Below are 72,089 nucleotides of genomic sequence, written 5' to 3'. Positions count from 1 at the left end.
CATTCTTTCAATCGTTTATATTCCAACAGTCAAAAACTGATAGACTGCTTGACTATTATCGAATCTCCATACTACCTTCTATAGCCAGACGTCCAGCACGTTCTCAAGCAGGAAAATACGTAATACGACAATGCTGCTTGCCGACATAGTTGGGGCATGGCGAACCATATATTGTCTTGAACGTTGGTCTTAGCGACGTTGGAATAGGCAGTTATCGCACTTCACAGCTTGGCTAAGAGCTTTGTTGAGCGTTTGCGGATCAAGAAGAGTTAATAGCAAATCCTTCACATCGTCCCTTAAATTCCAATAGAATTGACTCATCAACGCGTCTTCATCCCAATTGATGTTGCATGCTAATTGCTTGAAGTCCGATGCATAGACTGATGTAGAGCGCATCCCTTGTCGTAGTGACCAGATTTTTATTGTAGCCCATCGAACCTTGTTATGTTCACCAAATGCTTCCGTAAACGCCTCTAAAAAGGTTTCAAAGTTATTTAGTATGGACGATCGTTTCTCAAACAAAGGAGCAAATCATGATAGAGCTTGCCCTGTAAGTAAGATTCCAACAAGCCCAACACGTGACTCCTCCGTTGGATAGCGTTCGGGCTGTAAAACTGTTATCAACCTGATTTGGTTGACGAATCCTCAAAACTTGGAACGCGTACCATCGAACTTATCCGAAAGGCTAACTCGGGGTTCCTTATGTTGTAGAAACAGCGGTGCTTGTCGAACCTCAGGCGAAGTTGCTTCTCCAAGTGCAGAAGTTTGAGGTTGGTGCAACCTAGATTGTGCCATCCCAGATGCTCCATCATTATGAAGCCTTGCCACGACTCCTTCAATCCCTCCAGTTCTTTGCGATAATGTAGCGAGGGCATTCATGATAGCATCCAACTTGGACTCTGAACTTTCCGTCATACTAATGTCTTGGCCCCTGGCCATTCTAAGACAAGGACAGAAATGACTCTACAAGAAGACAATATTGGTTTAGAGGAGGGTACTCCGCAACCTCTAAAATACCTTAAGAGCTTCAAGAAAAGGGGAATCTATTTTCTTCAAGAAGAATAAGATTCTAATATTATAACAAAAGCAGTATCAGTTTAGAAGAGGGTAATCCGCAACCTCTAAAATGTTAGTACACTTCCAAGTAGAGGGGTAATCCACACTCTAACGAGGAAGAAACTAGCTTTGATATCTGAGGTGAGTGAAGTCTCGACAAACTGTCACGGGCATAAAAATACAGACTCGAGATCTAACAAGAAGTTCAAGAAGAACTGGCAAGAACTAGATTAATCAGATGAAAACAACACCAGAGAGGTGAGCTAGAGCTCCAAGAGATGTGTTGTCGAGACTGAAGAACTCTTCAGCCTTGATTCCAATATATACTCCTATTTAGGAAGCTTCTCAAGCAACTTCTACCAACTAGAAAGCTTCTAGAAGGTTTCAGAGACTTGCTTCTAGAAGGTTCTAGAAACTTATCTCTAGAAGGTTCTAGAAACTTATCTCTAAAAGGTTCTAGAAACTTATCTCTAGAAGGTTCTAAGGACTATGTCCCTAATATCTTCTACTAATTAAGAAGCTTCTTGAAGGTTCCAAAGACTTGCTTCTAAAAGGTTCTAGAAACTTGTGTCTAGAAGGTTCTAAGGACTATGTCCCTAACACATATATGAATGTATTTACATCATAACATCCACCTCCTCCAAACTTGAACATCTTTTTTTGTTGTGTGCCACCATTCATCCTTCATCCTGTTCATCTTTTTTTTCAATCTCTTTATCTTTTTGGCTCCACTCTTCATCAAATACGTTTGTTTCAAAATCTTTAGGTAGGTAACTTGTATTTCTTCTTTAAAAAGCTTTTATCCATTTTTTTATTATAGAAATCCAAATAGATGTTCTATGTAATTCTCAAAGTGAGTAAGTTCCATTGTTATATACAATTATAATAACATATGATCCAAACCATCTCTTAGCAAACTTCTTTATGTATTATGTTGGTGTTCCAAAGTATTGTCATAAACCACTATTCAATTACCATCCAAGATTGGTTTCAAATACAATCAATGAGTTTGGTCAAACCTTTCTTTGTTTTTCAACCTTTCTAGTGTCAATTTGTGGTTTTTTGATAGTTTGTCAATTTGTTGGATCCGTAGTTCTAAAAGTCTTTCACGAGATATACCATCTTTTAGATTATATGTAGGGGTTAATTTTAACTTCATTCCATATCTTTCAAAAAAGCTTCTAGCTTTAGCAATATCTAATTCTCCTCTATTAACCCTTATTCTTCTAATACATCCATAGTAACTAAAAATATCCTCAAGGATAAATCTACATATTCCAATTGTTTGTTTGGTTCTTAAAGCTCTATCTTTAATATAATTTGATAGCTCCTCTCGTGACAAAATTAAATATTTCATATTCCATAATCTAATTAGTATAGCTATCTAATCGATTACTCATTGGAAGTGAATAGAAAGATGGTAGGTTGGATGAAGTTCATCATGATATCTGATTTTGGATTGGAGTCGGCATTTAAGGCATGATTCCACAAAATTTTCTATATCTTTATAAAGACCCTTCCACCAATACCTATCCTTAATCTTCTTATATGTAGTTCAAACTCCTTGGTACCCAGCCCAATATGAATCATGGAATTCCTTCAAAACTTGAGCTTTGATGGAAGCATCTCTAACTATCTGCAACAGTATTTCATCTTTTTTTTTTGGTTTTTTCCAAAGAAGCCTATCCTATAGAAAATATCCATATAAATATTGCTTGATTTCTTTAAAAACCTTATTTAACCAATCTTACAATTTTCTTAGAGTACTCAAATAGAAGCCAATGTCTTTCAATTTTTCTTCATATAATTTAGCCTCAAAAAGTAGTTTTTTTATTCTCTCTTTATTTGATGAAAATATGTAATCTAAATCTTTAATGTGGCTATCTTTATTATCTTCTTGAATAATCATTTCTTCTCTATCCATATACCTAGCTTTTGATAGCATATCCGCTATTACATATTTTTTGTCCTTAATGTGAATCAAAATCAGATTTAGAGATCTAATATAGGCCATCTATCTTAGCATAGCAATATCAAGAGTTGAGCAGTTAGATATCATACTAAGCAAAGGTAAACAATGAATCTCTAATAGCATATTTGCTCCAATCAAATAATTTCTTTTAGCTTTCAATGTTGTGACTGTATCCCACAATTCTCTTTTTTCCTTGTGGATATGCCTTTTAGCACTTTATTAAGATTCTTGCTCCAAATCTAATAGCAAATCAATTTCCACTACCATCATCTTGTCTAACAATCCAACCTATGGCAACAGAGCTAGTATCCACGGTTACTATCATTGGTCTGTCACTTTCATAATTCACTTATCTTAGAACTGGTAGAGATCTTAAAATCTCTTTTAAATCATCCATAGCCTTATTTTGCTCTATGTTCCATATAAATTTATTTCTTTTTTTAAAAATTTTATATAAAGGTTCTGCTACTTGAGCAAAATGTGGTATTCAAATTTGATAAAAAAAAACACATGCTTCAAGAAATCTTCTCACCTCAGTGATATTGTTGTAATATTTCATTTGTGAAATGATATCTACCTTATATGGATTTGACTTTCTCTCGTAGCTTCTATATAAATGGCCTACAATTATAATTTCTTCAATTCCAAATTTGAATTTATCAATAAATAGAATTAAATTTACTTCCTTTAATCTCTTCAAAATCTTCTCCACATCCTTGATATATTATTTTACAAATATTTTGTATTTATCCACTTCTACAGTCACATCTTTTATTTTTTCTCAGTAACTTTTGATTGGAATATCATCTACAAATGGCATAGTCTTTTTTGATACAAATACTTTTAGAAATCGATTTATTACATTTTACATATGTGCCATTAAGTTAGTAGCACCTTGAGGTAATGTAAACATTTAAACCAAATCTAAAAGAGTCTTCATTGTAATTAAATCCCTGCTCTCTATTGCCAATTGAAACTAATCATAGCCTGAGTACAAATCTCCAATTGAATAAATGGCATGGCTTGCAAAAGCCTCAGCTACTTCATCTTCAATACAACTGGAACCTTTATTTTTAATAGTAACTCTGTTAGTAGGTCGCATATCTTGAATAAATCTTAATGCTCTTGTTTTCTTTAGCATCGTGCACCAATGATTGGAATATAGCTCCATAGAGGATTCAAAGATTTTCATTTAAATTTTTTCTTTAAGCAGCTCAATTAATTTTGAAAGTTGAGCTTTTGGAACCAGAATGGGTTTTAAGTCCCATGGTATTTGTGGAACCGTTGTCATGTTGTAACATGACCATATAGTGAAAGATAATAATATGGATCTTATTATAGAAGAGCCAAATTAAAAAAAAGTAGAAAAATATGGATAAAAGATAGGAAGGTAGTAAAACTTTTAGTAGTAATGCTGCCCTTTTTAAAAAAATAGCTTCTACTTACTTTGTAGAGCTAAAAATAAGACAAAATAAGATAGATTGGAAAAATAAATAATATAGACATCTTAAGGAGGAATTTAAGAGTAAATTCCAGTAAAAATTATCTAGAAAAACTAGATATTGATACCCAAGGAGGACCAGTTATCGACCTAGATCAAAATCAGACCATGAGGCACAAAACCGAGTACCTACGGCAACTCATGGACTCTTTTGAAGATCAAAGAGTAGGATTAGAGAAAAAACTTAATAAGGTTTTAATAAGCATTGGTCTTGGGTGATTTGAATCTATATTGACTTTGTAAGAGATTTGAAAAGTCAAGGTTTGTTTTGGATGACTTGAGTTTTGTAAAATAAAATAGGATTTATGTTTTGGGTGATTTCAAGAGTTTTATAATAGATCTATGAGTGAAATTTTGTAAATTAATGGTTATAGTTGTGTTCAATATTTTTTGTAAATTTGAGCTTGATCTAACGGTTGAAATGAGGATTATTGAGGTTTAAGTGAGTCAAGGTCTCAGAAAGTAGAATTTTAGGCCCAATAAGGATTTTTAAGATTTCTTGCAATCTACTAGTTGGATTGGAGTGAAATTTATGTGAGAGGATATTAGACTTGTTTTTCTATGTGTATAAGAATTTTGAGATCAATCGAATGGTGAAAAGGAGAGATATTGGCTTTGGGAGATTGGTATCAAGGATGGAGAAGGAGGCGAGCCAATACCCAAGCACATTTTTGAGGTTATCATCTACTTGGTAATTCCGATCATTTTTAAAATTTTTGTGCTTGTTTAAGTTATTTTTTAAGAAGTGTGCAAAATTTGAATTAAGATAAATGGTTCATTCATTAGTTATTGAGGTTTATTTTTATTATAGAAATTACTAGAGTTTGGTTAGGATTTGGTTAGGATTTGATTTAGGATTAAGATTTGATTAGGATTTGATTTAGGATTAGGATTTGGTTAGGGTTTGATTTAGGGTTAGGATTTGGTTAGGATTTGATTTAGGATTAGGATTTGATTTAGGATTTAAGATTAGGGTTTGGTTTAGGATTTAGGATTTAGAATTTGGTTAGGGTTTGATTTAGGATTTAGGATTTGGTTTAAGATTTTATTTGAGTTTGTTTAAGATTTAAGATTTAATTAGTTTTTGGCCTAAAGTTTGAATGAAGTCCAATAAGATTTCAACTAGGATTAAATTAAGATTGAATTGAGATGTATTTGAGATATATTTGTAATCATTCTAATATTTCTTTAAGATTTCTTATTGTTTCTTTGGAATTCTTTTGAAGTTTCTTTGAATTTGATTAAAGCTTATTTAGTATTATTAGTATTCTATCAGAATTAGGATTTTGTTGTTGTAATTTTTATTCTACCTTCCACATCTAGGTACTTGAAGCATTCTCAAACAAGACTTTATATATTATGACACTGTAAAGATCACCATTGGTACTACTATATTTGGATGGATACATCCTATCTGTCTAGATTTTGATATAAAAGCCTTTTTATATTTAGAAAGTATATTAAAAAAAATCTCTTTCAAGTTTAGTCAGGAAATCACTCCCTCCAATCTTCAACTTCCTAAGTGTTTCTTCTGTAAATTTATATTCAATCCTTTCTAGATTTCTTAGCCTTGGTTCTATTTCAGCTTATTTTGTATGATCTTTAGAATCTTTAGATAATTGTATTGCTACAAGCTAAATTTTCTTTGCCATTGATTTGTACTTTGTGTTCACCTGTACTTCAATTCCAAATATGTAGCTATTAATCTATTTAGCATTATTTTCCACAAATTTTTGTATTTTTTCATAAAGAGCTCAATTATGAATTTCCACACAGTGTCATTGTTGTTTCTTCCATCCATTCCTTCATTTAAACCTTCCAATTTGTTGTAAAACATCTACTACAAATCCAATTTCTACCACCATTCTTGAAATAGCCTCATCTTTCAAAAGCACTCTTTTTATTTTTAAAGTTTTTTTAATTTTTCTTAATTTGATTCTATATCTAGAGTCTAATATATTAATATCTTAAAAACTTGAAATACCACAATTGGTCAAATCCAAAATTCTACTGTCATTCTTTTGTACATTGGAGAATGTAGTAGTAAGCAAGATACTTACACCCGTAGATCTCCATGCTCCACACATCCTTCTTAAAAATCTTAGAAGGCCTCTTCAATTTTTAGAGGTATTTCTTGTAGTTGATCTTGATATCTTTTGTGTTCTGGTCTTACTGTGAGAAATTGTACTAAATTTCTTCTATCACAACTCTAAATTTTGGCATAATGTATTTCATCATCTAATACTTTAGTTTCCATTCTTGAAGTTGTAATATATGATTTCTCAATTATAATTAGATACGTACTTCAAATTTGCACAAAGAAATTTTGTTCCACCTCCATATTTCTAATTTTTATTTTAACTGCTGAGCATGTACTATAAAGGCCCCTTTTTTTGTTGTTTGCTGCTCTTAATATCAATTCGTGGTTGGTATCTATAGGCCATTTGTCTTTCTCATAAATAACCTTTGATATTATATTGATTTTAGATCCATGATCTATAAGAGCATGTATTGATTCATCTATATTTTCAAACTTAACTTAGATTTCTATTGTAGCTCTTGCCCAGTATCGGTGAGCATATCTTGTTCTTTTTTTACTTGTACTCCTTTCATCCGCAAGCAATAAATATGGGAGTATTCTTACCTCATCTTTCTCTCTCACTTTATTTTCTTCTATTAGAAGGTTGATTTGTTCTTCAATCTTACAATTATCTTCAATTCTTGATTTTTTAATCCCTTCATTTTTAATAGTAGTTTTTTTTTATAATGTTTGAAGTTTAAGAAAAAATATACTTATTACTTCCATCTCCAAATCTTCACCTAAATCCTTATTCAAGCTTTGCTCTTCAATATCATAAGCATCATTTGTATTTTCTTCATTGTAATTCTCTTTAGATTTAGAATTGTATATTGTAAAGAACACTTGAACAATCTCATTATCCTCTTCTTCAGTTATGCAAGTATCAATTATATTAGCCATGACTATTTTAGCTGTCATTTGATATTTTTTTTTATTACATCAATTATAAGTTCATGGAAATCTTTCTTTGCTATCTTTGGAACTTCTCTCAGTGTGAATTTAATCTTAGCATCAAGAATCTTCTCTTCTAAAATTCTTTTCATATCTATCAATGTTTATATATTGAAACAAATCTTATAAGCAAGGCCTTTGGTCTTATTTCATTCTACTTCTTCCTTTTCTTTTCTTTTGCTTGCTTCCATTCTCTCCTCCCATTTCTCTTTAGGCAATGGTATACCTTTGGAGTTGAAGTTGAGGGTGTAAACCTTGATGGATAGTTGGTTGCTTGGATAGCATCCTCTTTCTTTTTCTTGCCTTCATCGACTTTACAAGTTTGTATTTGGTTGGTAGGGTCTCCATCTTTTTCTTCTTTTATATTTCTTCTCCTCTTCACTTCTACCCAAATATCTTGATTATCATCCTTCTCTTTGTTTTTATTCAAAAAAACTTTGATGCTTGTAGCATCAATAAGATCATCCCACCAAGTTCTCTATCTTATAGCTTCGACCCCTCGTATCATAGCTTCACGTATTGCATGAAATAGAATTTCAAAATTATTTTGTCATACAATAATTTGATAAGAATCTACATTATTTGAATCTTAGAACTTAGCTCTTTTTATCTAATCTTCCATCAAGTTCTTCATTCCACCTTTACCAAAATTAATATCCAATGTAAAATCTGTAGTTGTATTCCTAATTCTTCCTTCTTTAAAGATGATTTTTCCATCCTTTAAAGCTCTAGTATACTCTATGCAGTTATTGCAGCTATGATCAGTATCATCAAATCAAATGCACCTTGTTATATAATTTTTTTTCCTTCCGTTGGCCATGAAGAACCACTCTTTTGATCATTCAACTTACTCATTTCTACCCTCAATTCTTTTATACCTTTGATTAATTCTTCAAGAATACCTTCATCCACTATTTTGTCTTTTCCAATAACTATAGATGGAGTGGATTGTACTGGTGGTGTATTTAAAATTAAAGAAATGATTGGCTCTTTCAAGATGTTTATTGAAATGGCTTTTGTATATGTTCTAATTCTCCTAGATCTCATCTTTTATTGTTTAGCTAATAAGATAATAGATTCCTCCACTCTTTTTTAATCTATTGTAAAACCACCTTCTGCATCCATATCTTCCAAAAGCATAAGCAATCTATCTTCTAAAGCTTTATCAGTTGCTCGTAAAAATAGCTCAACCTTTTGATCATCCAAGAACCTCCAATCTGTTACAGAAAATTGATCATACTTCCTTTTAAATGCTTTGAGTAACTCATTTGGTTCCATCACCCTCTCTGGGTGTTTTTCCACCAAATCTAAAAAAACACTTCATGTCCATCCAAATTAGTTTGTTGTTGCTCCACCAACATAGTGACCACCCTCAAAAAATCCATGGCTTAAACTGTTCTTAGTCCTTTTCTTGAATTTGTTCTTGAATTTGTATCCTCCATAATTCTTAATCCAACTGACTGCTCCCAAAGCAACTTTCAATGGAAGCATCAATATGTCATAGTAAGAGTCTACTTTGGATTGATGCAGGGTTCGTCTTTGCATTTAAGTTGGATCCAATATGTAAAAATCTTTCTTAAATTCCCTTTTGGGTATTTACAAAACTATGTTTGTAATAAATCAACAAACTTGAAGCTTAAAAATTCATAACCTAAGATCTAACCATTCAAATAAGCTTAAAATTTAGAAATACAAAATTTATACTATTAATTATTATTATACAAATTCTTAGCTACAAATTTGTTAGTAATCGTTTGATATCACTAAATTCTTAGAAGATACTTTTAAAAGTCAAAACCAAACTAGAAACTTGAAAATTCATATCTCAAGATCTAGCCATTCAAATAAGCTCAAAATTTGGAAATACAAAATTTTCACCTTTGATCATCACTATACAAATTTTCAGCTACAAATTTGTTACCAATCGTCTAAAATTACCAAAATCATAGCAAGTACCTTTGAAAGCCAAAACCTTAGTTACTTGAGAACAAATTTTACCATTTCTTCGAAGTCAAAGTCTCAATTGATATGAGACTTTAGACATAGGCTTTTATATTACAAGTGACATGTACACAAAAAATGAGCTTCAAATTCATCTTGAAGCTCAAGTTCTAGCTTAAAACCAAAACCCTCTATTTCTCTAATTTCTTTAAAATCCTAGTTTTAGTTTGCTGGTTTTAACCAGCCTTATCTCACTCATTTTAGATTCAATTCTCTCAATTCTTGGATGCAAAATGTTTAACTTAAAGTCTAGTTTTTAATCCAATTTGCCGATTTCTTGTTAATATCTTGAAACTCCTAATATGCATGAAAAAGTGACAATAGGTATCAAATTAGTAGCCTAAGTTTGAACAAGCATAATTCTCTCATCTAGGCTCCAATTCATGCATTTTTTCTACCTTACCTCATGCCAAGAAGCACCTCTCTCTATATACCCCTTTCCAACCTTTAAAAAAAATCTCTCTTCCTTACTTTGAAGCTTGTCAAAGAAGTTGCAGCCAATGTTATCAAAGTCCAAGTCAAAAATTAATAGTTTAAAGTTAAAAAATCACCAAATCTAATCCTCCAAGTTAGCACTATTAATGGCAGCCGACTAATACTATCCAAATTTCCATTTATCCTTAATAACAACCTAAATACAATCTCAAAGTCAAAATTCTTCTTACATCTACAAATATAACTTTGAATCTACTAAAATCAAAGATTAAAAAGAAAGTAAAAAGAATAAAAGAAATTTTTAAGACTAAACCAAAGATGAAGTTAAAGTTAAAGATAAAATAAAATTTAGCCAAAATTTTAAGAAAGAAAAAAATAGAAAGTGAGAAATTTTTTCCAAATCTATAGAAAAAATAGATTGGTAAGAAGAAAAAAAGAACTTAACTTAATAAAAATTCAAAGAAAAGTAAGTCAATCAAGGTTTTCATATGTGAATGTATTTACATCAAGACATAAATCTTTATTATAATTGAATAATTTTATTTTCTGATATTTTTTCATCACTTATAGTTGTACTCCTCATTTTGTGGTTGTATTGTTTCTTTGGACAATTCTAAATAATGTACTTAGCTTCTTTACTATATAAACACAATCTTTCTTGACGACAATAAGTCTTTTCTTATTCAATAAGAAGTTTTAAACATACTGCATCAATTTTCATGTCTTTTACTTTTTAATATTTAGATTGAAAGGTAGTTGGTATTGTCATTGAATTGTAGTAACGTAGAGGTTTTCTTCTGCAATTCTTAGATTAAAACTCAAAAAGCCAATTGTCATACTTCACAACAAAGTCAATTGCTTGATTCAATATTTGAGAATGAGATAAATTGAGCATTAATTTCTTTATCTCATATTGTAATCCATAGAAAAATTAGCTAATAAAATCAACATCATTCTATTTGATATCAATAGCTAGTTGTCAAAATTATGAAGCATATGATGTCATTGATTGATTGTCTTATTGTAAGATAGAAATTTTATTAGTTGCAATATAAATTATATCATGTTTTCTATACATGGATCAAAACTCCACTAAAAAAGCTTCTAAATTATCCAATATTGAATCTCATTGTTCAAAAAAATATGAAAATCATGATAATAGTGATCTTGAAAGAAGTGTATTAATGAATCTAACTTGTGATCCTAGCATTGAATAGCTTTGGAATTGAAATTCAATCACAAATTGTACTTAATTGATAAATCCTCAAAATTTGAATCTTGTGCCATTAAACTTCTTAAATAAGATAATTCTAACACTAAAAGGATGTTCTACTATAAGACAAGGGATGTGATTTGGTGTAGATGTTGAAGCAGCTCCAATCATATTTGTATCTTTACTTCTTGTCATTTTTGTTGCTCTTGGTGGCAATAAATTGAGTTGATACATCAAAAATATCAACTCATTAAATTGTTCTTGCATTTGTGTTATTGCATTCTTCATTTCAAGAAGCTCTGCCATCATAATATTTAAAAAAAAACATCTAATATTGCTCAAGATAAACAAAAGAGAGGACTTGAGAACAAAAATAATATTGGAAATAATATTAGTTTAGAAGTAGGTAATCAACAACTTCTAATACACTTATATTTTATCAAAAGAAAGGAATAATCTATCCTTAATCAAAAGAAGACAAAGATCTAATATTATAAGTATAATCTTATCAATCTATCGAGGACATGAATTGAACAAAGATTCATAAACTTGAAAAATCTATGTCAAAAGAAAAGTGAAAAAATAGAAATAAAGAAGTATGTATATTAAAAAGAAATTCAAATGACTATTGCAAAAAGACAAGGAAAGTAGAGAGTCTTGAATCTAAACTAGAAACAAGAAAGGAGTTGACATCTACTATAATTTATAGTAGATGTATATCTGTGACATTATGCAATATAATTTGAGTTAATATTCTATGTTAATTCATGCAATTAATATGACATCTACAATTCAAAATTTGATAATTCTTCATTGATTGAATATATTAAGTATACATAAAATTTTATGTTAATTTAAATATGGAATTAGAAGATATCTAGTTTTTGATACAAGAAAATATCAAAAGTTAGTAATTTGGAATGAAGTAAGGTTTCTATAATATTTAAAGATCTACTAGTTAAAACAAGATGAAATTTGGTATGTTCTTAGAAGACTAGAATATCAAGTTATACATTAATTTTAAGTTGAAATTAATGTTTGAAGGAGAGATTACTACAAGAATATCTGCATCAACTTTTGAATTAGTATCCAAATAACATTAGTAAAATTTTTTGGATTTTTTTTACAATTTGTAAGTTAGATCAAACTAAATATTTTTAAGCATATGAAAGACTTATAATAGTATTTGTATGCAAAATTTTGTATTAAGTAGATAGATAGATTAAGAGTCTAATCTTATTGAAGCTCACTAACTAAGTTAGGACTTGCAAAGAAAAATCAAATTTGCCTAATTATAAAAGTAATAAGACAATTGGAGTATGTATATGGTTGAAGTTACTAAGAAGAGTGTTTTTGAGTACTTTTTATTGGCTTCAAGTAATTTTAAATTAAAATTCGAATTTCATTTTTTTTATATGGATGAAATCCATTAGAGTTTTTTAGATACTTATAAAATATAACTTCATCTTCTACAGCCAAGTATCCAATATATTTCCTAATAAGACAATACATAATAGGACATTGTATTTTTTTATGGCAATTTGAAGAAAAATATATACATCACTTAGCTACAAGGTTTTAATAGAATTGGACAAAAACATATATGAAAATTTTACAAATTCTTCTATGAATTAAAATAAGCACTTAAAGTTTGATATGACAAAATTGACTCTTTTTTTATATGATGAAGATTTTATAAAAAGAAAAGGTGACTATAAACTATATGTTGTTAAATAAACAAAAAAAATATTATTCTTAATTTTTTACATAGATGATTTATTATTTATTAGAAATTATCAAAAATAGGTCAATTAATTCAAACAATGGCTAATATAAAAATTTGATACATTTGAATTAAGCAAAGAAGTTATAATACTTTACTTGAAGGCAAAATACATTAAACATCTAGGGGACATATTTATGACTCAATATAGCTATGCCTTCTAAGTATTATAACATTTTTATAATACGTGCAATCACATCAATGCAAGAACAACTAAAACTAATAATTAATATGAATAAAAAATTGTGTGATCTTATATGCTACTGCTCCATGATCGGAAAGCTCAATCATCTTATACATACCTACTTTGATATTTCTACTATAGTTGGAATTTGCTCTAAATTTCTTCAGCGCCTTCAAAAATTATACATAAAAGTATCTAAGCAAATCACTAGATTTATTTAACATATTTCAAACTATGATATAATCTATCTTTCAAAACCTAACACAAACATCACAAGATTTGTTGATACAAATTAGATAAATGACATGATTTATAAATGATTTATAAATGATTTATAATAGGCATTATTTTTATATTAAGATCGAATTTTATTACTTGGCTTTAAAAAAAGCAACCCTTAATGGCCATGAGTTCTTCAAAAATAAAGTACATGAAATTATGCACTACTTCAAAAGAAGCGATTTAGCTCACAAAGCTTATCAATAATTTTGGCTTTAAAATCACTTAACTTGCTTCTATCTAATTTAATAAAAAAGATATTATTTGCATGGTAGTAAATTCTAATATAAATTCCAATACAAAATACCTAAGTATTCATCATTATTTTATTAGAAAAAAAAATTAATATGGCAACATCATATTGAAATATATTTCTTTATTAGAACAAATAATTGATATTTTAATAAAAGTATAAAAAAAAGACTATTTAAAAAATATTGAGCAAAATTAAATCTCAAGTCTTATGCTCAAGCTTATTACTTTCAATCCCAATATTTCTATTATCTTATTTATTATCACTAGTTTTTTGATAAATAAAAATTCTTACTTTTTTTTAATTATTCTATTTCTACTTAAAGTTAAATTTAAAATGCTTCAATTATACTATTTTACTTACTAGGATTTTCTATCACTCTCTTTAAATTTATTCTTTTAATACTATTTTTCTTAGCCAACCTTTTCTTCCAATCTTTAATCATGATATGTAATGCATACAAGGCTCTTAAGAATCTATCAGTATATTGTAGTTTTTTTATCAAACTATATACTATAATTTCTATAAAAAAAATTTCAATTATTGAAAGCAAGAAAAAAATTATTTTCTTCAAATCTCTCATAGCCGCTAGTAATATCTACTCCTTCACTACAAAGACATCTACTTCTTTTTGAATTTCTTCTTTTAAGTTGATATCTTTAACAGATATTTTTTTTTGTCAAAACAATTAATTCTAAAATATAGCAAAGCAATAATTCTTATACTCTCTTTATAATTTAGACTCCTATGTAAACTTACAAATCTTGCAAAAAAATTATTAAAATATTTTGATCTATCACAACAATTTGATCTAATAATGTAATAAGCTATCACAAATTTTTTTACTAAAATATTTAAAAGGTTCACTTAAACATATGATATTATAATTACTATTATTCTTGAGTTCTTTTATAGCAAAATATTTAATTATCAACCACAATCACAGAGTCCAACATATTAAATCAAAACAAAAATACTTGATATAACTTAAACAAAATTGACTCAATATAAAAGATAGAAAAACAATTGAAAGCTTGCCAAAATCCATCTTTATAATAAAATCTAGAAGTTATGCTTTAATTTAGCTTTTATACCTTTTTCTTTAATTTGAACAATACTTTTTTAAAAAAAGTGGCCTTTTCCAACAAGACAAGATGGAAATAATTATATTAAGAATTGAGCTTCTTTTACCACCACTTAATTATTAGGATAAGACAAAATAAGTGCATATATCTACAAAGGATAGGAAAGTGACCACGTCATCATTACAAAGACCAAGTACATCTTCTTTCTTTTCAAAGTAATAAAAATGACAACAAAAATATTATTATAGCTCACTTTCAAATAAATCAAGTTAGTAGCGAATTCTCTTCACTAAGCTTCTACTTCTCAAATCAATTTAATTAAATAGCTATAAAAATTAATAAGATAGCAAAAAAATTTACTACTAATCTATGTCATTGAGCCTTCTTTTTGAATTGACTCAATTAGATGTAGACTTAGCATCTTTTAAAATCATTACATAATTTTCAACTTTCATTTCATATACCACTTATCTTCAAAATAATATTTGTAGTAAAAAAGATGTTGGAGTAATGATTAATTTAAATTTTATTCTTCTATTTATCTAAATGAAAAATAGTACATTTATACATGTCACTAGTTGCTATTGAAATCTAATATATTTGGATTTCAATCCAAGCATACATATATGCATGTGATAAACATATATTTATTTTAATAGTAACTTGGATAATATGATTAGATAAAAATAAGTAAAAGTAGATTAATTTAATAATATCTTCTAAAGAAGATTTATAAACATAATTTTATTTTTATACATACCTTTAAATGATTGATAGGTTAAAAACTTATCCAATAAGTTAGCCATGTGTCACACATACTGATAGTTGTAATATAAGCTAATAATATAGAGCACATATAAGAAACTTATCTTGCAAGTTACGACATGTGTCTTATAAATTAAACATATGTTGAAGGTCCTATAAAACTTTGCCACATAGCTCTTAGGTAGATAGTATATATAGAGATAAGAGTAAAGCCTTTTTCACTCTTATCAATATTTTTTTTATTCTTATTTTAGTTTCAAGAGTCTATACTCTTCTTGTCTTGAAGAATAGCCATTTTAATCTTAATACTATACTACTTTTAGAAAGAATATATATTCTTCTTAAATTATATAAGAATATATTGACGTTGTTTTATTATGTGAAATCTTACTTGAAAATGCGTTGGGCACTTAGCTGTGGAAGATAAAAAAAATTTCCAACAACAAGTCCTAATCAATCTAATAAAATCATATATAAATTGTTATAGAATCTTAACAATCATAATCAAGCATTAATTAAGTCTAATTATTAATATTTTATTTTATTTTATTTTTTATTCTATTTTATTTTTGAAATAAATTATAAAAGAAACACAAGAAAATCATAAAGAAATCCTAAAAAAACCCTATAGAAATCCATATCAAATCCTAAACCAAACCAAAACTTAATCCTAACCAAATCTTAACCCTAATCAAATCTTAGTTCTAATCAAAACCTAAAACCTAATCAAATCCTAAATAGGTCTTAACCAAATCCTAGACAAATCCTAGTCAAATCCTAAACAAATCTTAACCCTAACCAAACCTTAAATCAATCCAAAATCCTAATTCTAAATCCTAAACCAAACCCTTAAACCGAATCTTAATCAATCTCAAGTAATTCTTATAGCAGATTTAAACCTCAATAACTAATGAATGAACCATTGATTTTAATTCAAAATTTTTACACCTCTTAACAATTAACTTGACAACAAGTACAAAAAAAAATGAAAAAGATCGAAACTACCAAATAGACAATAACCTCAAAAATGTGATTGGGTGTCAGCTAGCCTCCTTCTTTGACTTTGATGCTAATCTCTTAGAGTCAATTACTCTTAATTGAACCATTACTTTGCTTCCAAACTTTACATACTTATTAGAAATCAATTTGACTACCTCTATGAAAAATATTTGCCTCAATCTAATAAGCGGATTAACAAATATCTAAGAAAACCTCGCTAGTTTCAAAACTCTAAATTTTGAGACCATGATCCACAAAAACGTTTATGCTTTTCAATCTAACCATTCAATCAAATCCAAATTCACAAATCATATCAAGCACATTTACACCCACAAACTTAGAAAATTCCGCTCATAAATCTCTTACCAAATACTTGAAATTGCCCAAAACGTCAATCCTATTTTATTTTCCAAAGACCAGAGTCACTGAAAACAACATCAACTTTGCAAAGCTCTTACAAAATCATTATTTGCCCAAAATCCTCAAAATCAATTCCTATAGAAATTCTATCAAGTTTTCTCTCAAACCCCACTTTCTAATCAACCAAAGAACCCTAGAATTGTCGTTGAGGCATGGTTTTGTGCCTCAAGGTCTGATTTTGATCATGATTAGTAATTGGTCTGATCTAGGTATCAATTTTTATCTCTTTTGAAGTAAATTCTACTAAAACCAATTCTTAGCTCCTTCCTACATATGTCTATATCTTTTATTTTTCTAATCTATCTTATTTTACCTTATTTAAGGGCCTACAAAGTAAGTAGAAGCCACTTTTCTAAAAAGGAAATATTGCTATTAAAATTTTAATACTTTCTTATTTTTTATCTATGTTTTTGTACTTTATCTTTTAACTTGGCTCTTCTATAATAAGCTCCATATTTTTATCTTTTACTATATAGTCATATTACAACACAACAACATTCTTTTTGTTTTGATTCATGCCTTTAATAATTTAATAAAAGTACTAATTCAATATTTTTATCTTATTTTAGAAGTGAGTGGATTATTCTACTTCTATTTTTTTGTTTTGAAGATTATGGACTATCAACTTTTAAATAAGTAATTTAGTATTTTAATACTAATTTTTTCTTTAAAAAAAACATATTATTATTTTTTGTAAAAAAATTTATTTGACATTAGATGTTACAAATTATTCTCCTTTAATTTGATTTGTGAGTTTATTAAGTTATTTGAAATAGAAGAAAAAATCATGGATGCTACACTTAGCGGAAGTAAAAATAGAGTTGTAACTATCCTAGATCTTCACAAGCTTATTAATACTCTTAGAATAAAAATTTCATTCATCATCAATGCCAATTATAGAAGCACTATTCCTATACATATAGAAGAAGTTTAGAATCTATACTAAGAAGTTGTATAGTTAAAGGAAGCAAGTAGATTGGCATCACAACCAAATTCAAAAAGTCTTGCTTCTACAAATAAAAGAGGTTAGAATTAATATGCTTGAGAAGTTTGATGGAACAAGATCAAAATTTTGAAGCTTTTTGTAACAAATTAAGTTCTGTTTAAGGTTTTATTCTTTTCAATGCTATAATGGATTTATTCAAGTTGGCATTATAAGCACACTTTTATTTAGAAGTGCTCTCTCTTAATTTATATTTTTGATGGAAAATAATTTATAATTCTTTTATGATTTGAATTTATTTTTAAAACTATTTATGGCCACATTTGAAGAGTATAATAAAAAGAAAGTAATAAAAATCAAGTTCTTATCTTCATTATAAAAATCATAGTCAACTGCCATATAGATTGCTAAATTTGAAAACCTAGCTTATAATATGAGCTAAAATAAAAAAGCTTTTATTAATCAATTTTAATATGGATTAAAGAATAATATTATTATATTATATATCATCTTTCTTGGAAATGCATGAAGTACCTAGTTGTGAAAGATAAAATTATATTTTGCAAGTATTCAAGAAATCTTAATAGATTTCAACCATGTAAATACAAAATAACTAGAATTCCAATGCAAAAGGCTTGAAGTCAGTATAAGCTCTCAAAAACTTTCTTCTTATTATCTTCAAGTAAGCACAAATCCAAATTACTTTATTTCTTTCACTTCATTACAACTTTCAATTTTCTTTCCAAATCCTAATCCTACAAAGCAAACTTCAACAAGCTATAATTCTTGATCTAATTATTAAATTAGTACAAAATAATTTCTACTAATGTCATTATAAGTTTTCTATATGTGTAAGAAGTTTTAAATTAATCCAACTTAAAAATCGTGAGAAAATGCTATAAATCCATATTCATGTTCTTCAGCTATCACCTTGAAAGTTGATGATAAATTTCAAATAGTAATTTTTTCTTCTCCAACTTTTAACTTCTACTAAAAAATTTTATGTACAACTTATCTTTTAAGTCTTCAAATACTATGTTAAAATTCACCTTGCTCGAATAAGTAGATCTCTAGATATTGCAAATATCCTAATCAATCCTAAACTACTAATTTTTGGTACCTCCTTGCATCAATGATTAAATATCTCTAAACTACACCATTAACATAATACAAAATTTTATATACACTTTGGACACTCAAAAAAATATATATTGAAAAAATTTAAATCACAAATATAATTATATTATAATACAACAACATCAAAGATTTGTTATTAATAATGTTAAAATTAAATTATTTAAAATAATTATTTACTCAAGTCATTACATATAATAACTAACTATTTGAAAGGCTTTAAGAACAAAAATTTGATTGAAGAAGGATAAGTCAAGTAATGATAGAAGTTCCAAATTTTTTAAAAATTTATTCATCAAGGCCAAAACCAATGTAATATAATATAATATAATATGTTTTAATCTTCTCACGGAGGAAGTAAAGACTTAACATCATCAAAAAGGTTTGTGCTTATATTATGGAGAAGCTAAGTACACTACTCAACATTATCAAAAAAAACAATTCAATTACAAAATGATGAGTCAATTGCCAAAAAATACATGTTGTAAAAAAGAAATTAATTACAATAAAAACCAATGTTTTTTTATAATTGTTTATAGTATGTAAAAATTAACTACATTAGATAATATATTTATAAGTATTGATGTACTTTAGAGTGGTTAGTAAGTTAATTTAAAGAAAGTTGATGTAAGAAATTTTATTTTAAAATTTACTTATGTTGATTATAGTGTTTAAATTATATAAGATTTAGATATTTAGTATAAAACTTAAGGAGAATATTGGAGCTTAAAGATGAAGATTCAAACCTCTAAAAAACTTATTTGGATGGAAGAAAGCAAGGTATAGATGGATAAAGGCAAAAATTAGAGATCTTCATCCCTATTGGTCAAAAGCCATAGCCAATAGGCATTTAGCATACTCTTTGCAATAATAACAAGGATTTTGATAACTTTAGAAAGAACATTTGAAAATCAAAAGCAAGGATTATAAGATTTAGGATTTGAGCTAGAGTTCATGTGCAAATTTTAGAAGATATGAAGTTAGGGTAATGAAATCCTAGCCGTTTGAAGTTACAAGGAGTTTTATAATAGATTTTGAAGATCAGGAGGTGCAGCCACAAAGTTGATTTCAAGATCTACATCCATGAGCTTTCAATTATGCTTTAAAATTTAAATTTTTGTTATTTTCCTATTTTATAATAAGTGAGCATGTTAGATTAGGATTTATATAAGTTAAATTTAATTTTATAGAATTTTTAGAATTACAAACTTTTATAGTATAGATTATAACCTAATTCCTTGAATTAGGTTAATTAAGACCAAAGTGATAAGAGTTAGAAAATTAAAATAGCAACTTAGTTAGTTTTAATAATTTAGAGGTTGTTAGTTACTACTATGAAGGTTGACCAAAAGCCTTTGAGTTCACCTATAATCATTTCACATAATTTAAGATGAATTAGAATTATAATTTTCTAAAAGATTTAGTAAAGTTTAGCAATGATAGTTTTGAGATTTCTTCCAAATTCAACAAATTCAAGCATCATGGTGATTCTTGTAATTAATGGAAGCCTTGTTGATGAAATGGTGGCACCAGATTCACCACATGGAGTGAATAAAATAAGATCATCACCCTCTCCTTCAAAATACAAGTAGAGCAATGAAATTCTCATTTTGAAGAATTTTACAAAAATTATCAAGATCCTTGTTAGTAAAAATATTCATAAAAATTACAATTGAGCATGGATTGAGGCATGTAAGTAATTGATCTTAGCACAAAAAGTTGTTTTGAACATAATGGTGAAGTTAGATTTACCAAAAAATGCCTTCTTGACTATTTACAAGAGCCATCAGCCTTGGTAATGAAATTGGCTGTTGGATGAATGAGGGCCATAGATCTACATTAGGGATCTTAGAGATCAAGGGTGGAGATGTGGCCGCCCTCCCATAAGCCACCACTCAATTGTATGAGTTGCTTGGTTCTCTAAGCTCTCTCTTTCTCCTCTTTTAGTGAAGGACAAAGCCATACTAAATTTTAGATTTAAATCCTAATCTTAATTTTGTTTTTGATTTTTAATCTCATTATGAACTTGCGATTGTGTATGCATGGATCTTGAGTAGTGAATGATGGTCATTGGGTTTTAAGACATAGGTCATTGTGGTAGATAGCTCCCTTAGTCTCCCAAATACTCCAAGGGTTTAAGAACCTCAGATTTCCCTCAATCTGTCACTTAATTTTTTGAGACTTGATGTGAATTTTTTTTTTGGTTGTTGCTTTTGGTGTTAGCTTTCCAACAAGGTAAGAATCGCTTGATTTGGAGTAAGGACAAAATTTTGGTGGAATTTTGAGTATGCGGGGGTCGGCTGCCTTAGTAGTTTAGATCAACCATCTTTAAAACGGTATTTCTCAGTGCCTCCAAATTGAAATACTGTGAAATTTTGGAAGTAAGTGCATCTTCAAGCTGAGCTTCTAATGGCATAAACTTCCTTCAATTCAAAGAAAAATTTAATTTTTGGTTAATTTTCAAGTGGAGGGAGGTTGACTGCCACAGCAGTCTTGGTTACTCAACTTTGAAGGAGCATTTTTTGCGGCTTAAGTCTTGGATTGAATTTAAATTTTAATTTTCTATCTTTTACTTTTAACTTTTATTTTTTAATTTAATTTTAACTTTAATTTTTATTTTTAACTTAATCTTTAAGATTTTTACTTTTACTATGAATAATGATAATAATTTGATCAATTACTTTCACTATTATTCATTTAAGGAATAATAATTTTTAATTTTTAGTTAATTATTTATTTATTTTTTCTAATTAATTATACTTTTGTAATCACATAAAAATTAATAATTAAAGATTATATAAATAATCTTGAACAATCTATTGAGATTTAAGTAGAGATCATGTAAATAGCCTTGAAGATCATAGTAATCTCATTAAATATTTTTTTTATTTATTTGTATTGGTAACCATTGCTTGAAAGGCTTTAAGTTAAGTAAATTGTTAACATTAAGATTTAAATCAACTCAACAATTACACAATTAGGAGTTCTTCTATTCAACTTCTTAAATTTGTTGTATAGCAACAATTTCATTGAATGATGAAATTTGGACTCACAACATCTTTTGTGAAAGAATTTTTGCATTTGGAGTTTGTATGAAGAAGTTATAAAGCATTGAAGACAACACATGTAATTCAAAGGTAGTAAGTGATTTGTTTTATTCATAGTAATGATTGGAGCCATATCTTGAGTTTTCAAATGAATTTTTAGTCCAAAATTTTTAAAGTGTATATTATTAGGTTAAAAAGCTATATATTAAAATTTTATAGTAGTTGAATTCTTATTTTGTAAGATATGAAGAAATTTACATACAAGTATATATAAGAAAGGATTTGAAGCTATTATTAGGATTTTAGTAATATTTCAAGATCCATAATGAATTTGCAGTTAAAATTTATTGTGATAGTTTTTAAAAATATATTAGTACTTCATGTAAAATTTTGATTTTTTTGAACAGTCTAATTAAAAGATATGAGCTGTTAAAGTTTGGAAAAAAATCACTTTAAGGATATATAAGATTTTATAATATTTTTATTATATTTTTGGAGACCTTTGATAGTTAAGGCTTATATATTGATGTAATTGTCTCTATAAAGAGAATTTTATATAGATTTGGTATTTTTTTATTTTGAAGCTTGCTTGAGCAATTAGTAATACCCAAAATTCTAGTGCTTTCTTAAGGCAAATTCTCCTTATTCCAACACCATGCAACTAGAATCATGTGTAATAGCTAATAAAGGTCCTATTGTCTTTTCAGATCCATTACTTTGTTTTACAATAGATGTGTGTTTAAGACCTAAAAATTACAAAGTCTTTATTTTTTTGATTTAAAAGTCTTAGCTTGTTTTATAAACAAAATTTTTATCAAAAAACAAGAAATATCTTTAATCAAGAAAATTAAATTTATACATATAAAAATCATAGATAGTCATTTATTATCTTTTGGAGATGTTATCTATGAAACTATTCTTTTAGATGTAGCAATTAAAGTTCACAATAACATAGTAATATTTGATATTATAAGATCTTTTTTCAATTTAATTATTTGAAGATTATTGTGATTAAAAAAATATAACCCTCATATAGATTGGTTTTCTTGTAACCTTGGTTTTTTTGTAGTTTAATCTAAATTTTTATTCATCAAGTAAAAATACATAAGTTTAATATATCTAAATCTTTATTAATAGGTATGAAAGCTTTTATGCATGTGGCAAAAGTAGAGTCATCTTTTGCTATATACGCCATATCTATTTTTGATGGTAGAAAGACGTCAAATAATATTATTAATTAATATCAAGATTTCTAAGATATTTAAAAAAAATATAGATATGTTTTTAGACTGTTGATCTTGCAATTATTAATTAATCTTCAAGAAAAAAATCAATCACCATTTAGACCAATTTACAGCCTATTGCAAAATAAATTGACTATACTAAAGAAATACATTGATAAGAATTTCTTTAAGAACTTTATACGCTATTCCAAATCTCTAACATGAGCTCCTACCTTATTCATGAAAATAAAGATGGATCTTTGTAGATAAATAAAGACTATTAAAGACTTAACAATATCACCATCAAGAATAGATATCCTTTATCTTTGATTTCAAGCTTTTTTTATCAATTTAATTAAACAAAGATCTACATAAAAATAAATCTATGAAGAGCATATAATCTAATTTGCATCAAAAAATGAGATAAATAGAAGATTACTTTTTGAATGAGGTATGAATATTTTTAATATAATGTCATAATTTTTACATTCACAAATGCACCAATTTCTTTTAAAATCTTATAAATGATAATTTTTGTGAATTTTTTAATGATTTTATTATCTATTATTTAGATTATATTTTAATCTACTCTAAGAATACAAAAGAATATGAACTTCATGATTATTGTATATTATAAAAACTTAAAGATGCAAGATTATATGTTAAGATAGAAAAGTATGTATTCTATATTATTCAAGTTTACTTCTTATAGTATATTATTTCTAATAATGGCCTTTTGATAGATCTTAAGAAGATTCAAACTATTATGGATTGAAAGATTTTAAAAATAGTAAGAGATATATAATGCTTTTTGAGCATTGTTAATTATTACAAAATCTTCATCAATAATTTTTTTCAAGTTATAGCTTCATTTATATGTTTTACTTGTAAAGACAAACTTCATTAGAATAAAGAAGTCAAAGCATTATTTGATGCTTTGAAGAAGAAATTTATTTTTGTACCAATCTTGTATCACATTGAATTTTTTAAGGCATTTTTAATGGAAACAAATGTATCAAAATTTATCTTGGATGCAATATTATGACTAATATAAATAGATAAAAAACTCTACCTAATAGCTTTTCAGTTTAGGAAATTTTTAGCAATAGAAATAAACTACAAAATCCATGATAAAGAACTTCTTATAATTATAGATTCTTTTCAAGAATATCTTTACTATCTAGAAGATACTTTTAGACTAGTCATTATATATTGATTATTAGAATCTCAAGTACTTCATGTTAGCATGTATATTGAATCATCACTAAATTTATTGGAATATTGTATTATCAATATTTAATTTTAAGATCACATATCAATTTAGAAAATATCATTTTAGATATAAAAAGACTTAAGAGCTTATATCCAATGATTTTTAATAGCCGCAAATATCAAAAGCTGTAAAAAACTTTTTAAAGTCATGTAACATTTAATCAAGGTCAAAAACTCTTTATCATTGATTTTATGGACTTTTTCAACCATTGCCTATATCAAAACAATCATGGTCTTTTGTTTCTAAGGATTTTATTATAGATCTTTTAAGTTCAAATTCACATGATTCTATATCAATAATTGTAGATTATTTCATAAAAATGGCACATTTTATATCATATATAAAATCTATTTTATATAAAAAATAATCAAGCTTTTTCTTGACAATATCTATTGATATCATAGATTATCAAAGGATATTATATTAGATAGAGGGATACAATTTGTATCAAGATTTTAGAAAAAAAAATTAAAATATTGAAAGTAGATATAAAATTGTCTTCAATCTTTCATCCTCAAATTAATAGACAAACAAAATTAAATGAATCAAGTTTTAGAGCAATATTTAAGGTGTCCATCAACTATCATCTAATTAATTGGATAATTCTTTTGCCACTAATAGAGTTTATATACAATAATTCAGTATATTCTTCTACTCAACAAATACCTTTTTTTGTCAATTATAGTTATCATCTATAATTTAATATATTTTACTTTTCAAAAGTTGATAATTCTATAGTAGTAGATTTGACAAATTATTTATAAAAGCTACATCCAATAATAAAGGTACAATTAAAAGAAGCTGAAGAATGACAAAAGATCAATATAGATGCCTATTAGAAGAAACAACAATAATTTAATGTAGATATTAAGGTATGATTACTTTGTTGCAATATTAAGATTATTCATCCTTATAACAAGTTGGATTATTTTAGGCTTGAACATTTTTCTATTTGTGAATAAATTAATCCATTTGATTATCAATGATGTCTACTAAGCTCAATAAAGATCTATCTTATATTTCATATGTCTCTTCTTGAGCCATAGAAGATAATAGACATACCAAAAAGGTGAAAAATATCACCTCTTCTTATAAAAGTAGAAAATAATCAAGAATATAAAGTCAAAGAAGTCTTATATTTAAGGTGGTGCCAAAATTGGTTAGAATATTTGTTCATTGATGTAGATATGAAATTAATGTATGTACATAGGATCCAATTAAGAATTTAGCAAATGAAACAAAGAAAGTTAATACTTTTTATTAATAACATCCATCCAAATCAATGTCAAGAATAGCAAATTAATGTAAAGGATAGTAAATTAATTTTTTTAATATCTTTTAGAAAAGCTTTTTAGAAGCTTTTTAGATGCCATTCCATTGTAACAATATAGTGCACATATATGAAACTTAACTTACAAATTAAGACATATGTCGTACAAGTTTAATACATGTTAGAGGTCTTACAGAATGTTGCTACATAATTCCTAAATAAGTAGTATATATAGAGATAAGAGTGAAGCCTTTTTTATTCTTGTTAATACCTTTCTTGTTCTTAGTCTAGTTTCAAGAGTCTATACTTTTCTTCTTTTTAGCAATAGCCATTTTAGTATTAATACTATACTACTTTTAGAGTGAATATTTATTCTTTTTGAATTACATAAGAATATTTTCATATTTTTTTATTTTTATTTATGTCTTTAATAAAATCGTATGATATCATAGGGATTTTTAAGTTGTATATTTATAATCATATTATTTTACTATCTTATGTTGCTTATTTTAGATTATTATTTTTTATTTCTTATATTTATTCTTCATTGCATAAAGATAGTTCAAGTATAGGACTATATTCAATTCTTGACATGAATAGAAATAGAAATAAAGACAAAATAATTAATAGATGATTGGCATTCTAAATAAACAAAAAAAAAAGATACTTTCAGATTTAGGAACCGGAATGACTGAAAAAGAATTAGATCATAATCAATACATTATTTTGCATCAATATATAATGAATAATTGAATGGACTAGTTGGATTAAAAATATATGAAGAGCTTATGATTATGAAACATTAAGTAGTATTTGGAATTATATTAAGATGTAAGAATAAACAATTAGAATTTTTTGAATAAGTAGCAATTGGATCAAATATATCAATATACAATAAAGAAAAAATGATGAAAGGCAATGGCACTAAGAGGTAATTTGTTTCATTATGTTTTTCAAGTATTATTTTTTATGAGCAATTTTAGATCTTGGGCATATGAGTATAGAAACATCACTAATATGGTACATATAATATATATGCTATTAATGTTTTGAAGTTTATTCTTTGGATAAGCACATGACAAATTTATATTTATAAAAGATTAGAATGACAAATAAGAGATTGCAATAAGATAAAAATAGCTTATTTTATAATAATTAAGTTGAAAAAATTTATGGCAATTAAGATGTTTTAAGATTAGTAAAAATAGATTTTGATGATTGAAAGGCTTTACATCATAGACATATATACTTACTCTAGTAATTACCTATATGATTAGGTAGAAGAATATAAAAATAAATAAAAATAGATTAATTTCATAATATCTTCTAAAATAGCTTCTTAGAAGCTTTATAGATAAGATTTTGACTTTATATGTATTTATTATTAACTTTTAGGTTAGAAACTTGGTCAAAAAGTTAGCCATGTGTTATACATGTAGGTAGCTTGAAAAACAAGCTAGCTATGAAGTACACATATAGAAAACTTGCCTTGTAAGTTAAAACATGTGGCTTACAAAGTCAACACATAATGGAGGTCCTATAGAACGTTGTCACATAGCTATCAGGTAGATAATATATATAAAGGTAAGAATGAAGCCTTCTTCACTCTTGTCAACTCTTTTCTTGCTCTATTCTAGATTCAAGAATCTTTATTTTTCTTATTTTTTGGCAATAGCCATTTCAATTTTTTTTTAATATACATAATTTTTTATTTTATTTTATTTTTTAACATTTCTTTGAAAAAAATCTCACTTTGTTATTTTCTTTCATCAAATTCTTATTTTTGATAGATTGACAAGAATATGCTTATAATATCAAAGTTTTGTCTTTTCTTCATTTAGAATGGATTACTCCTTTTTTTTAATAAAACATAAGTATATTAGAAGTTGCAGATTAGTGTCTTCTAAATTGATATTTTCTTTAGTATTTTCTTTTTTCTTAAGTCCTCTCTTCTATTTGTCTTGAGCAATATTAGACATTATGTCTTCTTTAAGAGTTATTATAATAAAACTTCTTAAAATAAATAATACAATGGCACAAATGTAAGAGCAATTGAGGGAGTTAATACTTGCAATGCATCATCTCAATTTACCACTATAAAGAGCAATAAGAATGGTATAAAGATGATTAGAGCTACTTCAATATCTATACCAAATTATGCTTCTTCTTTTATAATGGAACATCCTTTCAATATTAAAAAACTAAAGGTTGTACTGCTCAAAAAATTTGATGGCTCAAGATTCAAGTTTTGAAGATTTATCAATCAAATTCAACTTGTGATTGAACTTTAATCTCAAAACTATCCAACTCAAATTTTTCAAGTTAAATTAATTGATATATTTTTTTCAAGTTCAACATTGTCATAGTTTTCACCTTTTTTTGAACAATGAGATCTAATATTACATAATTTGAAGGATTTTTTGATAGAATTTTGATCTGTATATGGAGAAGATGATTCAATTTATGTTGCAACCAACAAGATTTATATTTTATGATACGATAATTAATTAATAATTTTATATGCTTCAGAGTTTTGATAACTAGTACGATAACTAGTTATCAAAAGTTTGATAACTTGCTTAGTTTAATAACTCGACTTGATATCAATTATTTGATATAGTTGATGCTTCAAACTTTTGATAACTAGTTATCACACTAATTAGCCAATTTTTCTATACATTACAATATGAGGTAAAAAAATTGATGCTTAACTTACTTAATTCTCAAATACTAAGTCAAGCAATTAATTTTGCTATAAAATATAAAAATCTATTTTTTAAATTTTGTTTTGAGAGTTGCATATGTGCACATCAATGTTATTATAATTCAATGGCAATACCAATGTCAACATATACATTTGAAAATAGAGGATATGTAAATTGATGTACTACAATTTAAACCTCTTACTAAATAAGAAAAGACCTATTGTCGTCAGAAAGGATTGTGATTATATTATACAGAATCTAAATATATTGTTGAGCATTGTTCAAAGAAGTGACACAACCACAAAATAAGTAGTATGGCTATCAAAAAATATAGTATGTCAAAAAATAAGTTTGTCTAGCTATAATAGAGACCATTGTCGTATTACATGGCATTTGGCTTGAGAATACATTGGACACTTGGTTATGGAAGATAAAAGGAAAATTGCAAAAATAAGTCCTAACATCTCTAATAGATACTTAAAAAAATTATAATTAAAGATTAGTAAATATAATCAAACATTGATCAAATTCAATTAAAATTACAAATGAACTATATAAGAAACACAAAGTATTTTTAAAGATTCTTTAAAAAATCATAAAGAAATAACATAGAAATTTAAAAATATACTAAAATAAAAACTTTAATAAAATATTAAAATAGAAATCCTAATTAAATCTTAATCAATATCTAATCAAATTCTATTCAAATTCTAATCAGATCCTTACTAAATCTTAAATAAATCCTACTCAAATACTAACAAATTTTAACCAAATCCTAAATAAATCCTACTCAAATACTAACAAATCTTAACCAAATCTCAATCAAATCCTAAACAAACCTTAATCAAATCCTAGTCAAATCTTAAATAAATCCTGAACAAATTCTAATCAAATCCTAAACAAATTCTAAATAAATCCTAACCAAATCTTAAATAAATCCTAGTCAAATCCTAAATAAAACTTAATCAAATCTTAACCAAATCCTAAACAAATCTTAACCAAATTCTAAGCAAACCCTAGTCAAATCTTAAATAAATCCTAATCAAATTCTCATCAAATCCTAAACAAATCTTAATCAAACTCTAACCAAATCCTAACCAAATCCTAACCAAATCCTAAATAAATCCTAACTAAATCCTAAATAAATCATAACCAAATCCTAATCAAACCATAAACAAATCTTAACCAAATTCTAGTCAAATCCTAACCAAACTCTAATCAAATCCTAAACAAAAACTAAACAAATCTTAACCAAACCCTGATCAATTACTAAACATATCCTAATCAAATCCTAAATAATCCCAAGTAATTCTTACAACAGATTTAAACCTCAATAACTAATGAATGAACCATTGATTTTAACTCAAAATTTGCACACCTCTTAAAAATTTAGTCAACAACAAGCACAAAAATTTTAAAAAAGATCAAATTCACCAAAAAGAAGATCGATCCTAATATTTGCTCGGATGTTAGTTGGCCTCTTTTTCTAATCTGAATGTTAAATTTTGAGTGCCAATATCTCCTTATCAAACTATTCAATTGATTTTAAATTTCTCATATACATAGGAAAATAAGTCTACTACCTATATATAAAATTTTTATTCCAATCGAATTGATAGATTGCAAGATATCTTAAAAATCCTTACTTGACCTAAAACTCTACTTTTTGAGACCGTGATCCACTTAAACCTCAATAATCCTCGATCCAATCCTTTGCTCAAGTTCAAACTCATAGCATATATTTAACACATATAAACCCACAAACCTTCAAAATTTCACTTATGGATCTACTGCCAAATTTACAAAATTCTCCAAAAGATATTCTTTTTTTTATTTCACAAATCCAAAGTCATCTAAAATAAACCCTATTTTTGAAAAGCTTTTACAAAGTCAATACAAATCCAAATCACCCCAAATTAATGCCTATTGATACTTTATCAAATCTGATCTCTAATCTTGCTCTCTGATTTGCCAAAGAACTCCAAAATCATTGTTGGAGCTCGATTTTGTGTCTCAGGGTCTGATTTCGACCTTGATTCATAATTGGCCCTCTTTGGGTTTCAATATCTAGTTTTTTTAGATAATTCTTATTGAAAACTACTCTTAATTTCTTTCCAAAGATTCTTGTATTTTTTATTTTTCTAATCTACCTCATTTTGCTCTATTTAAGGTCCTATAAAGTAAGTAGAAGCATATTTTGCAAAAAGGTAGTATTAGCACCTTTAATTTTTCTACCCCTTGACTACTATCTATTTTTCCAAGATAATTTGTTATAATATATTTGAAATAAGATCTTCAAAAATATGATATTTTCTTCATTCTTTCACCTATTAGCCATTTTACACCATGACACAGTGCAACTGGAACCTTATACAACAACTAATAAAGGTCCTATTCTTTCTTCAAAACCATCTCTGTATTTTACAATAAATATTATTTTAAGACCTAAACATCACAAAGACTTTGCTTTATTAGATTCAAAAGTCTCAACATATTTTTTAGATTAAAATTAGTGAAGAAAATTAAATTTATTCACATAGAAATCATAGATAGTAATCTATTATCTTTAAGAGATATTACTCATAAAATCTTTTTATAGAAATAATAACTAATATTTATAATATCTTTATAATATTTCATATCATTAGATCTTCTTTTAATCCAATAAATTTAGGTTTATTATGGCTAAAAAATATAATCCTAAAATAAATTGGATTTCTCGTAATCTTGACTTTTTTAAAAATATAACTAAAAGTAAAGAAAATTAAATAGAAATTTACAAGTACAGTGTAACTAAACTTGTATTTGTAGGTGCAAGAGCTTTCTTGCATGGTACAAAAGAAGGATTACTTTATGTCATTTATGCTCCATATGTTTCTAATAGAAGAAAGACTTCAAGTTGTATTCCAAGCCAATATCAAGATTTTTAAGATATATTTGAAAAGAAGAATGTGGATATTCTTTCAAAATATTGTTCTTATAACTACTCACTTGACCTTCAAGAAAGAACTCAACTATTGTTTGGACTAATCGATAGTTCATCACAAAATGAATTAGCTGAATTTAAATATATTAAAGAAAATATGGCCAAGAACTTTATATACCATTCCAAATCTCTAGCAGGAGCTCCAATTTTTTATAAGAAGAAAAAACATAAATCATTGTGGATGTGTATCAAATATCAAGGATTCAACAAAATCACCATCAAAAATAAGTATCCGTTATCTTTAATATTTGGACTTCTTGATTAATTGAATTAAGTTAAGATCTATATAAAAATAGATCTATGAAGAGCATACAATTTGGTATGTATCAAAAAAATAAATAAATAGAACACTACGTTTCAAACTAGGTATGGACATTTCAAATACAATTTCATATCTTTTGGACTTACAAATATATCAATAGCTTTCCAACATCTAATGAATGATGTCTTTTAAAAGTTTTTAGATGATTTTATTATGTGTTATTTAGAAAATATCTTAATCTATTTCAAAAACATAGAAGAATATAAACTTCATATTTGTTGTGTGTTACAAAAATCAAAAAATATAAGACTCTATACTAAGATAGAAAAGTGTATATTTTATACTACTCAAGTTGACTTCTTAGGATATATTATTTCAAATGATGGACTTATGATGGACTTATGATGGATCCTAAAAAAGTTCAAATTATTATACATTGAAAGATCTCAGAAACAGTAAAAGTTGTCCAATATTTTTTAGAATTTTCCGACTACTATCTGATCTTCATCAATGATTTTTCTCAAGTTACAGCTTCACTTACATGGTTGCCTTGTAGAGATAAACTTCAATAGAATTAAGAAGTTGAAGCAGTATTTGAAGCTTTCAAGACAACATTTATTTTTGTACCAATTTTCTATCATATTCACTTTTTTAAGCCATTTTTTATGGAAATAGATGCATCAAACTTGCTTTAGATGCCATATTGTGACAAATAAAAATAAATGATAAACTTCATTCAATAGATTTTCATTCAAGAAAATTTTGAGTAGCTAAATCAACTACATGATTCACAACAAAAAAATTCTTATCATTATAGTTTCATTATAAGATTGCAGCCATTATCTAGAAGGTATTTTTAATCTAATTATTATTTAAATGAACTACAAAAACCTTAAATATTTTATGTTAGTACATATTTTGAATCATTGCCAAGCTTATTGGAGCATGTATTTATTAAGATTTATTTTCTAGATCACTTATTGATTCAAAAAAAATAAGGTTTTTCAGACACTCTTTTTAGACATTTTTATCTTCCACCAAAAGAAAGAGATGCATCTTTTAATCAACAAAAAATAATTTTCTTGAAGACAAAATATTTTTATCTTTGAGCAATAAAATCAAAATTGATTATTTATTCAATCTTTCTTAAATAAATTCAATCAAGTATGTCCTCTAATTCTCTTATACATGATATCAAGAATCTTTCTTCTAAGTCTTATGATGCTTTTAGGTTTGAATTCAAGAATAAACTATTTTATTTTAAAATATACTTATATATTCCAAAAAAATACATTTACGTATTCTTCAAGCACATCATGACTTTTCAATGGCCAAACATTTTTGATAGAATAAGTCTTTGGAGCTTATATCTATAGATTTTTAGTGGTTGTAAATATGAAAGGCAGTGAAAGACTTTATACAATCATGTAACATTTGTTTAAGGTCAAAAATTTCTCGTCATCAATCTTATAGACTTTTTTAACTATTGCCCATATCTAAACAACCATGGTCTATGGATTTTATCATGATAGTAGATCGTTTTATCAAAATAGTATATTTTGTACTATGTAAAAAATCTATCATAAGTGAAAAAATAGCTAAAAAATTTTTTTAAAATATCTATTGCTATCATAGATTATCTAAAGATATTATATCAAATAGATGGACTTAATTTATATGAAGATTTTAAAAAATATTTTTTAAGATTCTAAAAGTAGATATAAAATTATCTTTGGTCTTTTATCTTCAAACTTATGAATAGATAGAGCATGTTGATCAAGTTTTGGAATAGTATTTGAAGTGTACTATCAACTACCAACAAGATGATTGGATGACTATTTTGCCATTGGCAAAGTTGGCTTCTAATAATATAGTATATTTTTTTTCATCAAACACTTTTTTTTATTGATTATAGTTATGATCCACGACTTAATGCTTTTGACTTTTCAAGAATTAATAATCTTACGACAAAAGATTTCACAAATTTTTTATCATAGATATATGCAAAAATGAAGGCACAATTAAAAGAAGCTTAATAATGACAAAAGATAAATGCAAATGCCTATTACAAGGAACAACCACAATTCAACATGGGTGAGAAAGTATAGTTATTTTTTTATAATATCAATACTACTCACTCTTGTAACAAGTTGGAGTATTGTAAGTTTAGACATTTATCTAGTAGTAAATAAATCAATCCAATTGCTCATTGATTATGCGTATCAAAGTCAATGAAGATCCATCTTGTATTCCACCTATTTCTTCTCAAACCATATAAGACATTAGACATATCAAGAAAAAAATAGATACTACTTCTTTTTATAGAAGTAAATAATAATAAAGAATTTAAGGTTGAAGAAGTCTTAGACTCAAAGCTATATCAAAATAGTTGAAATATCTTATCTATTGGTTTAGATATGATATTAGTGAATGTACATGGAAGTCAACAAAGAATCTTACAAATACAAAAAAGAAGATGGAGGCTTTTCATCAATAATATGTATCAAAATCTACATAAAACATAGCAAATCTTTGCTATAAAAGAAAAAAGATCAAGAAAAAATAATATTCTACTTTCTTTCCTTATTTGTAGCCTCTAAATTTATAGTAGCACTAAAGAGATGGAGAATCAACAATTAGCAAATTCAACTCAAGAGCCATTGTTTGCTAACTTGTTAAATGATATATTAGAATTTTTTCAACCCTCAAGATGATATAATCAAGATAAAGATCCTTAAGAATGACATGTCCTTCCTCAAATAGATGGTAAGATATAACGAGTTTGGTATCATGACCTTGGAAGAGACTCTCAATATTTGATGATTTTATTAGAGGTAGAAACAATTCTTGACGATGTTTCAAATATTTTATTTAAAGAAAGTTATGAATGCCTAAACAATGATCAAATAATAAAGTGGTCTTTCTGCCCTAGTATGGAATATTATCAATAACTGAAAAGACCTATCAACCATCTTCAAAGAGAATAAAGATCTAAGTATGTACCAAAAATAATTTGTTGTATGTTAGATTTCTTCAATATATGATGACTACTTCTTGTGGAACTCGTCTCTAGAAAGAAAGGTAATGTCACAAACACATATACTTATTCTAGTAATTATCTATATGATTAGATAGAAATATGTAAAATTAAATAAAAATAAATTAATTTTATAATATCTTCTAAAATAACTTCTTAAAAGCTTCATAGACATGGTTATGACTTTATACGTGTTTATTCTTGATTTTTAGGTTAGAAACTTGGTCAATAAGTTAGTCATGTGTCACATGTGTCAGTAGCTTGCAAAACAAGCTAACTATGTGGAACACATATAAAAAACTTGTCTTATAAGTTAAGACATGTCGCTTGTAAAGTGAACACATGTTAGAGTTCCTATAGGACGTTGTCATGTAGCTCCTAGGTGGATAGTATATATAAAGATAAGAGTGAAGTCTTCTTCACTCTTGTCAACTTCTTTCTTATTTTAGTCTAGATTCAAGAGTCTTTACTTTTCTTGTTTCTTGGCAATAGCCATTCTAATTTCCTTTTAATATACATGCTGCTTTAACTTCTATTTTGTCATACTTTTGTGAAAAAAATCTCACTTAATAATTTACTTTCATCAAGTTCTTATCCTTAATATTTTAGGCAGCCAATGTAACAAATCAAATCTTAATTTTAATAGCCTTAAGGTATATTTTTAGAAATTTAACTATCTAATCTATATCTATAAAACTTTATCAATTGTGTACAAAGCAAAAGTTATCTACTTCACTTGTATTTTTTTACTTCAACTTCTATTTATTGAGTTTTAAAGCCATCTATTACATTTTTTTTCTTTGAAAGAAAAGTTTTTTTAAATAACTAGTTAAATTGTCTCTCATATTGATGTATTCAATAATTGGAAAAATGATTACAACAACAAGTTTTGAAAGCTATTATATACAAAGATGGTTCATAGGTTTTTTTAAGGATAGATAAACTTCCATACTTGGCTACAAAAATGGCTTTGTTATTAGAATATTTTTGACACCTTCATAGCTATATTTAAAAAAAAATATTTTACTTGCCATCATGTGTGATATTCATTTCTTATAATGTCACTAAGCATTAAAAATCTCTTTAAAGATTGTGGTATTGATTATAAGATATCGTGTCATTTATTTAAGAAAAGATATTTTTTTCTTGAAGATCTCTCTTTGAATTCTTAAATTGTAAAAGTTTAGATATCTTAAGTACTTTATTTGATAGTTCTATAAATGATCATTTTTGAAATAATTCTTTTGGTTATTTATTTTTTATGCTACAAAGCAGTTTTTAGAATTGATACTTAAACTTGTTTTTTTTTGGTTTTTTTATCATCTCATTATTAATAGTTAGTCCTTGGTTTTTATAGATGTTGTTGATAAAAAGTAAAATTAAGTTTTGACCTATTTGCAAGATTCTCAAAAAGCTTTAATATGCATTGGCTAATATACTATCTACGTCAATAATTAAGATATTTTAATTTATTTTAACATTGCCTTGAATCTAAGATTTCTTATACTTCAAATTCTTGATTGTCATATATTTCAACATCCTCATTGACTTAATGTTGTTCTTGATTTTTTTTAGTTTCATCTTTATTATTAATTGAAGTTTTACTATTTCTATTGCCAAATCTTTTGTAGTTAGATTTACAACTTTTAAAAAAAATAAAAATAAAAATAAAATAGTATGAATTTATTGATCCTAAATGTAATTGGCAACGAATAGAGGTTATGTTGTACTTGAAGTCTACATAATTGAATGTAACCTTTAAAAACATATATGAATTTGCAATATCCACTTCTTGGAATGTAAGATAGGAATAAGTAGAAAAGATATTTGAAAGTCTTTGTTGTTTTTTTAAGACTATATATAATATTAAATAGAAATTATATCAAGAACAAACTTCAATGGACTTGGCAAAAATTTAAGTTTTGAATTAATATAAAATGCTAAAAAATCATATAAATTGTGATTGGTTGAAAAGAATCTTTTGATTAATGACACTATTCTTAAAATGAATCCATTATATTAAGAAAGTTCTTTTTTTTGTTATTATAATTAATCTTCAAATCCCAAATCACAATAAGAAGATAATATTTGCAATTCATTCTCCTTGTGTAAAATATTTCAAGTCTAACTTTGCAAGACAAACACATATCCCTACTCGTTTAAGTCCAACCACCAGGAATTCAGAATGGATGTGCGTTTAGAACACATGGATAGCCCTGTAATAAATTAGATACCTGGAGTATAATGAACCATTTGGAGAGTTAATATATTGGTCATATCATATTACAAGTGTCAAGCTGGACGTTCAGCTTATCAATTAAACTCCTTTATGATACTGCATTTACAATTATCAGAGCAAGAGAATGGAAGTCAAACAGTTGACTCTCATTAGAATCTTTGTAAACCATTCTGTAACACCAGAAGAAAACAACTGGGTGTTGGAAAACCTGAGTTCACATAACGGAGGTTGGCAGGGTACACTAGCGGTTTGTTCAACCATCCACGTCTGCTGTGATGCGACACTTCTTCAGAAGTACGCATTACGTCTTTCGAGCACCAGGGTTAACTCTCCGTCTGCAACGAAACTGGCGTTTAAAGCTCTCGTGATGAGATGCCATGGTCTTCCATCGGCTACAAAGAGGTCCATCACTCGTTGAGGTCGACGAATTCCAAAGAAATCCACAGTTACACCTACCTGCATAACATGCCCTTCAATTCTTCTCGATACTACGACAGAATGTTCTTCTAGCACTTGCAAAAAGTAGGAAAAACTAGGCACATTTGGGACAAAAATCTTCTGCTTCAAGTGCATAGATTAGACATTCCGAGAACAATATAGTCCCGTTGAACAAGCCAAACCTCGCCGCAGTTTGTGGCCAGGTTTACTGGCTCATTCTTAAGGGTTCTTGAAGCTTTACTTACCGTTGTGGTTGCCCGTAGAATATCTCCGGGCATGACACCTCCATTCAATATAGGAGTGTTAGAAGCAACATTTTTTCTACCATCAAAAAGCTGCGCTACCCGTGAAGCTCGATCTGCATTCCCACCAACAACAAGCTCCCCAACCATGACGCGGTTCTTTCCGTAAGCGTCTACCAACGGGCTCTCCACGAACACAATTCCCAAAGGCTTAGGCAAAGTAATCTGCACATAATTTGGAAAGAACTGGATACTGAGAACTTTCCTTCAGCCATGTGCATTCTCCCCAGTGTAATTGACATAAAATCTCTAAAACACGAGCTTGAGTCTCCCTCAACAGGTTCATATTGAAACAATACAACATCTGGACGTATCCACTTGTATCTTCACACGTGTATCTTCAAGTCATTTACACTCCAAAAAGTACAAAATATAAGACTTAGAGCTCAGACAGGAATTCCTTAGTAAATCTCGAGGAAAAAGGTTCCTATGTTTTCTATTCTGTAAAGATGTCTTCTGTGTAGAAAACAAGCTTTCAGTTGTTGGAGTGAGCTCAAGTTAATTCAATTCTAGAAGTGTATCATCCGCTTGTGCAAAGAAAAGCATTTGTTTCGATTGAACAACGAGAAGAATGAGGACTGCCCTTACCACAACTAATCTGCTTGAGGATCCGAAAATTTTCTGAAATCTGTATACTCGTTCTTGGAGGCTGGATAATGGACCCACTTTTATCTTCACCTTCACCTAAAACATAAAAGCAAGTACAAGGCAAGTTCACGTAAAGCTAGCGTTTAATATTCCTCTTCTGCAAATAAACTAAATGCTTTCAAGAAATACAATCTAGGAATCAAAGAAATAGACTGCTACTTAATTTACTCCCATGACAGTTATAAGTTATTATAAGACGGGCAGTCAGTTAAACAGATAAATTCAAGGGCTCCTCATCCCCATACTGCGTCTAAAATATTATGAGTCTCCGTATACGAAGCGACATGTAGACAACAAAGGTAAAAGAGTGAAAATTTCTAATGCAGAACCCACCTCATCCAAAGATGTCTCATCAACCGCAAAGGTTGGCGGAGCAATTCCTCTGTCTATTTTTTTCTTCATCCATCGTGGTGACCTCCGGGTACCATGTTGCCACAAAGCCTCCTCAGGTCCCTGATTTCGATTAAAGAGGCTCGAGAACCCATATTGAAAAGAGAAATACTTGGTATGTTGTTTATGCAAGTATCGATGTGATGTCTGACTGCACAGCAAGGGACTCACCGAGAAGATGAAATTGCAGCTGGTAACCGATCTGTAGTAGCCATACTCGACGTGGATGACTCTGCGCGGGGCCTCTGCGGTTGTGCGGTTGCTGCAGGGCGGGGGAAGGAAGAAATACGTATTACTGAAGGAAGACACCATAGCTGGGACCTCAGCATGACATCAAAGTGTCTACTTAATGCACTTGCCAACAGGTCAATAAAAAGCAGCATAGATGTGGCTTCTAAACTGGCCCTGTGGTGATTATTTTCAAACTACCATCTTACGCTTACACGCTACAGCAATAATCAACTCCTAACGCAATGTTTGTACCAACGTGGTTTTACGTTTCAGTAGAGGTTCAATCAGCAATGTAATTGAGAATGTCGTATTCCAGTGATTATTACATGACATCGGGAAAAACATTCTTACTAGCTTCATTCATATCCACTGCCATATGATAGATTCTCTAATTCGGTATATACAATAGGATTTGCAGGCGAGATGTCAGCGTCTACGTTGGTCAGCTAAATCCATGAGTTCTAGCATTTTTAGCAAAGGGAGAAGTAGCGAACATAATCTTTATAAAGTGGTTTCAGTGGACACATGTAATCACTTCTTTTGAGGGTCAATTATTGCACATGGAAAACAGCATCATATAAGAAAAGCAGATACATACCAGGAATCACGAACTTAGAAATGTTGGACTGCGCTTCTCTAAAGTTAGAAAAAAGTAAAGTTAAAAAAAAAAAAAAAAAAAAAAAAAAAACTTGTAAGAGTCGAATCCCAAACCCTACCAACAACGTTCACATTTTGCAAATGTCTTCTAATCACATACCCTGCGGAGCGCAGCAACTTGTCCTCAATGTCCGCATGGTCACGTAGAATGCATTCAGGTCATTCGCGATAATTAGTGTTTCAACACAAAAATCCATCACTTTGAGTGATATACAGTAACTGTCCTTTCAATTCAGAATCCTCAACTTGAATCCTTCTGCTTGAAGTAACTACCAGCGAATTCAAGCTTCAACAGCGAAATAGAGCATGGAAGTGTCACGTTTTTAGCAGTTCGATACTCACACTTGTATCTATATTCAAACATTTTTAAATGGTATTGTACGTTTATTTCGCCAAATCTAAGCAGATAAAAGGTGCGCGAATTCAAAGGTGTAATCGAAAATATACCTCCATGACCTGAATTTTATAATAAAGTTGAAAAATTGCCTAACAAACTCCAAGTTAACTGCACTCACTCCACGAATGGTTCGCTTTGTACAAATGAACGAGGCGAACGGCAATTTCATGAAGCAATCTGAGAAACTGAGAAGCATCAGAAACGTGTACTTACAAGGCGATAGTGCAGGATAGATTGTGCGGAAGGCCTGCGAAGGTAACACAACTCATTGTGCACTGCGGAAACAAAACGGCCGAAGCTGCATGTCTTCGCTGCTGATGCGCTTCTCCTCTCTAAAATCTCGCCGTCCCGGCCATAGCCGAATGACAGAACATGCGTCTAGAGAGAGATGTCCGACGGAAATCATGCCAATCAGCGAACAGGATTCAATTGGGGATGAAAAGAACTTGGCTGGCAAGAGACGAATGACATGTTCACGTTATATGAACCCAACTTCTCCAAATGGCCGCGGTCTATGGTTTCCACTGATCATGTCGAACCACTTTCTTACGTCGAGGTGCTCCACCCAACGTCGAAGTCCAATCTGGGCAGCTTGTAAGCATGCTCACACACTTGTCTGCGACCTCACACCCCAGTTCTTCCCAAAGGCTGGGTAGCATAGCATCTCTACAGTCATGGCGAACCTTGCAGCAGCAGCAGCAGCAGCAGCAGCATCCGCGTCTACAACACCACTAGAGGCATTGATTTGCTATTTCGTGAGCTTCGTGACGCTACCTAAACTGAGCCCTTCCATTCTCTTTCTATTATTATGCACCTGATTTTCCTCAATACTGTTTGGTGGAAATGCAAATGCGAGTATTGGGGAATTTGGGTTCTGCAATCCTTGCCACACCTCTTCTTCTTGTTCTTTTGCCTCCCTTTATGCTCTTGCTTGAAGTGTTAATTCCTTTGCAATTAATCTCATATCAAGATAGAATATCCATTGAGATTAAGCACATCCTTGAGCAATTCGACTTGTATGCAATTGTTTCAATCCCAATCAATTTAAGGTCTTTTAAATTTATGAAATTTCGTAAATTAAATAGTTGATTCTATTTAATTTTTTACTTAGTTATTTTATCTAATAGAATGTGTAACTTTGGTTTGCATTGAAAAAATATGATTTGTTTTATTTGATGGAGTGATTTGTGATGAAAGATTAGAATATATGACAAAGAATTGTGAGGCTTTACTAGTTATATTTTCTCTTAGTTTCTTTCTCTTTTTTCCTATCTTATATTTTCTCTCACATGGCCTTCTCTTCTAATATTAAGTGCTACAAATTGTTAAATTTTATTTTTCTTGTTGTAAATATTGTAATCATCCAAAGTTGTCAAATTGTTTGATGTTCATCTTGATTATTCTTAAGCTTATTCATGTATTAGAAGGTTAAATTATACTAACTTAAAGGATCATATTTGTATCTATGTCCTAATCTTGCATAAGACATTATATTTAAATGATTACTTTTTGTAAAACTTTAATATTTCTAAAATACTCAAAGAAGTTTTGAGTTATATGTATAATATATATATATATATATATATATATATGAATCCTACGTAGAATCAAAAAATAATAAATACAAATGATTAAAAATTATAATAATTATTATTATTATTACAAAAGACACAAACTTGCAAACATGAAATTAGCTATGTAGTGTAATTATCTTAAAGATTGTCTTTGTGGCTTATATCAATGCCAAATTTTAATCTAATTTATACTTCATCAAGCACGAAATTTATTATAAAAGTATGTAGTATAGAATCTATTTATTAAATAATATATTTATTTGGTCTTTTTTTAAAAAATTATCTATTCCTTTGTGGTATATAATTCTTTGTTTTCTGAGCTTTAACCGTGCTATATAAATTAGCACTTTTATTAATCTCCTTAATTCACATGACTTTCATACATTCTTATATATTAATTCCTCTTTGTATAAGATATATGGTTTTGGTAGAGAGAAGTTTTTAAAGAATCTTTAAAGTCTATGATAATTTTGATTAATATTACCATCAAAAAATATTTTAATTTAATTTAATTTAATTTTTTGTTTTTATAATAATAATGTTTTAAATTTCCATAACAATTTTTTATCAAAAAAATATACTAGGTATTTTTTAATTTGTAAAAATATATTTTGACAATATCAAGTGCAAAAAAGCATATAAATTTTTATTTGTGATGTATTTTACTATGTAAGTCGTAATTCATATGTATTTTAAAAATTCGAATCTGATACTATTTTTTATTTTATTTTTGTATTCATAAATAATTTTTAAAATTGAAAAAAAATTAATTTTTTCTTTTTTCAATATATATATATATATATATATATATATATATATTATAAGCTTCAATGATCATTTTAAACTTTAGATAAAAGAATCGGGATTTTTGCTGATCGTAAAATTTAACAATACAATTATCCTAAGTTTTAATATATATATATATATATATATAATTTTGATGAAAAAATATTAAAAAATAAATTAATATACTAATGAAAGAAATTCCTGATAATTTTGACTATCCATGCATTCTTTTATTTATTAATACTTTTATGAATTATTCTCTAAACATGTTTATTATTTTGTAAACAAAAAAATCTTCTAAATGATACTTGCATCATATATTTTTTTCTACCTATACAAAATTAATTAAACCAACTTAAGCATTAGTTCACTTAGAAAACTTCAGTGTCATATTGTAAAACTAAGTAACAATTATTATGGTATATGGCAATAAATAATAATTCTAGAAAAAGATAAATTGAAGCAAATAATATCTTTAATTTTTATCTTTAATTTTTATCTTTAATTTTTATTTTCATTCAAATATAAAATATTTATCAATTTTAATAATTGATCAATAGTATTCAGTTATAAAATTATGTTATATTAACAATATATGAAAATGATTATCACTTAAATGCAAAATGTGTACAAAAACAAAGGATAGACATGAGAGTAAAAGGGTTACATAAAAAAATGGTATAAAAATAGCATGAAAACTTACAATAATTTTTATAAGATTCAATATTTAAATAAAGTGATATTAGTCAATTGTAAATATTTATGTAAAATTTTATATGCAATATGTACAACAGTTCTTAAGAACAATAAGAATAATATGTAATTTAAAATATAAGATATTTAATATTAAATATTATTAATAGAATGTGTAACTCCTATTAGACATAAATTAGAATAGGCAATTGACACCGCTTTGCCGGTTGACAAGTTGTAGCTGCCATTTGTTGGTGGTAATATCATTTAGCTACCATAGCCTACCAAGCCGCCATATGGCCTAACAAGATGAGTGTCCACATGATAATTGGACATTGTTGATTAGGCTAGTTGTTTGTGTGTTTACATTAGAAAGTCCATGTGATTAGACCATGGACTTGTATTATATAAGGAGTAGAGGAGGTTCATTTTAAGCATTTGTTCTCTTGAATCCTTGATAGCAAGGTAGAGAATTCTTTTGTATTTGCTTCATAAAACTTCTATTTTAGCAATACACTTCTTTTTTATTGTCTCACAAATATTCTTGTTTTTAAAGAAACAATGATAAAAATATGCATATTTAAAATCTATTGATGTTAAGATTTAAAAAAAATAATAATAATATCAAGAAATATAAAAATAAGATTAAAAGATTTTAATTTTTAATTCAAAGCACTATAAACTAATATAAAATTAAAGTCTTCACATAAAAATCCAAATATAAGAAGATTGGCTCAAATTTATATCCATACTAATCATGACGAATATAAAGTAAATTCTAATGTGAATACTTTTTTTTATTGCTAAATTATCAATGATATAATTTAAGCAAAAAAAATCTTAAGTTTTATGTATTTTATATGGTCTATAGAATACAAATTTTACTAATATAAAAATATCAATAATAGAAGTTTATAAATTATAATTAATTACATAGTTAATATATATTAATTTAAATAATTAAAATACTTTAAATTTTAATAAAATCAACAAAAAATATCATATATTCATATTTTTGGTTTTATTTTTCTATTTTTTTTTTGTAAATTATATTTTAAGTATGTGTTGAAGATATTTATTATCAAAAAAAAAAAATTTAAATCATAATTTTTTACTAAAATTAAATAAAAAGCTAAAAGATATTATACAACTTATTAAAAAAAACTCTTAATTATCAGTTTAATTACATATTAAGAAAATCATATAATTTTTTTGATTATATACTAAGTATTATGGATATGAAGCTAAATCAAATATAAAAGACAATTTACTCATGTATCATTAAAGAAGAGAGAAAGTAAGAAGAAAAGATACATATATAAGATTAAAAAAATAGAATGGCTATTGTCAAATATAAAGAATCTAAAAAGTCTTAAACTCACATTAGAATATAATAAAGGTATTTACTATATTGAGGGTAGTCTTGCTTTTGTCTTTATAAATACTACGTACTAAGATGGTTTCTTAGAAGCATCTAAAAAGTCACAAAATTGGTAGCTCAAGTATTAAGTTGCAAGTCAATTTTAACACAACTTCCTTAAATAGTAAATTCTTTCTAAATTAATATTTTCTTAATAAATATCCTTTCTAAGTTAATATACAAACATTGGTGCTACTACAAGCCTCATACTTCATCTGATAAATCTTTGTAAATTGATATATAATATTATTTTTTTAATCCTAAAACTTTCACAAACTAATTTAACATTTATATAGTATCAAAAAATAACAAACAAAAACAAAAGAAATTTACAAAAATCCTACAAAATTAGATATGCTCAAAAAACTATCAATGTTGCTTTGCACCAACTGCATTGTGCTATTCATACTCTTATAGTCCTTCATCTCATGCAAGATGGCAACAAATGGAGTGCTAAAATTGCCCTACTACATCCAAAAAAAATTAAAATCTTATATGTTTTAGCAGTACTCACTATAGAGACCTCTTAGATGCCATCTTCTTCATTTTTATTGGCCTCAATCTATCTAAAGCATTTGTAGAATAGATCCTCAACGTCATCATCTATATCTTATATATAAGCAACAACTTCTTCCTTCAAGTATTTAAGTAGATTTTTAATATCCATTAGATTACAATAATAGAATTGATTAATCTGTGATTCTAAGTCTTGAACAACTTCTTGATCTAGCAAATAGTTGTTCTCATTATCTAATATTAGTTATTTTGTCAAGGAGATTTTGTAACACTAGAAATAATTTACAATTATTTCTTGCTTCATTTTAGATCTTTCAATTGGAACAACTATCTAGATGGTACACAAAATGTTAATCTTTTTTGAATTGGCCACATTATCATTCAAGTGTTATAAAGAAAGATGGTTGAAGGGACAAGAGTAGTACACCTTGAAATTGCAAATAATTCCAACATTGTAAGGCTAGATCTTAGATATGTTATCTAGATGAAGACAAAAAACTATGGTATTTGTTAATTGGATGTAATTAGAAAGCTAGTCAAGATGAATCTAACCATTGAAGTTATCCATGATGAGGAAGATATTTTGCCTTGAAACATGGAGGTTAAATTCCTTGAGCCACTTAATAAAGGTATTCTACATTATTCAAGAATTGGAGTTGTTCCAATATTGGTATGCAAATGTATTTATATAATGTTCTTAAAGCAATATAGATATTTAATTAGTGTAGACTCCATTTCAAGATACTTGACAATGCTTTGGTACTTGGCATCAAGGTTGATCTCATTAACAAACTTGGTAAAAAATTTGGTTCACTATTTCATGTGGAATTGGTAGCTTGACTAACCTTAATGATGTTGTTGTCTTTGAATTATTTCATCAAGTCTTTCTGTGAAAGCTAAGAATTATCTTTTTTGTACTTGCAAAGAGCTACATGGCCCATATACATCATAGTTATATAATAAGTTCTTTTTTGCAGCATTATTTCACTCTTGTTTCTATAAAAAAAAAAGGACAAAAGACATGATTGACAATTTCTTTTTATAAGGCAAAGGGAGATATTTTGAGAATTCCCAAAGAGCAATTCTACTATACAAGCTAAATTAAAAATCTAAACTGAAAAGCTTTTTGAGCTTTTTCTAATTTTTTGTTATGTTCTACAAGTTTTTATTCTTTTCTCTCATATTATATAATCTTCTATCTATTTCATTAATCCTCCATCAAGCTTTATAAGGTTTTGTCACCTTTCTCAATATTTCATGACCTTCTATCAACCTCTATGGTCTTCTATATTGTTTTGACAAGTTTTGAGATAATTTGTGATACTTCTATATAATATTGTACAATCTCATAGCATCCATAGACTAATATCATCTACCTATTACAAAGATATTAATTTAGAAAGAATTTGTTGCAATACCTGTAATTTCAATTGGAATTAACTTATAAGATTGTAGATTTTTATTGAATTGACTTTTTATTAATTAGGTAACAATAAAAAGAAGCCTATATATATTTATATATATTTAATTATAAAAAGAAGCCTATATATATTTATATATATTTAATTATAAAAAGAAGCCTATATATATTTATATATATTTAATTATAAAAAGAAGCCTATATATATTTATATATATTTAATTATAATGAAGTAGACAATGCCATCATCAAATACTAAGTAGTAATATCCCAAAACTATATAGCATAAGGCGGAATAGATCTCTAATGTAGTGATGATACACAATTGGTGGTACTCTTCAGCTATCATAAAACATGATTATCTAGCGGCGAATTGTATTGCCTGCATTTAATAACTCGACGGCAATACCCATTCGTTTCATACTAGATAATGTTTGAATTACAGCTCACGTAATACAAAGGAGGGCTGGAACAGTGTAATCCATACAACAGATTTCGGAAGATGATGAGCACTAGGTAGAAATTGGAGTAGCGCTGTTTATTTAAGACATTTTTATTGTCGTGATCGAGTACATTTGGTCAAGTACACACGTTCTTCTATTAGAACATGCGGTAGAGTGCAGTGTAGCGGAGGTAGTTACACAATCACCCTAAGGTTCTGTGGCAGGGATAGGAACATATCTACGCTACATGTAGAAGAAAGTGACATGTTACAGATAAAACTTCCCCTGGCGGCCTGTGCTTCGCAGGGTCATTATATAATAGTGGCACGGGCAATGCTCGCCAGGGAAAAGCTAATCCTCGCATACAGACTCCTTCATCGAACAAAACTAGGACAATGAACTTGGCATCTGGGCAGGACAAGTACGTAGTATTCTTACATAATGCAACAACGTGATGCTAGCTCAATAGTCGCCTCGCAATCGATGTCTTCTGGACGAAACCCATGCGTACCAGAAGAAAGGCCTAGGGGACGGCATCGAAAAACAATTCTTCAGATAATCATTTCATAAACTTGCATTAGTGGCATTGACAATAACAGTACAATTTCATGATCACAACATAAAACGAAGTACGAAGAGCAAGGCATAGTAGGAACTTCATAAAGTAAGGCAGCTGTACAATTGTAATGCTAGATTGCTAAGGAATCTGGTCTAAAGCCATACCAAGGACTCATGAAAAAAAAGAAGCCTCCACAGCAGAGGAAGAAGAGGTTTAGAATGGGTTCAATACATACGAGGCGGATTAAATTTGCTCGGCGCAGCTCCTGCAGCGACTAATGCTGGATTGTCGTAAACGTCCCTTGTAAGTAGATCCCGAAGCTTTCCATCTATTATGAACTCACTCTGTCAGCCACACTTAAATGTTTCAGAATAGGGCACCATCGAAGAACCCGCAGGAGCAGATACTAGCATAGTCGATTGCCTTAACGAGATTACCTATTGATTACCAGAGGATATCAGCTTCGACATGTCGAGAAACTTAATGCTCAAATGATCCATTTTTTGAGGAGATAAACTTTGATGAGTGCGCTCTTACAAAAACAATTCATCTCAGGATGCTAGGATTTAATTCAAGGGCCAACCAAAAACTTGACGGAGTTTAATTCATAAGGACCTTTGAAAACTACACTAGTGTTGGCGAACAGAACGATCACATAGAGTGGGAAAAGGTACTCGCGAAGAGTGCACACCAAAGGGTTGGTGGCACTAATGCCATGCATGTAGAGAGGTTATAAACCTTACTCCTCTGTATTCCAGACACGAATTGCATTTGACCTTCAGTAGCAATCGAAGCGCCTCGTTTTCTTCTGCTAACATGTGGATCTACAAGTCAACGCACCAATTCAGAGCCAAAATTAAAATTTAGTGACACAAAACATAAATTTCCGACACTCCTGTCAACCTGGACTTAATCGAGGAGATATGGGAATTAGAACTGTACCTAGAATACATGTAACCCTAAAATACTAATTCCTAGCCAGGTAGAGAACATTCATTATTTACGCTGAAAACGACGTCTACTGTAGGTACCGATAGTACGAGTGCATTTCACAGGAACCAACTCAAACCCTAGTAAAATGATATGTTGCTCATGGATTGAAAGGCCTCCAAGGTGCCATTTCACAAGTCTGAGAAGACACACTTAGACAATGGCTAGGTATGCACAGCTGCGTTAAATCACAATTTTGCAAGATCAACCGAGGGTAGAGAACCGAGGAAGGAAGAACCTTGTCCTGAGCTTTCTCAAGATTGCCCTTGTAGATTACGATTTCTTGCCTCAAGGCGTCTACCTCCATGAGCAATGACCTCAAACCTTTCTCGGCCGCCTTCATCCTGTGTCCAAGGTTTCAACCACCTGGTCAACAACCAGTTACAAGTTGGAATAAATGGATGTTACCATGGACATTAGGATAAACCATAAACTACCAAATATCTCAGTACTGAGAATCACGATTGCCAACTCCTCATTTGGGATTATGCTTCCAGCGTTAATTCCGTGAAATGCTTCTGATTAGAGTTTAGCAGCATACCTATCACGACCCCCCTCGCCTTCAGTCCATTTCTTCAAAAGCCTGAAACAAAACAAAATTGAGAGATTAACACCATGAGAACCCAGCACAAGGATTGTTTGCTACAACCGATCACTGAGCACTAAGTTAACCGACCTATGGGTACTAAATCTCTCTAGAAGATAACAAAGGATGATCGCTCTTGTGAGTAAGCAGGGCTAACCTCTCACGACTAGAACGGAATTCTCCTTGCATGCGTTTCAAGATGGCCTTGAATTGTAGGTTGAGGGATGAAACGGCTTCGTCTCTGTCTTGCTCTAGTGCCTTGACCACTCCGGCCGAGATGGCAGATGACACCATGTTGGACACAATCATCTCGTCCCTGGCCTTTTCCATTGTCGAAAAAGCTCCTTGTAATCTTTTGAGCTCTGCTTTAGTTACTTCGTACCACTGAACGCCCATGGACCCAGACAACGGTACGATTTTAATCACATGATCTCATAAATTGATCGCATTTGGGTTGCAAGTGAAGCAGTTGGCATGATAACAGATTAGACCGAATCCAGATACGGGACGGAACAACTGGAATAATGAAGGGTAGGGATTATTAAAATTTTCCACAACAAGCGTCGTCACCAATGTACCTGAATAACTTCGGATAGGTGTGAGTTTTGCTCCTTCAGTAGATCATGGCCTTCTTTAGTATCAACATCAAGACAGGACCGAACTGCCTCGTCTTGAAGCCTGCAATCCAGAAATGAAGCAATTTATGTACACAATTCATGTGCAATTTATGCACACCTTTCCGTTATGAAAGTCGCTCTTACACGCTCAAGCACAAAATTAGTAAACAATTAAATATATAAAATCTAGAAGAGCATTCTTGCAATCACATCCAACTATACTTACTTGTGGAATTGAATTTCCAACTCTGTAACCCTTTTTCTCAAGGCAGGTACATTCTGCATTATAACATTCTGTAAGAATCAGTGCAGTCAATTATCGGTTTAGCGCGCTAATGTCCTCCTCATCAAAGAAGGTTGATAAGGCATATGTTATCAATTCCATTCTTAACCAACGGGAAAGCGCTGTATGCTTCGGCTGCTAGCAAAAACGCAACAAAGTTTTCTCCGCCCAAGTCTCCTGAATTAGATTGACAATACATGCACTTTAAATTTGAGCTGAAGAATGAGTACATTTCAAGCTTCGACTAATTAATGAAGACCCACAAACACTGCAGGATGTTGAAATGTACCTGTGTTGATGAAGGAAATACGGCTGATGTGTAATCTCTGCAACTTTCGAGTTCTTGCAGTAATTCTTCTACCCTTCGATTAGCCACATCAGCACTTTCCTCAGCTTGAGCTGCCCGTTCCTCGGCCTCGTCGGCAGCTTCCATGAACACTTCCCGATCATTATGGTACAGATGACATTCATTTTCTAAGCGCGAACATTCTTGAGTCAGTGACTCGCAATCCAGGGTCAACGACTTACATTCAGCCGCAAGTCTCTGTGTCTCAGCCACTTGCTTTTTCAACGCTTGCGAATTAAGAGCTGCCTCCTCCTGCAACATCCCAGGCATTCTTAGTGGACGGTAATCCGAACAGTATTCGATTATATTGAGATCAGTACTACGCATTCTCCACGCGAAATAATCGATACGGCGAGCACAGCAGATGAATCGAGCTGAACGCGACAAACTGGATAATCAGGCAAGAACAGTAGCAGAAATCGTGAGTAACGCTAGTAGACTTCTCCAGGGATACCTAGCCCCACCTAATCAGTTAGTATATACTTCGATAACATACATAATTCCTGCCATGAATGAAGTGAGCACTAGGTGCAATGATTCGAAGCACTATTGCTTCAGCATTCGCGATCTGGTGATGGAGTTCCCTACAGCAGCGACTTACGTTACTACAAACTTCTCGGGCTATATCAAGATATGAGAACTCTCACAAGTCGATCCTTGAAGAGATGCTCCACCCTACCTAGGTGTTCATAACGTGAAAGTCTACAGAAGAAGCATTAATCCAGGTCTTTCATACATGAAATATCCAGTGGGGTTGCTAAGCTTCGGAGACATTCCAAGAGCATTGCTGGTCAAGTTGGAACACTCTTGTTATTGGTCGGTCAACTTAGATGATCACGTTAGGGTTCTAAAGCAAAAAAACCATAAGTCCAATGAAAACAACAATATTACTAAAAGAGTTCAAATAAAATGGTATAGGTTGCCAGTACTCGCTGTAACACAGTAGATAACAGAAGAGAGTACCCAGGGATATCCTGAAGATCGAAAACAATGTACGGGCATTTTCATACTGCGAGGATAGAGCCTACGATTCCCATAAATTATAACCGTACTGTCCATACTATCGAGAATCGCTCTGTATAGACTTGACGACGTGACAGAAAAATAAGCAGATGGTATACCATGTGCCGAGAGACGTACCCTGGCCTTCAAACATCTAAAATCTGCCTCCTCAAGACGGCGGAGAAGCACGTGGACATGCTCCTGGAGTTGCCGTTGAGAATCCACTGCTTCCTCAAACTTGGCCTTCCAAAAATCCTCACAGGGACACGGTTCCATCATATGACAGACAATTTCCAGCATAACATTGTCTAACTCTGCCGACATGCTCATTACAGTGTCTTCATCGTACCTGCCCATTCTCTTTCCCGACTAAGTTCTGAGAGAGTATGGACCAGAGGTTCGCAAGGATAATGGCGATCTGAATTCCCGCAAGCAGAGGGATTCTCAACTCGCTCTAGTATTCTCCCCCCGTTCGATGCAAAAAATGGCAACTCCTCTCCTCCATCGACAAGCAAGCTGATTTGGGACTGCCTTGAAGTAAGTACTTCATATTAAAAATTCCTGTACCTCAAGACAATCTAAATTCCACTTCCCACAAAGTACGTACTCAAATCTTCATACAGATTTTTTCGATGCTCCGCCAATATCGTGGAGCTGCATGGGTGCTCTCATGGACAACATCACCGTTTCAATCCACGCTCATTGAACGCTTCACTCTACGAAACAGCAACACTACGTGTGCAACCTCTAAACAAAATGCGATTGAAGCGTGCGTCTTTTGATTTAATTACCAGAGGCAAAGGGAAGCACGCAAGAGCGAACCACCAAGCCTAGAAATGCAGATCTCAGAAGGCGTCCGCACACCAAAGCCAACCAATTTACAAATAACGCCTCTACCTGACCGTCCAACCTCTCCGCTATTCCAATGTAAACGAAGCGAAAACCTGTTCACAACGTATCTCCGACACAGAATGGCACGAAAATCGATACAGGATAGTAGCGACAGGGGGCGAATCATCAGAACGAGAATCTCGACGTCGAAATCGTCGAGGTAGGTGTTGGAGATGTTGAGGAGAGCGTCGTCTGTCCAACGGTAGGATGCAGACAGCAACGGTCGGATGCCAGCACTCGAGTTGCTAATTCCAAATTAGGAAGCTCCACAGTCGATTACAAATAACGCTGGTTTATCTAAGAACCACCACCGATGCTCGCGAAGCCCCTCAAGTGGACTTACATGGTAGTCGGAATGCGGACCACGGAGTTCGTTATGCTTCCGCTCGGTGGTGGCTTCTTCTTCGGGAGGAAAGCTTTTGTGGTCGCAGTTGCAAAACCTCTGACAATGGAGCAAAAGTAATCGGTACCATTCCTCAGTGAAAGGGGATGACCATGATGGCTGGCGAAAGCGGCGATTACGCCTGGGAAGGCGTTACAGAAGGACCGAACCCATCGCGTTTTGCTGGCTCATAATGGCCTCCATGCGGGCCATTATGTGGCTAGAATGGGTGGATAGTGGTGGAACCTATTCCCAAGGGGAAAAAAGCTAAATTTGCACACATGTGTAAGGCATTAATGACATTATCACTGTGAAAATTGGAATGACTTTTTGACATGTAAAAAGTCATTTTTATGATTTTGGTGTGGAACATTTAGATGATTCAATAATATATGTACATATACGAGAATGTTAAATAGACTCAGGGTAACTAAATTTACCCGTCCATTGTAACATCCATGTAAATAAATAAATAAATGACCTCTAGATTCATGTCTCCACTATTGGATCTGAAATCAACAAAAACCAACCACATTCATCATTATTACCATATTCTTCACCAATAACAAAACATACCAAAATTTTATTATCAAATGTTTGCCTGTATGTTCTTAGTTGAGATTTTAACTTCAATGTTTAAAAAGAATCACTGTAGAATGTTGTTCAACAAAAATTAGTTTGGGGAGTAAAGCAACAAATGAATACTTCAAACTTCATAGAAATACCAATTGTTTTAGGACCGAAATTATTATTTTAAAAAAAAAAAAACACATAAGGGGTTTTTGTTGTTTCTTTTATTGTTGTATGAAGCCTTACAGAAAATGATTTGTGAATCAAAATTTTAGTTTTTATTTTTATTTTAAAATTTTAAAAGCAAGTACTTCAATCAATTATGTAAATGAACAAAACATGATATTATACATGATATATGTAATTGAGGAGTGTCCAATAATTATAATCTAAAGCTTTTTTTTATTTTTTGATTTGAATGGTAAAATTGTTTAAAAGAACTTCTAAGAGTTTCAAATTTGCAAAGAAAGATTTATACAAAAGTTGTTTAACAATGCCTATAAAGTTACAATAACTAAAATAAAATAAAGTTTATTTAATTAAATTTAAGGTTTTAATTCATAAAAACACCAATAAAGTAATTTTTGTAACAACATAAGTATAATACGTTCAAATAAGTAAATAAAACTAACTAATTAAATTCAATTAGGTTTTGTTTTTTCAAACTGAAAACTTAACACATGAAGATTGATACTTTGATTTCATCAATCATCATAATTATTAACTTCAAAATAACAAATAATGTATGATAAATATTTAATTTATAATTTAATGTTTGTACATTATTTAATTTCAATACTCAAGTATGAACACATAAAATTGTAAGGATAATTTTGCATCATGTATGTAAGAACGATTAATACTTTTGATTATTTCTTTGACTTTTGTATTTTATTTAATAACATACCTCCTACATGAAAAAATAAAAATAAAAAATAAAAAAATATATCAATGAGTCTTCAAGTTCTTAGCAGAAAACAAGAATTTGTGCATTGAGTATTGGTTAAAACAAATATCTACATATATGTAATAAAATATTAAATTACAAATAAATATTATATTAAAAAACTTATAAGGATTTTTGTATATATATAATATTATGCATATAATTGCTAATGTTACATCCATAATTGATATTGCTACATTCTATGTGACCTCTTCATAGACAACCAATTAATAATATGCCTCTTTCTTTTGCTTATTTTATCTTTTCTTTGCTTTAAGAAAGAGTGGTGGTTGGATAGAAGGTAGTGAATATTTTATGAAGATATAAGTTGTGAGCTTTCTTTTACTATATATATATATATATATATATATATATTTGCCCCAAAATTTATTCTTATTTAAAAGTTTATTTTTTATATTTGGTAGCCAAAAGTATAAAAAAAAACTTATTTTTAATATATGCTATTCTTGGATAAATATTGGTCTTAGAGATTGAATTGCTAAGTATGCCCTAAGCATCGAAATGCACTTTTTGGTTAGTTTAAATTGTATAGTGGTCACATGAGGCAGAGCAAAATCATTTGGAGATATAAAGTTAACAATTCTATTTTTCTTTCTTTCTCTCTCTCTCTCTCTCTCTATAACTATATTTTTCTAATGAAGCAAAATTTATTTAAAGATAAAAATAAATAAATAAATAAATGAAAATATTAAAATCACTAAAGAAATACTCTAAAATCACTACAATTTGAAATTTGAACCATTAATATGTAAAACTAATTCTTACATAAAATCATTTTTTTTACTACATCCCTTCTAAGCTTGTCACTCTTTTAAGCACCTACAATCTTTAACATGAAGCATGAGCAATGATCACACTTGGACAAACAATTGTACCTGTAACATAACAAGATCAAGTCCAATAAAGTCCAAAAATTAAATTTTTTCTAAAACATATTCAATTCATGGAAGGAATTTTTGAGTTATTCAAATACTATATTCGTATTAAAATTTGAAAAGTGCATATAAGGCCATAGCAGCTAGAATTACAACTTTTTTTTTTATTATTTTTGGAAGGAATTATTCAGTTATTTAGATACTATATTTGTATTTGTATTTATGCCATTAGCAGAGGCAAGAAGTGCATATAAAGCTATAGTATTTGTAGCAAAAATTTAGAAAAAGAAATACACATTGTCTTAGAAAAAAAATCAAAGTGTATGGATTAAGCATTAAATTTATTTTTTTGAAAATTTGATTTAACTAAAAATCGATTCTTATCATGGTTGCCCAATTTGCCACAAAATTGAATCATTTACTCCTTCAAAGACTTTGTCAAATTTGGCCTTAATATAAACACATCTTTATTCAAAGGCAGACTAATTGAAGGAGAACAAGTAAATGTTAGATTTGAAATGAGAAAATGCAAAGAGGTTAGCCAGGATTGCAATAGCAAAATCAAAGGCACGAAAAAATAAAACATCTAAAATACGATTAAAAGTTTCTTGGATAAAAATTAAAGTAAAGAATATATTTTAATATGAAGGAATTTTTAGAAGCTAGTGTGGAATGAGACTATGGTTATTGCTATGACTAAGTTAAATGACAACATGTAAATATTTGCTAACTTAGAGTGGAAAATGATAGAAGCTTTGCATAATATATTTTACACTTCAATCCATATAGAAAACCATTTATTAATATCAATCAAAGGTCAAATAGATCTATAGAGGATCTTAATGTCCAACTCATGGCACTTTGGCAAAATGATATCCAATAATATAAGGTGCTAGCTATTAATGAAGTTGGTAAAATTATAATAGGAGACAACAACAATGGCAATTTAAATAAATAAAACATTATTTTCAAAAGTAACAATGAAGATTTTCTCTATAATTTTTGAGTTGTATCTATCTAATTAACTTCTTCATTACATGCTCTTATTCTTATATAGACAATATAGATAGAATATAGATATATCTTAGAATAAATTTCAAAGAAATAGAAATTTATTTATAATTACAAAAGAGGATGTAGTAGCAGTTTAAAGAAATTTTAAGCATATCATTTAATTGTAATTCTATAGTTATATACTTTAAATATATGTGGGTAAAACCTTGCTCTTTTAAGCTAATTTTCTTTTTCAACAATACATGGTAGAAGTATACTCAAATATAGAATAAAGTTGCTTTAAATTTATTTTAAAAACTAAAAAGACTTACAAAGCAATCTTTATTTTAAAGTCTAGAATGCACTTGATGTTAAAGACTCCAATGCATCAAAACTTAGAAAGAAACATATTTTTTTATCTTCATTCTTAAGATGATTGCCTCAAATGGTGCAACTATAGTAAGACGCAATGATAATAGTGCATATATTTGTATATCTTGAATAATTTAATATTTTAATTTCCAATCTTAAATGGCAAAAAATTCTAAAATAATTCTTACACAATTAAATAAAAAAATACTAACTTGATATAGTTAGTTGAATAATTTAATTTAAACTAATTAAATAAATAGCTTTATATTTATTGTTGCAAAATTGTGGATAATTAAATTTTAAAAGAAGGATTTTTGTATATCTTTATACATTTTGTTGTTCTTCTAAATTTAAATTTTTTCTTCTATTTTTGTAATTAAGTATTTATTCACATATATTTATAAGGATTACAATCATATAACTATTATTCTTAAGAATTGTCACAAAATTAAAAAAATATCTTGATGATTGTTAAATCTTTGTTTTTGAAGCAATATGATGCTTGAATAATTTTGGAATGTATAATAGATTTCTATTTTTTATTCAATAAAAAATTCACTTACTTAATTAAAAATTACTTACATTTAATACAAACAAAGATATTGGAATTTTTTTTAATTATCTTCATTTCATTATCTTCAATTTAGGAGTTTGGTCTTTGGAGGTATGTTTATTTTTTTTTTTTGCAAAAAAATATACATGCAGCCAATATACATATTATGAATGCAAAGCCAAGAATAAAAACATTTGTTAATTGGCTCCTTGCTTTTAGTAAAAATAAATTCATGGCTATTGAAGTAGATTATATTGATTTCCCACAAAACATGATATTAAGTTAGTGGGATATCTTAGGCTTAATTGATGAGACTTACCTTAAAATACAAACTAGTCTAAAATGCAAGAATTTTTTTAAAAAATATGTTATTTTTGTTACTTCCAATAATGAAGTTGCTATCATAAAAAAATTAATATTTATATATATATAAAAAATACCAAGAGAAAATCAAGAATTTTAAATACAAATAAGATTGACAATCTCAAAGGCACAAAGATGGTGTGAACAAAATACATAAACACATTGTGTGTAAGGAAGTGGCTACTTCAAAAGCTCATTCTAAAAGTTGGCACATCTATGATGATTTTTATAATCTTGACCCAACCAATGATCTTTGTAATGGAACTTGTGTAATTGTCAAATATCTAAATAATTGAGTCATTGAAGCTAAGGTGTTGATGGAAGAAAAGTATGGCCTCGTTGCATTTGTCTTTAGGATTACTTTGACTATTGTAGAGTTAAGTCTCTATTATGCTGTGAATTAAAAATAATTCTACATAGCTTCTACAATGAAAATAAATAAACGACAATATCAAAAAAAAAAATATATGTATATATATATATATATATATATATATATATGTTAAATTTAGAAAAAATATCTTCTCTCATGGTCAAATATATGCTATCTTCTCTTATGCACTAGCACAATAAAATATAAAAGTTTTTCTAGAGAACAATATAAAACAAGATGTTGAATTAATGCACAATGTTCTTTACAATAAAGTGCTTTAATATTGACATCGTTTAAATAAATCATGTTGTCTTATTTTATATCAAATATTTTAGATAATGTTATCCTTTCACAATTTAAAAATGTATGCTCCTCTTTCACATGTATTGTCTTATATTATGTCAGAAAACAATTGTGCCCAACTGTACCAATTTTTGCTAATATATCTATAATATAATTGAATTATTAACCAATAAAATAACTAAAAATTATGCCAAAATCACTCAAAACATATACTCATTCACAATGTAAAAGAACATGTCGCTCTTTTACATATTTTGTCTTTTCAGGATATAAAAATATATGTTGTCCTTTCACATACATTGCCTTATATTGTATCAAAATATTTTTTGTGCCCAAAAATATGGGTTTATATATATATATATATATATTTATACATACATACATACATATATATATATATATATATATATATATAAATATTTTGTATATGAATTTTATTTCTATGTGTACAAGATTGAATTGTTAGACTCAATTCATCAATAATATGTGTAGACAATGCATTAATTTTTTTGAATATGTTTTAAATCTGAAATCTTATTTCTAAAAAACAATTAAATTAATAAATTTTCATTACTCATGCATGTATGAAAATATCTCTTATAGTTTTCAAATAAAAACTATCAAAAGAAGAAATTATTCATCTTTTCTAGTAAGGTTAACCATGCACAGTTCTAGTATTCCACTACATTCCAAGTTGATAAAATTCAACAATATAGTAATTCCTTCAGCAGGCACGAAAAATATGTAAAGAGAAGAACAATAAATATGGAGAAAGAGAAAAGAAAAAGAAAATTAAAATGATGCTCTTTGAATGCACTAACGATTGCGTTTTTTAAATTTGTAGACCCCACGGAGAAAAATTTCGACGAGTGTCAAGGAACGTCACGTTCTCCTGCGCTCCCCATCGGTGCACTTGCCTCCATCTGTAACAGGCGCGGGCCCCAGGTTGCACCTTTTCCGACTTGCTTCGAGGGCCCCTCCTTCTCCGTTGCTCACCGACGAGGTCATAGCGGTGAGTCTGGACTTGCAACAGTAAGCTCCCAGTGTGACAGCTAGTGAACGAGGATGACTTAGTAAAGATTTGCATACCGTGAGAATCTGAAAGCACTTAATCTAAGTCGGGAAGGAAAGAGCCAGTGTTCTTAGTGCATGAGCTCGGATGCACTGGAAAAAGCAATTTCCAGCAGTTTACAGACAACCACAAGCAGGTTAACGTTGAGGACCTGGTAAAGGCTATAGGCTGTTGAAGCGAGGCGTTCTGCACGACGACGGAGTCATGAAGTTACCCAACCCTCACTTGATTTTGCATGTGTGCTGACTCTCACGCCTCTCGAGCTGTCCTGTAACGTCTTCAGCCTCCCGTTCCAAGTGTTGCACCGTTCGTGCTGTAAAAGTATGTAGTGGAGGCATTACTCACACGGTCTTCATGAGATAGATCGGCTCTCTACAACCAATGAGAGTAAAAAATCTCAGGAGAGCTTCATACTCACTCTTAAGAACACTATTAGATGCATTCATTTGGAAGCGACGATCAACTTTGATTGTGTCCTGACTTCCTTTGTGGTGGTGCCCAAGCTAGTACCTCCATGGAACTGGTCTAAATCGAAATGCGGTCGCACAGAGAGGTGAAGCATAATAGGCGATTATGTGTTGCTTGGCTCGACGTGACTTGCAAATTGCGTACGAAGGTAATCGTATTATCACAATCTTGTCAGTTTTGGTGGCTTTGTGATGTACTAATGCCGTGGTTGATTGTGCCAAAGTAGGTCACGTTAAAAGCAGGCTGAAATGCCAATGCAACCGAGCCACACTGAACACGGGGGGTGTTAAGTCATCCTGCAGTTATTTTACTTGGAATACCACTCCATCCTTAAAAAAATTCAACTTCACCAACACTGGAACTACAGATAAACCGAGCACCAGCTTCAAAGCGCCTGGAAAAAATTGAATGTGTCGCAGAACGTAGACGCTTGTCGACGATGTGAAAGTTTGCCCCAGCCGGTCACACCTCCAGTTCAGTGTTCGGCAGCTGGAGCACTACTCTCGATTGCAGCGCTCGGAGATCTCACTGTTTCAGTAGTTAACGCAGCTCAATTCATGTTTAGTTATGCGGTGGATCACAATTGGGGAAGCGGTGCCCTCAAACTGAACTAATATTCCAGAGGACATAAGTGATAGCTCTCATTCGGAGTGTCGCCTTGTATGATGGGCACTACAAGTCATGTCAGTTTCATACCGCGATGAATTGCGAAAGTGCGCAAGACATGACGTGCGATTCAGAAGCCTTCTTGAGGGGCTTCATTGCTCAGGAACCATGCAGAAGAAACTTCTGAGCATTCTAACCAAAAGAGTCAACAAGTTTTCCGAGAGTACTGCTAGAGCTTTAGCAGAGTCAATTTCAAGATGCAAACGAAGAACTAGAGTCCGAGAACAATTAGCTGAGGAAATGCTTAACTTGCAGTTATCGGGCCTGCAAACTACATTGTCTGAGAGGTTTGCTTGGTCCCTTCAACACTTCATTGCTAAGAATCACCATACTGATGCACCCCTAAGTACGCAGGAGAATTTACCCTACAATTATTACACAAGAAGTAAGAAACGTATAGAAACAATTGGGGACGCGGTGCCCATCAGTTCTTGTCAATGAGAGTATATATCAAAGAGTGGAAGAGAAGGTCCTGCACGTCTTTCGTAATTCAATTGCAGTTGTTCTCTTGATTTACGGTTTCAACGAGAGGAAACAAAGTCAATGTTCGTTAGGATGAAATACAAGGTTAGAGGGCCAGCACACTAATTAGACTTTTGCGAGAAAACACTGGAAGTGTTCCCTCGACTCGAACGAAATTCGAACTGAAAGAACGTGCACAACTACCCTGTATGTAGCGACATCAAAAACTAAGTGTTTTACATAAGTGGTACTACCAGCAGATTGATCCTGAAGGCAAAAGAATAGGAATACAGGCATATAGAAACAACTGATATGAAGCGTTCTCATAATGACCTAAACCTAAACCTATAACTAGTGCAGCAACTTGGAGCATACAATCTTCGTAGACTTCGACGACGTCCTTTGCGCAAAAACATTTACAATCCTAACCGGGAATCTTTCAAAAGAATGCAGCACATACTAGAAGCATCGAAACTTCATGACATTTTCAATTATTGGAAGTCGCTCTTAATTTATGAGCACATATTTCACCAACGCTGAGGGAAGCTTTCTCACACAGAATAGGACGAGAATTGGAAAGAACACAAGCTACATGAGTACAGAGGAACCAACGAAATAAAACGCTGCAGCTCTTTACAGCCCCAATTGTATTTACAAACATCACTTAGCAGCCAATTATGAGGTCCATCCACGAGCAAAGAGGGAGAGGACCATGACGACCCTCAGTTATTGCAATAGGACTCTAGTCTTACGGGTCCATCGACCCAAGGAGCCCTTTCAAGACAAAATCAGCGGTAAAACCATCTTATTCCCGTGACTTGTCTAGCAAGGATCCTAGCCACCCAAATTGGAAATCGGACGAGTAGCAGAGCAGCCTAACTCACTACAGGCAGATCCACTTTGAAACGGCTAAGGAGGGAAGACCTTCGATATGGGGAACCACAAAAACAAAATGCCTCAAGGGTCTGCATGGCCCGCCATCTCCTCGTCGCTGGACATGCAGTCTTCTTCCTCGCTCAACTCATCATCACTGGAGTCCTCTGGATGCCTTCCAATGTCCTCTGCCTTTGCATATCTTTCACAATATTCTGCAACGTAAATTGAAACAAATTTGATGTAATCAGGACACATCCAACTGCACCAAACATAGAAACATTTCTTGTGGTGTAATACCTGAAAATGACAATTTCTGAGCTATGCATTGGAGGATAGGACCACCACATATCTACACAATGCACAGGATCACCACCACAAATAGCTCAAGTTGCCCTGATAGAACAAATAAATAATTCAAAGACAAGCTGCACTATACACGCACCTTTCACTTTCTGCTCATAGTGCTCGCGGTCTCGCATCATCAACGCAGCGGCTTCACCGTTCAGAGGATCGGTAGGATTAGGGTAAAGTAAGAGCTGAGGCAAAAATACTTCGAACACATTGATAAGATCTGCATGAATCAATCCACAAATGCAGTGCACACATTGAGCTCCCTCGAGATTCAAACGTTGATTTAACATTTCAGGGCCAACCACATGTTACAAGTGCTGACTACATTCGTCCAGAAATCACATAAATAAACCCTAAATACTCAGCCACGATAGCTTAATGCAAGACTCATCAACTTCAATGAATGAAGTACACTCACCGAACATGGGACTCCAAGTCTGATTGATGACATCCAAGCATACAGATCCTGACCTGCAACCAACGCAAATAACGAACGTCTCACGCACTGTATCACACGTACGCCATGATTACAGCCAAGTTACTCATAGAACAAGAAAGTGCATAGGATACTGCTCAAACATCTGCGAAAAAAACCTAAATCTTCATACGTGTGTACATGCAAGCAAAGTTCCCATGAACGTAATATAAGACAAAGCTGTTGAGATTATCCAGGTTACACTCAGATTGCCACAATAAGTCTGAATTGGACCCTGAACTCTGTCAAACTAACGAGATCCATCACTAAGGAATGGATTGGAAATGCTCATCATCATTGATCTGCATTGTAATTTAGCTTCAAAGTGTCTCCAGAAGATATGATTCACAGCAGTAACCATCTTTGAAGAGTAACTAATACAATTGTTATAATACATTAGCTACGATCCACTATTTCTACTAACACACTACGAACAGTGCATAGTAGAAACAGGGCACTAACTTGGTGCTTCCATACTTCAAGGAATAGAAGAAAAAAAATTAGGGGAAAAGGGAATGAAATACAAACTATTTAAAAGAAGAAGAAGAAAAGAACAAACTATGCATTCGAATTGCTGAACTATAGGACTGTAGTTCAAACTGGAAATGAATATCTTACATCTCATCTACGTTGGGATGGAAGATCCTATTCACAAACCCAATGGAAGGAGACTTGTAGGGATAAGCATCAGGCAATTCGACTCGGATCTTCCAGGTTCCTTCTTGGTAAGGACCTGCCAACCCCAATTCATCCGCTATGGCATCAGTATTGCACAAATATGAAGAGAAAAGTAAATCCTAATCCTGTAAGTCACGAAAGTCTGAGCAAACCAACTAGAACATCACGTAAACAACAGATGCAATTGAGAAACATAAAATAAATTAGCTCCGATACACCCTGATCAACCCTCGAGTAATGGTATGTCGCAGAGATACAATGGAATTTACTATAATCAAACTCAAATATCCGAATCCATGTGTACATAAAAAGTATCCTCCCTTACACTTTATCACAAGGTGCACATCCGAACCTGAGACACATTGTTGCAGCCACTACTAGACAGTTCAAGACAGCACATCGAGCATCAGCTTCACAAACGGCCTTACACAACTCGAAATAGTTACGCATACGGTCCGCAACAGAAAGGAGTGAATTTAAGAAATGAAAAAACGTACTCTCACGCGGTCCATGAAACTCCACATAGAATTCGCTCATTCCATCATTCACCATCTCGACCTTGTAGTCACTCATCATCCTACCCAATCACACATTCTTGAATCGTCAGATACAACAACAACTTGCCGATTCCCCAAACCGCACCAATTCGAACAAGAAAAGTAATCACAACACAATCCGTAACACAGTCGACATAATAACTCCCCACTTCTGATCAGAAAATCCATCTCACTACCATCACCTGATTAGTCTAGTGCCTTGCCACAGATTGTAACTTAAACACAGAAGAAGAAATAGGAAAAATAAAAAAGAAAAACACAATCCAGATAACTCCAACAATTCAACACCACAAGCACTAAGATTCACGTCCCTGCTTACCACAACCTGCCATCATATCAACCTTACAAACAGAAGAAGCAGAACAACAGACCACCCAAACTACTCTGCACCAAATAAATACATAAATAAATAAAAACATGCAGAGGCAGAACACACCACCAATTCAAGAGCAGAAAACACTTACAACTTCATCACGTCCATCTCCCGCCGCTTGCTTGGGGACGACATGATGGCACTACAAACACACACAAACGCACACAAAGACAACAGGAACCCGACCCGACCCGACACCCTTTTGATCGCCAACCCTGGCAAACTCTCCGCAACACTCCCAAACTCTTTCTCAAGCGATCTCGTCACCGACACCGGCACACACCTCGCCCTCCAAAGCTCACCAACTTCTCACAGAACTTAGCCAAACAATTCACAAACCAAGGGCACACAACCAGGGCGAACCCACCACACCAACCCCTCCGGCGCCAGCGAGTCCCGACACCTTGCCCAAAACAACTCCAGCAACAACGATAACAAAAGTGAATGAGAAGGCAAAAGCAAAGCGTGACAATGGGATGATGCCCTAATCGAGGGAGAGAAGGAGGGTTGCGGCAAGGATCGACGCAGCGAGGGGAAGCTTGCAGGGGGAGATCAACCAGCCCCGCACGCCATTCTACTTAGGAAGTCCGCGCCTGACTCTCCTCTGCCCCTTCCTTCCCTTCATGGTCTCCATGACCTCATTCATCTTTTTGTCGCCATTGCTTTTCGCCGAAAGGACTCCCCGTGCCTTTACCTTTTTTACGTTTTCCGCTGCCAGCGTTGGTTTTGTTTGTTTCTGGGTTCGGTTGTTGTAATGCAGTCTAAACTTGTGATGGCGCTTCCTTGGTCCTCCTACATTGTCCGCCTCCCCATTTTCGCTATGGCTTTTCCTTTGTGGTTGGGCTCTCGTTGTTAAAATCTGTTCTTAAAGGGGTGACTGAGTTGGTTGGTCTTTGTGTTGTGGGATTCTTCCTTGTAGACTTTGTCCATAGCTAAGATAATTGAACTTATTTACAAACAAAAAGCAATATCAATTATATTATTAAATATATTATTATCTAGTGATAATCTTAATAAGCTCAAAAGTAATTTTGGAAAAACATTTTCTCATGCTACAATGACAAGAAAAAATCACTATATTGTATCATTTATAATTTTAATATGTTGGGAGAGTGTCACGGATATATTATATAAGAGACCAAACAAGGAGTTGAATAGAAGAGTTTCAACAAGAAGCTAACAAGAACTTGATTAAATCAGATGAGTTCAAGATCAATACCAAAAAAGATGAGCTAAAACTCCGTGAAATATATTATTAAGATTGAGGATTTCTTCAATCTCAAGTCTAATATATATTAGGTATTAGGAAGTTTCTTAAGAAGTTTCTATGTTGCTTGAAGATGAAGCAAACCTATAAAGTTTCTTAGATAACTTCTTTAATCTTCTTAAGACTTTTATGAACTTTTTAAAATATTCTATGAATATTTTGATTTTTTTGGAATCTTCTAAAATCTAATAGAATATTCTAAGAATATTTCTAAAAACTTCTTATTAAGTATTCATAACATTACATCCTCTTCTAACTCCAAATTCTATTAAGAGCATCAATTTCATATCTGCTTTCTTTGTTATATACAACATCCTAGTAGTAGCTTCATAGAAAAATCATCCTTAAATAGGTTTAGGTTTTTGAAGATAGAATTGATAAAACTCTTATATCTTTTGCAATGCATTAACTAGATTTTTTGTTGGTTCTCACATATGTTCATTGATATTGTAGCTGCACCATTGAATAAAATACTTCAACTTGTCTCTTCTTCATCAAAAATTAAGAATCTTTTCCACCTTATATTCCACATGATTATCTATTTCAATGCTAGGTGGTGTTAATTGTATTCTTTTTAAAATAATTAATTCTCAGTAAGCCTCCAAGAGAGAAATATAAAAGATTAGATGTACCTTCATAGATGTAGGTAATTCTAAGTAATAAGCCACTAGATTGATTTGCTTTTAAATACAAAATAGCCTCAGTCTTTGGTAGTCCAACTTATCGCAAGGTCGATTGGTCTTGATATTTTATTGAAGAAGCCATACTTTATCTCCAACTTATAAAAGTAGGAAATTTATTTTTAAATTTGTATATAGATGCTTTATAAGAATCTTCAGCTTCTTGTAAATAGAGTTTTAAAGTTGTTAGGAATTGTGACAATTATTTTAAAAAATCTTTAATTTTTGGATTTTTATCCTTTGATGTACCTAACAAATCAAGTTTTGGATGGTAATCATAGTTGGAGTAAAATGGTGTTTCTTGAATCAAAGTATGAAGAATATTGTTATAAGCAAAATTTGCTAAAGATAAACATGATGTCTAATCATCTTCATAATAGTTGATGGTATATTACAAATACTACAAAATTTGATTGACTTGTTTTGTTTAACCATCTATTTTAGGATGGAAGATAGACAAAAGTTTGATATCCACCTTCAATATTTTGAAAAAAGAATTCCAAAACTTTGATATAAATTGAGATCCACAATTAGAAATGATGTCATTAAATAGGCCATGATGTTGATATATATTATCAAGAAAAGAGTCTTGTTGTTTCTTCTCCAAAAATTGTCTATTTGCAAAGAATAAAGTGTGCCATCTTTGTAAGTGAATCCACAACAATATAGATAGCATTAAATATAGCTAATCACAATAAATCAATAATAAAATATATTGATATTAAAGACCATGTTTGCTTTAGAATTAGTAGTAGTTCTAGAAGTCCATAAGAATAATGTTAAGAATTCTTGGATCTTAAACAAATGTCATACAAGAAAAAAAAAAATCCTTCACAATCTTTCACATTTGAAGCCACCAAAAATCTCAAGAGACAAGTTCCAATGTTTTATTAAATCCAAAATATCTTGTAGCTGAAAAATCATGATGAGATTGAAGAAGACAAATTTACATTGGTCTTTTTAGAATATATAAAAGATCTTCAAAATACAAAAGATCTTCTATAAACTTGAACTTGTTGTTGTAAAGGTGTACTTCATATTATAAACTAATAAGTCTTTAGTTGATGCTAGACAAATTTATTCAAAAAAACTTAAATCAAAAAGTGTAATCATAGAAGTAGCTTAAAGATAAAATTGTTCTAGCTTTAAGAACATATTAGATGTCAATCAACCAGATGTCAATGAACTAAGAAGAATAGAAACCTAGAAATAATTCTTGATAAAAAAAATTATTTAATAAAAATTAAAAAATTTAAAGAAATATTACACATCTTATTTTATTTTTGGAATTGTCCACTCTACTACAGCTTGAACTTTCTTTTGATCCATCAATAGGCCTCATTGGATATAATATATTCAAGAAATTTTACTTTTAGTTGATGGAATACATATTTTTCTAATTTGACATATAATCTTACATCTCATAACTTATGTAAGATTAATCTCACATGTTTTTCATCTTCTTGAAAAATCTTAGAATAAATTAAGATATCATTAAGATACTGGATGATAAACTTATCTAAAAATTATCAAAAATATCATTCATGAAATGCTAGAATACAGCTAGAGTATTTGTCAATTCAAAAAGTATGATATTATATTCAAAATATTCATACCTTGTCCAAAACTTTGTCTTTTATTCATCTCCTTTATTAATCTATACCAAATTGTATGTTCTATAGAGATCTATTTTGGTATAGATCTTGGCTTAATCAAGTTAATGTAAAAGCCTTGATATCAATGATAATGGATAATAATTCTTTACCATTATTTTGTTGAAGCTATGATAATCAACAAACATTTATGAAGATTTTTTTTTTTTTTTTTTTTTTTTTTTTTTTTTTTTTTTTTACAAAAAATATTGGTAGAGATTTGAATATCAAATAAAGTTTTTTTGCCAATTTTTTATAAATGTAATCCTTCAATATCGAAAGCTTGTTCTATGATAGGTTGTAGATTGAGCCAAATCGTCATTGAGCCCCTTCTTGAAGATTAATGGCACAATTATATAATTAATGTTCTTACAATATATCAACATTTTTCATTTCAAAGAGATCTTAAAACTCCTTATATTGCTTTGAGATAGCTACTAGCAAGCTTCTTTCTTCACGAGTTGGAGTTGCATAAATAACAAATGGCATTTTTTTTCTTAGTCATCTTTATAAAAGTCTTTGCTTTAAGAAATAAGAGCTTTGTTGTTAATAATTTCTTAATAGGTTTCATACAAAGGGATTTTATAGGAAATCCAATCTTATAAAACTTCTAATCTATAGATGGATTATATCTTTTTAACCATGAAAGTCCTAAAATGATAAGATTGGATGGAATTCTAATAATATTGAATACTATTTTGATACTATGGTTTTCAAATGATATTTTTAGTAGTATGCTCTTATGAGTAATATTTCTTAAAGGTAAAGTTTGACTATCTATTACTTCTATATATATAGATTTTTATTTTTATACTAAAAGTATTTTATGAAGTTTGAAAAATTCTTCATCTAACAACAAGCAAATACTTCTGAATCTAATAAGATATTTATTTGAAGTTTTTTTGGGCTAAGAAATAAAGGTGTAATAAAACAATAAGCAACTTAGGTAGCGAGAGAGAGAGAGAGAGAGAGAGAGAGACCTTGATGAATTTGAGGTATTAAAATGTTCAAGCATAGACTCCCGATTGAGATTGGATTTTTTTGTTTTCTTGAATGATCACACTTTTAGTTCTGATTGTATGTTGTTTCTCTGGACAATTTTCCAATTTATGACCTTCACTTTAATGTGAGCATAGATCTTGTTGAAATCAATATTTCTTTTCTTTTGCTATAAAAAGTTTAAATTATATCATGTCAATTTGCATATCTTCAATTCCACAGTGTAAAAATAATATATTTGTTGAAGCAACAAAGTAAAAAATTTTAATTTATTGCTTTGTCAAAGTCTACAAGCATTGATCTTGATGGTGTTAAAATAATTGATTATTACACTTCACAGCTTGATTGACAGTTTTATTGAGTGTTTGAAGATTAAGTAATGATAGTAATAGATCTTTTATATTATCTTTTAATTTCTAATATAATTGACTCATAAGAACTTGTTCATTCTAATTGATGTTACAAGCCAATTGCCTAAAATCAAATGCATAAATTGATGTATAGCATGACCTTTTATGTAATGAACAAATCTTTGTTGTTGTTCATTAAGCCTTACCATGTTCTCCAAATATATCTACAAATGCATCTAAAAAAGATTCAAAGTTGTTTAAGATTAGACATGTCTTTTTAAATAAAAGAACAAACCAAAATAAGCTTGTCTAATAAACAAGATTTTAATTAAATCAACTTACAATTCTTCTATTGAATAATGCTTAAGTTATAAAAAAGATATTAATAAAATTTGATTAATAAATCTTCAAAACTTCAAGTATGTATCATCAAATATTTTTAGAAGACTTATTGTCAAGGACAAGAACTTGATAAAAATAAATAAATAAGTGAGACTTTTCTCAAATAAAGATGAAAAAATAGAAATAACTAAATATATATATTAACAAAGAAATTGGAATGGCTATTGCCAAAAGATAAGAAAATTAGAGACCCTTGAAACTAGACTAAAAGCAAGAAAGGAGTTGACAAGAGTGAAGAAGGCTTCACTCTTGCCTCTATATATACTATCTACCTAAGAACTATGTGGTGATTGTTCCTTTTGATCAATATCTAGATTTATCTTTTGTTGTTCTTGAACTTCTTTTAACTGCACCTTCACTGTTGCATGTAGCTCTAACAAATGATTTGCCAAATCTTTCGCTACAAGATTATCAGGTTTTGAAAAGTCAAAAGTATCAAGTCATGGATGATAACCATAATTGGCAAAGAAAGGTGTTTGTTTTGTAGAAGAATGTATCGTGTTATTATAAGCAAACTTTGCCAATGGTAAAAGAATTATCCAATCATCTTGTTGATAGTTGATGGTACATCTTAAATATTGCTCTAAAACTTTATTAACATGCTCCATTTGTTCGTTAGTATGAGGATGGAATGCCAAAGATAGTTTTATATCTACTTTTAGAATCTTGAAAAGAGTTTACCAAAATCTTGATACAAACTAAGTTCCTCTATCTGATATAATATCTTTGGATAATCTATGATAGCAATAGAAGTTGTCAAGAAAGAACTTAGCTATTTCTTTATCTATGATAGATTTTATACATGGTACAAAAAGTGCAAACTTGATAAAACGATCTACTATCACGAATATAGAGTCATAAGCATGTGAGATTGAAAGATTTGTGATGAAATCCATAGAAATAAAAGACCATGGTTGTTCTGGAATAGGTAATGGTTGAAGAAGTCCATAAGGTCGATAAGAAGGAGTCTTTGATCTTGAACAAACGACTTATCACTAAACAAAATCTTTTACACCCTTCTACATTTGTACCCACGAAAAATCTCTAGATATTAGTTCCAAAGTTTTATTGTACCCAAAATGTCCTATTGCTAGAAAGTCAAAACGAGCTTGAAGAACATGTAATCAAGCTTTATCTTTTGGAACATATAGGCGTCCCTCAAAATATAGTAGATTCTTCTTGAATTCAAACTTAGAAGTATCATGAGACTTTGAAGGGTTTCTCTTAATATCACGAATAAGAAGATCAAAAGACATATTTGACTGAACTTGCTTAATGAAAGTTGAATCAACAGTTAATATTGATTTCATTACTCAAAGATGAAGATGATTTGGCTTCAAAAGTATTGTCTATTGTTGATCAAAAGCAACATCTCCTTCCTTTGGTGCAAGATAAGATCATCTAGAAAGTGTATTTGATAAATCTTGTTGTTTTCTCGGTCGCTAAGTGATCTTGAATTTGAATCTTGACAAAGACATACTCCAACGAGCTTGGCGACGATTCAAAATACATGCTGACATAAAATATTTAAGGGTCTTGTGATCCGTATATAGAATGACTAGACTAGGAGCACCTTCTAGATAATGGTACCATTCTTGAAACAAATCCATGATTGCAAGAAGTTCTTTGTCATGGATCTCATAGTTGATCTTGGCTGCTGAAAATTTTCTAGAATGAAAAGCTATTGGGTGAAGTTTATCATTTGTTCCCATTTGTGACAATATGGTATCCAAAGCAAAGTTTGATGCATCTTTTCTATAAAAAATTGCTTAGAAAAATTGACACATTACAAGATTGGTATAGAAACAAAGGCTATCTTCAAAGCTTCAAATGATACTTCCGCTTCTTGAATCCATTGAAGATTATCTTTACAAGTCAAATATGTAAATAGAGCTACAACTTGAGAGAAGTCTTTGATGAAGATCTAATAGTAGTTGACAAATCTCAAAAAGCATTATACATCTCTTACCATTTTTAGAATCTTTGAATCAATAATAACTTAAACTTTTATAAGATCCATCATAAGTCTATCATTTGAAATGATGTATCCTAAGAAGTCGACTTAAATAGTATGAAATACATACTTTTCTATCTTAATATAGAGTCCTGCATCTTTTAGTTTTTGTAATACATGACATACATGAAGTTCATATTCTTTTGTATTCTTAGAATAGATTAAGATGTCGTCTAGGTAACAAACAACAAAATCATCTAAAAACTCTCGAAAGACATCATTCATTAGATGTTAGAATGTTGTTGGTACATTTGTAAGTCCAAAAAGCATAACCTACTCAAAATATCCATGCCTTGTTCAAAACGCAGTCTTTCATTCATCTCCTTCTTTGATGCGTACCAAATTGTATGCTCATCGTAGATTTATTTTTGTATAGATCTTAGCTTGATTCAATTCATGAAGGAGACTAGATATCAAAAATAGCGGGTACTTGTTCTTGATGGTGATTTTATTGAGTCTTCGATAATAGACACTTATCTGCAAAGATCCATCTTTTTTCTTCACAAATAAAATTAGAGCTCCTATTAGAGATTTGGAATGGCATATGAAGTTCTTGGCCATATTCTCTTCAATATACTCCTTGAGTTCAGCCAACGTATTTGGAGATAAATTGTAGATTGCTCTAAATAGCGATTGTGCTCCTTCTTAAAGGTGAATTGAGCAGTCATAGAAATGATGTTTCGGAAGAGTATCCACATTCTTTTTCTCAAA

The 72,089-nt window shown here is 30.0% G+C and overlaps 3 protein-coding genes across 14 annotated transcripts; all 3 read right to left on the bottom strand.

Moving 5' to 3' along the window:
- Positions 1–37,097: 37,097 nt before the first annotated feature.
- Positions 37,098–40,871, bottom strand: LOC112290182 (uncharacterized). 7 transcript variants are annotated; one of them, XM_024536213.3, is made up of 6 exons: positions 40,373–40,732; positions 39,046–39,136; positions 38,818–38,899; positions 38,425–38,520; positions 37,780–38,001; positions 37,098–37,552 (listed from the first exon to the last, which is right to left on the bottom strand). In XM_024536213.3, exons 2-6 carry the CDS (start codon positions 39,087–39,089, stop codon positions 37,385–37,387), a joined length of 612 nt encoding a protein of 203 aa, XP_024391981.1. In that variant the 5' UTR covers positions 39,090–39,136; positions 40,373–40,732; the 3' UTR covers positions 37,098–37,384. The 7 variants fall into 7 exon arrangements, with proteins under 7 accessions (XP_024391981.1, XP_024391978.1, XP_024391980.1 ...); XM_024536210.2 differs by having other exon boundaries at positions 38,818–38,937; positions 39,046–39,169; positions 40,373–40,566; XM_024536212.2 differs by having other exon boundaries at positions 38,818–38,937; positions 40,373–40,564.
- Positions 40,872–47,085: 6,214 nt separating this feature from the next.
- On the bottom strand, positions 47,086–52,771 carry LOC112290252 (uncharacterized). 6 transcript variants are annotated; one of them, XR_002972084.3, is made up of 10 exons: positions 51,533–52,770; positions 50,336–50,644; positions 49,990–50,057; positions 49,725–49,824; positions 49,304–49,530; positions 49,102–49,143; positions 48,799–48,904; positions 48,309–48,394; positions 47,806–47,914; positions 47,086–47,534 (listed from the first exon to the last, which is right to left on the bottom strand). XR_002972084.3 is itself a non-coding variant. In XM_024536359.3 (10 exons), exons 1-10 carry the CDS (start codon positions 51,749–51,751, stop codon positions 47,446–47,448), a joined length of 1,350 nt encoding a protein of 449 aa, XP_024392127.1. In that variant the 5' UTR covers positions 51,752–52,761; the 3' UTR covers positions 47,086–47,445. The 6 variants fall into 6 exon arrangements, 3 of the variants coding, with proteins under 3 accessions (XP_024392127.1, XP_024392128.1, XP_024392130.1); XR_016506162.1 differs by having other exon boundaries at positions 48,262–48,394; positions 49,990–50,042; positions 51,533–52,767; XM_024536359.3 differs by having other exon boundaries at positions 48,314–48,394; positions 51,533–52,761.
- An 8,546-nt stretch (positions 52,772–61,317) lies between these two features.
- LOC112290766 (ubiquitin-conjugating enzyme E2-23 kDa) lies at positions 61,318–64,607 on the bottom strand. The gene is made up of 6 exons (XM_024537430.3): positions 64,106–64,607; positions 63,582–63,661; positions 63,025–63,139; positions 62,350–62,402; positions 62,023–62,151; positions 61,318–61,792 (listed from the first exon to the last, which is right to left on the bottom strand). Exons 1-6 carry the CDS (start codon positions 64,147–64,149, stop codon positions 61,662–61,664), a joined length of 552 nt encoding a protein of 183 aa, XP_024393198.1. The 5' UTR covers positions 64,150–64,607; the 3' UTR covers positions 61,318–61,661.
- Positions 64,608–72,089: the final 7,482 nt, after the last annotated feature.

This window comes from Physcomitrium patens, chromosome 13 (assembly GCF_059467195.1).
Source record: "Physcomitrium patens ecotype Gransden chromosome 13, ASM5946719v1, whole genome shotgun sequence".
Taxonomy (NCBI): Eukaryota; Viridiplantae; Streptophyta; class Bryopsida; order Funariales; family Funariaceae; genus Physcomitrium; species Physcomitrium patens.
The sequence above is the reverse complement of the archived record's forward strand: the minus strand, read 5'-3'. Positions and strand labels throughout refer to the sequence as shown.

Coding starts and splice junctions, on each gene's coding strand:
- LOC112290252 (XM_024536359.3), bottom strand. CDS start 51,751: ATGGGCAGGTACGATGAAGACACTGTAATGAGCATGTCGGCAGAGTTA. Junction 50,645..51,532: donor TTAGATGTTTGAAGGCCAGG/GTACGTCTCTCG, acceptor GGGATGTTGCAG/GAGGAGGCAGCTCTTAATTC. Junction 49,531..49,724: donor ACCTATCCGAAGTTATTCAG/GTACATTGGTGA, acceptor ATGGGCGTTCAG/TGGTACGAAGTAACTAAAGC.
- LOC112290766 (XM_024537430.3), bottom strand. CDS start 64,149: ATGTCGTCCCCAAGCAAGCGGCGGGAGATGGACGTGATGAAGTT. Junction 63,140..63,581: donor GTTTCATGGACCGCGTGAGA/GTACGTTTTTTC, acceptor TGGGGTTGGCAG/GTCCTTACCAAGAAGGAACC. Junction 61,793..62,022: donor CTATGAGCAGAAAGTGAAAG/GTGCGTGTATAG, acceptor TTTACGTTGCAG/AATATTGTGAAAGATATGCA.
- LOC112290182 (XM_024536208.3), bottom strand. CDS start 40,428: ATGAGTTGTGTTACCTTCGCAGGCCTTCCGCACAATCTATCCTGCACT. Junction 39,170..40,372: donor CTATCCTGCACTATCGCCTT/GTAAGTACACGT, acceptor GTCTTCCTTCAG/TAATACGTATTTCTTCCTTC. Junction 37,553..37,779: donor TTCTACGGGCAACCACAACG/GTAAGTAAAGCT, acceptor CATGTTATGCAG/GTAGGTGTAACTGTGGATTT.